Below are 72089 nucleotides of genomic sequence, written 5' to 3'. Positions count from 1 at the left end.
TAATACTGTATTATACATAAATACTGTAATAGGGACAATAAATACGCGAGACAAGTGATGTCAGCGAACCCGACGGCGTGGAGCGTAACCTCGTTTTTTTTACAATGTATTTTAAGTTCCGGAGAGTAATTACAACTAGGGACGTGGAATGAAAACAGCTTGAAAGCAATGCAGTAAATTGTGTCGCGCTTCGCCAATGATAATTGGCCAGGGTTCCTCATATTGTCGTGTTAGGATATTTGGTATACAGTTTTTTGCTAACTGTTCTCATGTAACATTAGTCGTAAAACTTCTGATTGATTAATTGATTTATGGATTGTTACACTTGCGATTGGGCTTCCGCCTGTTGGCAAGAAGGCTCTCTCTTCTCCCCCCCCCCCCCCATTTCCTCATTTCTGAAGCCTCTTCCTCAAGTCCTTTATTCCTCTTCTCACATTCAGTATCTTTTCCTCAATTCTATTCCACTCCCTCCCCGTCTTCACTCGGAATACTTGCCTTCTTCTTTCCGGTCTTCTCCGCTCTCTCTGAATATTCCACCCATGATCCCTCCTCCCTCTATTAATAGGGACACCTGTATTTCGCGAATACATTTCGTGTCAAGGTATTTCACAAAATACTGTAGCTTTTCTCCTGTGGTTATTGGCTGAGGTCGGTGAGAGGTGTCGTCCCGCTCTTGACGGGGCCAATGAGAATGTGGTCACCGTACTGCTGCACCCTCACAATTTGCCATGACTCTTAGAAAAAGCTACAGTGTTTTGTGAAATACCTTGACATGAAATGAAATTGCGAAATACAGGTGTCCCTATCTATTAACCACTTTGTTCAACCTGTCGCCCAGCGCCTCCCAGCTCCCCTCATCGCTCGTCGCCCTAAAAACTTCACCAATCTCTCTACTTTCCTCCTTCTGTGTATTGTGTCCCATCCCAGCTCCATATCACCAATGTTTAGGGGCAGGCATTTTTCGCGAATAAATCTGAACGCCTATTAGACTGCAACAAGTTATACTCACACCAGCGGTTTCTTCCTTGTGATTGGCGGACGTCTGCCAGGGAAGTCGTTGCCTTATTTGACCGAGCCACTCAGGACGTGTTTGCTTCCGCACTGACTCGCTGTGATTGGTGTTGTAACAATCGATATTGACCTGAAAGAAACTCACCCAATCACGAGACACAGACGATGCTACAGTGTTTTAACTTTCAGCTAGCCTCGGAATCTTTTCGCGAAATATGCATGCCCCTACCAATGTTCTATGCGTATCACCATAATTGTTTTAAGATATTATTCTTAAATCAATCACAAATTAGTTTTTTCCCGCCAAGATCCTAAAAAATTATGTTTTAAATTATTTTGGAAAAAAAATATTCATTACTGAAAAATGTTCTAGTATTGAAGATTTTTATGACAAAGGCTACACACGAATGGTTAGGTTATTCAAGATTGTATATGTACCACACGACTAGTTGTTCTTAGATCATGTTGAGGTTAAAATATTGACTTTTAACTATACTAAAAAGCATTAAATAATTATTTATTGAGTGGATAAATTTTTTATAAACAAATTTATTTATTGAATTAATTAAAAATAATGATCAAAGTCTAGAATAAAAACTAAAAATATTTTATCCTATTAATTTATAGGTAATTCTCATCGTAAGATTGTGTATTTTGATACCCCATGCCAGTTGTTATGTCATAGCCATATCAATAAATTAAAATTTATAATAGTAATATATTTTAAAGCCTCTTATCAACCGCTGACTTTTCTTTCTCTTCAGAAAAAGGGATCCATAACAGATGTTTTGAAATATTCTGGATATCTCGTAACAGTTTTGTTCGAATTGCTGCTCTACTGCTGGTATGGAAACGAGATCATATACCAGGTAAAGAAGCCATGTATTTTTTTGTTGTTGTTTTGTTTTCACGATCACCTAGGATTGCAAAACGCTCCATATCTAGAGCCACGATTATTTTCGCGGATTCATTAGGCAGCAAAGTAGACTCGAATCACATATACTGATTGATATACAGCAAGTACACAGATATTCATATCAATGATTGGATTAAAGAACTCTCGAAACGACCTTGATGACCCTGAATCAGTCATAAACAAGGGTTAGAAGTAGTAACCAATTCGCGTAAGCATTCGACTTTGCTATCGACCAACGGCCAATATCAAGTGTCTCTGTTACGCAAGGCAAGTTGAGTCTAGCCTGGAGGGAAATGACTCCACGAAATACTCGTAGCTCTGACCATGCTTATTAGCACGATTACAAAATTTCTGAAAATTGATAAAATCTAATGCACCAAGAATCCCAAAGGAAAATGTTGCACTAGTCGTAGATTACATTACCCACGGAATAGATTTTTAGCTGAGATCAGCGTTTCGCCGACAGCTAAAGGTGTTTCCAAAGTGAAATAAGTGCGGGCCTGTGTGACCCATTTCAAGTCATAACTTTACATTTTCGTTTAGTTATGTTAAACTTATTAAGTAACCTGACTTACACAATATGAAAAAAAAAAAAGAACATTTAATGCATACCTACTTTTTTTATATCTGCCAAAATTACATTTTTAATGCTTTCGGGGCATACAAGTGAGGATAATAAAGGAGTTACATCACTGAAAACTTCTCAGGTTCAAAGGATTTCTACAGGTTACTCATGACGTGATCACAGTTTCTTTCAGGAAATGTTTTAACTTACTTGGCTAACAAACTTCTTACAATTCATACCAAGAAGTTAGCAGTAGAGTTGCCTTTACACTCTAAAAGTATTGGTTATTTAATCCATTTGACTCTATTTATTTGCACGGCTCAAAAACATAAAAAAATGTAACACTGGCAGCTTATTGTGCAAAAAAAAAGAGCAATATATAAATCTGTGAAAGTTATTCCACTCAAAAAGCCTAAATGTTTAACAGTGTTTTACATAACTATTAAATAATAACGTGGAACAGAACGCAAACCCGAAGGAAACCATCTTGGCATTTGCCTGGAGTAAATTTCGGAAGTCGGAATAAGTTTCGGATTTAAAATTTGTGTCTATAATAAATTATGTTTTATAAGTTACTAGCAGCGAAACTCGGCGTTGCTCGGGTTAAGATACATAGCTTGTTTAGTGGTATAAAAATATATAAGGATACATTTTTTTAACATAGATATTATAGATTTATATTTTCGATATTGAGATACTTATTCGGCCATTAAACATGCGGTGTATATAGAATATATCTAATAAAGTAAACTAATTAACGAATTAAAATAATTTTAAGAAAAAGTTTAGTAAATGAAAAATTCTTGTTTTATTTACATATTATATTATTCATATACATATTACATGTTACATTATATTGTCGTAGTCACGGATATCACCCCCGTGATGCTGGTTGCGTCTTATTCTCAGGTGGGGTTCAGGCCTCGTGGCGGGGGAAATTATCACTGTCCGTACTACAATGACAGTTCGACAGTTTGAACGCAAGTATTTAATGAGCCCTTCACACAGTCTCTTTACATGGGCTGTCCACGGCACAACACCCGTCCATCCGCGGAGTGAGGCTCGGCTGCACGTGTTTGGGTGGGCAGGCGCCGAGTGCAGGCTGCCCCCAGGTGGTCTCGTGTGCGTACGTTAAAGAACCCTCGATGGCCCCTTTTAAATGATAGCGGTGGAAAAGGTAAATTTGAATGCCGGCGCCTGGGACATAAGAGTCCGTCTCTCTACGGCAAGAACGTGCCTGCTGATACGCGCAATGTCTAGTCACAAGAAAAAAAAATTGATTATAATTTTAAACTAGTTACAATGACGACTTGCGGCGTAACACACGTGGTCGCGAAATCTCTACTCCCCAGACTCGATCACACCCGTTGTTGCTCTGCCACTCTCGTCTCCGTGTGCATCTTGCTCGTCCGGCCACCAGATGCCTACTGCCCCCCCTCTCTTTTTTTTTTTTTTTCCCTAACCTAACTAAAAATTAAGTGTGTTTGGGAGGGGTCCGGGTTAGGGAGGGACCTAAGTGCGTCTCAGGCCGAAGCCTATCACGCCTTAGTCATGCTGGGGATAGCCATGCAGGGAGAGGGTCACATGCATCGTGTGCTATTGCCCCCTCTCCTGCCACGCGTCGCGCCGCACCAACCGGCCTACCCCCACTCCGCGACACGTATAGCGCTCGGAAAGATCCCGGGTGTTGGCCTCGGCTTCGTCGCCCGGTGGTCAGTCACGTAAATATTTCACAATGTTTTTTTGGAAAATATATAATATTGATATTACAAAATATTATGTAAAAATAATACATAAAAATTATATTAAACATTACACATGTTACATATTAAACACTAAACATATAGGCTAAGTATGTTCTTAATACTAACACATTATCACACTACACGGGGAAGGGGTGGACCAGGGGTTGGAGCAGCATAACGGCCTTTATGAGCAGGGGAGAAACTTGGGTCGACGTCAATATATTGACATTTATATATATAAAAATTTAGCTTCCGTATGTATTTGGCCGCAAAACTCGGAAAGTATACGATGGTTTGGATTGAAATTTTTACAGAACATTGCATCTTAACAGAAGAGTGTTTATATGAAATAAAAGTTTGGGAAAATCCACCGGAAAAGTCGGAAAAAAAAAGTTTCTATAACTAAATATCATGGTCACCCAACTTAGTTGTGACCACGCTCGACGATGCTGTACCTAATTGTCGAAGTTCAAGCACATCAGGCTACTCTACCATTGTGCCTTGACGACTATAATTTACACAAATATGTATATATATATATTTCAAGAAAGAATAAAAAACTTTATTTAATTTGAAAGTATATTCTTTCGACTCTATTGATAAAAATACGTTTAAATTAAAAAATACATTTCGTACAATACATTTGAAAATTAAATAATTCTTATCTTATAGCTTATATCTTATATATTGCTATTATAATTTGTTATAATCACGTACGTTGTTATGATAATTGTTCGTCCAGGAAAATACACCGAGACTCCTTCAAGAACAAAATATAGTATATAATACTATCATACAAGCTGTGGCCAACCAATCCGGTGGATTGTACTTTTTGGATGCTCCAGGTGGAACTGGAAAAACATTCTTAATTTCCTTAATCCTTGCTACGATCCGTTCAAATGGCCATATTGCATTAGCTCTTGCTTCCTCGGGTATTGCTGCAACATTAATGGAAGGAGGTAGAACAGCGCATTCAGCTCTTAAACTATCACTAAACATGCAATGCACAGAAAGTCCAACATGTAACATTTCAAAAACATCAGGAATGGGAAAAGTTCTTCAGACGTGCAAAATCATTGTATGGGATGAGTGTACAATGGCTCACAAAAAGTCATTGGAAGCATTAGACCATACACTGAAATATTTGCGAAATAATCCAGATCCATTTGGGGGAGTGTTGGTGTTACTATCCGGTGATTTCAGGCAAACGCTCCCAGTGATACCTCGCTCAACACCTGCTGATGAATTGCATGCCTGCTTAAAATATTCAAATTTTTGGAGCACAGTAAAAAAAATGCATTTAACCACGAATATGCGAGTTAAACTTCAGAACGATCCAACAGCAGTCATATTTTCAAGACAATTAATTGAAGTTGGTAACGGCACTGTACCTACAAATCCAGAAACAGGAAAAATCAGCTTATCATCTGATTTATGCAACATCGTAGATTCAAAAGAGGAATTAGTAGACAAGGTATTCCAAAACATCGAAACAAAATTCAAAAATCATGCATGGTTGAGCGAAAGAGCCATTCTAGCGGCTAAAAATGTTGACGTACACGATATGAACAATAGTATTATAAACAGAATCGAAGGTGAAACAATGACATACAAATCTATTGATTCAGTAGTGCACCAAAATGAAGCAGTGAACTTTCCAACGGAATTTCTCAATTCACTCGATGTTCCAGGATTACCACCACATATTTTGAATTTGAAAATTGGTGTGCCAATTATATTGCTTCGAAATATCTGTCATCCTAAATTATGTAATGGTACACGATTAGTAGTTAAAAAATTAATGGATAATCTTATTGAAGCAACAATTTTGATTGGACTTCATAAAGGTGAAGACGTATTACTTCCACGAATGCCACTTATTCCGACAGATATGGCGTTCGAGTTCAAACGACTTCAATTTCCAATACGCCTTGCGTTCGCTATGACCATCAATAAAGCACAAGGACAATCTTTGCAAGTGTGCGGTTTGAATTTAGAAAATGAATGCTTCTCTCATGGACAGTTATATGTCGGGTGCTCCAGAGTCGGTAAACCATCTGATCTATATGTTTATGCAAAAAATGGGAAAACAAGGAATGTAGTCCTTCCATTAGCTTTACAATAAAAATATTTAAGCTAAACACATTTTTATTTCTTCTATTACATTCCACAGCCATGCACAGTAAAATATTAAATTAAACAATGAATTAATATTAAACTGTGCCACAGCAAAGCGTGGCCGGGTTTAGCTACTATATTATACATTTACATTTTAGTATTATTTTTTGTTTTTCTCGAACATTCTAAATCGAATATAATCAATTGCACTCATTTTGGAACTTTCCAGATCATTCGGAAAATTTCTAGAACTTTCTCGATCATTCTAAATCGATCATAATAAATTGCATTCATTTTTGAACTTTCCAGATCATTCGGGAAATTTCTAGAACATTCTAACTCGATAATAACAGTTTTGGACATTTTGGAACTTTCTAGATGAAGCCAGAAATTTGTGAACATTCTCAAACATTCTATATCGATTATAATAGTTTGCACTCATTCTATAATTTTCTAGATTGTTCCAGATATTTCTATAACTTTCTAGAACATTCCAGATAAATTATAACCTTTACACATTTAGGAACTTTCTAGACCATTCAAGAAATTTTGAGATATTTTCAGAAGTTCTCATGCGTTAGAAAAGGACAGAAATATATGTTTTAACATTTTCGCCACCCACAACCACCCACCGCGACCAATCTCCCTTACTACCACCTGGAGACCAAGGGGTATTTACCACCCCAACGGGAAGTTGATTGGGATTGGTGGTGATGGAGAAAACTGTGTATTTACGTACTAACAAAGTATGTTATATATATATATATATATATATATATATATATATAGATTATGGATTCAAGTTTTACATTTCTAAGCTATGTTTAGAGATTGGGAAAATTCGTGGATTAATTTCGTGATGTACTATAATTTAAATGATTCCTGTATGTTGCGCAGCTCTTGCTATTGGATCACTGTTAAACTGGATGACCCTAGACCAGTTAAGAGACTCTCAATCATAGAAATATCGAACAACAAGTTATCCAGTTGAAAGCCTCGCCAGACAGCAGCCAATGAACAGGTGGCATTTGCCCGAGTGTGTAGGGGATCTTGGAGTATATCCTGGAGGTCATTGAACCAGCGAATGTTTCCCATCTCTAGTAATGCCAGCTTATGACTGTTGTTACTTATGATGGTTCCAAGTTGCGTTTTCAAGTTCTGTTCTGACTTTTGACTGTGATAAGTTATATGACGATATGTTTCCAATGATTCCAAGTTATGGGCACTTTAAGATGTGACTTTCTAAGTTACCCGTGGTTCCTTCTCGACCTGAGCTACTCCCTGGGGCCAATCTGTCCATAAACCCGACGACCACGCTCAGCGTCAGATGCAAAGGCTTTGGAAAGCCGAAGCCTCTATCTCCTTCCTTTTCTAATCGCAACTTCAACCTCGATCTCATCCGCCATGTTGATTTTTTTATGTGTAACATCTTGGCTCTCGGTATACGGTACTTGGTAAGAGTAATTTCGTGAATGGGACGGAAGTCGCGTGGAAACGGAAACATGTAACCCCGGTGTTGCCATCTGTGGTGTATTGTGCGAACCAAAGTTCATGAATCCAGTGGTAAAATTTATAGTTTGAACTGTTTAGTGAAATTTAACAAGATGGACAGTATTTTAATACAATTACTTGTAGAAAATCAGGGCTAAAATCAGGGTATTTTTCGCTTTTATCGAGCAGTTTAATTAGGCTCTATGTAGTTTAAAATTTTGGTGTACTAGTCAAAAGCAACAAATTCTAGCAGTGGGTACGGAAATTATGTGTGATTCGCGTCCAGAAATGTAGTTGAAAAACAATATGCGTATATTTATCCCGCAAAGCATTATTTAAAAAAAAATTTCTGTTAAATTTCGTTTCCGAGTTTAGTATTATAAGTGCATTTGAGATATGAGAACACACGAGTTTGCTCGTTACCGCGGTTAGATGTTACACACATCTGGCGAGTGCTGGAAGACTCCCTCTAACCATATTCCCCGTTATCCGTCGATGGCTGATGACAGCAACCACTGCCCCAGTGCTGTACAGGAGCACAGAGTGTATCTCGCTGGCCGCTGCCCGCAGAGCTCCGCGGTCCAGGCGGCCGTCTACGACAGCCCGTGGCTGCGCGGCTCGCCGCAGCTGCGGGCGGTGGCCCGCACGGTCATGGCGCGGTCCCAGTCAAAGCTGGCGCTCACCGCCGGCGGGATGCACACCTTGTCGCTCAACACCTTCACGGCGGTGAGTCCTTCGCCTCTCCCCATCAGCCCACTCACCCCCTTCACCTCTCCCCATTAACCCACTCACCCCCTTCACCTCTCACCATTAACCCACTCACCCTCTTCGCCTCTCCCCATTAACCCACTCACCCTCTTCGCCTCTCCCCATTAGCCCACTCACTCCCTTCGCCTCTCCCCATTAACCCACTCATACCCTTCACCTCTCACCATAAGCCCACTCACCCCCTTCACCTCTCACCTTTAACCCACTCACACCCCCTTCACCTCTCACCATTAACCCACTCACACCCTTCGCCTCTCCCCATTATCCCACTCACCCCCTTCGCCTCACCCCATTAACCCATTCACCTCTCACCATTAACACACTCACCCCCTTCGCCTCTCCCCATTAACCCACTCACTCTCTTCGCCTCTCACCATTAACACACTCACCCTCTTCGCCTCTCCCCATTAACCCACTCACTCTCTTCGCCTCTCACCATTAACACACTCACCCCCTTCGCCTCTCCCCATTAACACACTTACTTCGTTCGCTTATCCCCATTAACCCACTCACCCCCTTCGCCTCTCCCCATTAACACACTCACCCCCTTCGCCTCTCCCCATTAACCCACTCATCCCCTTCGCCTCTCCCCATTAGCCCACTCATCCCCTTCACCTCTCACCATTAACCCACTCACCCCCTTCACCTCTCACCATTAGCCCACTCATCCCCTTCACCTCTCACCATTAACCCACTCACCCTCTTCGCCTCTCCCCATTAACCCACTCACCCTCTTCACCTCTCCCCATTAACACACTTACCTCATTCGCCTCTCCCCATTAACCCACTCACTCCCTTCGCCTCTCCCCATTAACCCACTCATCCCCTTCACCTCTCACCATTAACACACTCACCCCCTTCGCCTCTCCCCATTTACCCACTCACCTCGTTCGCATCTCCCCATTAACCCACTCACCCCCTTCACCTCTCCCCCTTATGCAGGCAGGTGGCCAGGTGGGTGCCAGATCCCTTCCTTCCAGGATGAAAAATAAGCGAAGTCAAAATAAGAAAATCACAGCATATTAGCTACTCATGGATTATTTTATGATTATTGTATTAGTGGGCTACAATAATGTATTTCCTCCCCATTATAGTCCCGACAACCCTCGTACATATAAGCCACAGGAACTGATTTTTTTTACAAGTAGGTAATCCATAGTTAATGCCAGTTTGCTACATGTTACTGTAAGCATCATTCAATGTCATTTGTGTTTTGTGTACTAAATAACATTATTATAGACTATGTGTATTTATGACTTGTTCGAAATAAATCAAATCATTAACTTAAGAAAGTACTAAAAAAAAAAAAATTAAATAAGAACCTAAATGTTCTAAGTGTCTCCTATTTCCCGAGATGTCATTAAAGTGCGACAGAAAATTTTCTTTTAAAATTAAGTTTTATGGAAAAAAAAAACCATGATATAATGGTTGTACTGGAACCCCTCCACAAAATCCTGGCTACGGCCTTACCTCGAATTAGTGAAACAATTAAGAGATTGGAAAAATTTTCGGGTTCCTTTCATGATGAACTGGACTCACAATGATCAGTCTTATCCGACCGTCCATTACGTGACCAGCAGCCAATCAGATGGCCCGGAAAATTGTATCTGTCCATCCGTCAAAACCTTGCAGATCTTTAACTTTTGACGGACGGACACGATGGATAATTGTGAGTCCACCTATGTGCTAAAATTCAAATAAGTATACCTACCTTCATGCTGCTTCTGCTATAGGTTCACTGTTGAACTGGAGGACTCTAGGCCGATTACAGACGCTCAATCAAAGACGTGTCGAATAAAAAATGTTGGCAGTTGAGACACCTTACAAGTCATTAGCCAATTAACAGATGAGTTGCCCGAGTTTGCAGTGGATCGATGAGTCCATCCTTGAAGTCATTGAATCCGCAATTTTTTTTTCCAGTATCTAAGAGTTAAGCTGAGTTAATAAACTACGCAAGGATCGCAACGATGCAAAAACGCAACATGCAACCAAAGCTAGATAATCACAGCCGTATATAAAGTAAGCAAAACACAAGACATCACCAACAATTTTTTTTTTTTAAATTGTCAAACAGAAGAAAACAAATTTACACCCCAGGCATCTTTAAAAAATTCTTATTTATCATGAAAAAAGTTTTTTTTTACTGTATGAATTTTTTTTTTTTCCTAGCCTAAGTTAATTCTAAGTGTGTAGGGGAGGGTCCAGGTTAGGGGAGGACCTAAGTGTGTCTCAGGCCGAAGCCTATACACTCTACCATGCGGGTTTTTAACCATGCAGGACAAGGGCGCGTGCATCGTGTGCTATTGGGGTTTACTGGCCAGCCATGGCTGCAATTGGCGCCATGACTGACGCCCCATTGGTCGCCTAGCTTAAAAGCTAGCTAATGTGACCCAGGTAAAACCTGCATAGACACAGGGAAAACCCTGGGCCGGTTCATGCGGGGATCAATTAACATGCATTAAGCAAGCAGGTAACTACTGGAAAAGAGGAATAAGGGTCCAGGTAAGAAGAGTTGGAGGGGCTGAAAAATCAACCATGCTGGAGTTGGGTGCTTGGGCCTTGCGGCCCGCATTTAAAGGTTGGGAACTCCTGGGTTATTATTAACCAGGGGCGCAAGCGCCCCCAGGGGCGGGCGACTTCACTCGTCAGCCTAGCCACAGCTGCCCAGGCAGCCACAGTTAAAACAGAAGTGGGCAGACGAGCCAGTAAACCGGCTCGAACTGCTGGCTCTCGGAGCGAAAGGCAGCCTGACATTGCACCATCTTCATCTTCCTTCTTCCAGTCAACAGCCAACGACCTTTCAAGCCAGGGTGGGGGTAAGTCGTTCAGGCGAATGAAGTATCTTGCGAGTCGGACCCTCTTGCCCCCCAAATTCCCGGGTCGGTTGAAGGTCGCGCCGCCCAGGCTACCACTGGCTCCAACAGGGCCCCAACTTGAAGGCGCCGCCATCTCTTCCTTCAGAATTCCGATGCTGTTCAGTTCCGTTGCGCGCGCGGCAGTCCACAGCTCCGCAAGTTCCAGCCCGCAGTTCGTCTACACTTCGCTACTACTAAGGCACATCGAGCTCCCATGCGGTGCCTTCGCCGACGAAGCTGCCTTCTGCCGCGCGCCGAGCTACATTCAGGCTACCTTTCTCCCCGACAGCCGTGATAACGACTCCACAGGCCGGCCATTGGTCCGCGGACTGCTATTGGTTATTCACAGCCACCCCAGCGAGATTGAAACTCTCGGGCTGGGCTCCCGTATCCGCCACCCGCGGGACGCGGTCGGTAGCAGTTGGCGCTGCTAGGCCGCCCCCAGCACGCACACAAAACCAACACGCACTGCCAGCCTTCGGTTACCCAATAGGGCGCAGGGAACTCCCAGCCAACAGCCCGCGAGAAAGATGCGCACGCCCCGAGAGACGACCGCCGACTACTGTATGAAAGTTGAACAAGTGCTCTTATATGCTCTTATATGCCCATAACATCTGCGTCTTTAAAAGTTATCGGAACACTTCTCTTCAAATATTGCCGTCGAAAACGCAAAATAAAATGCAAGGAAGTTTGAAGTTGAATAATACTTAAGTTCCGTTACTGTGCCTTGCATAATTTATAAACCAGTACTCTAAAATGTGGTTGATGAATGTTTTGCATCTTGCGTTCTTGCCTAGTTTACAAACCAGGCCTGTGTTAAGGGCTTGAGGATTTTTTGGGAGCCTTAAGTAAAACCTAACCGCTGTATACCCATTCCGAATTCTCGCAATTGTAACGTCTCAGGAAGTATACTGTGTTCGTCTGTGCTGTCCCAAATATCTGTTTAGTCACACCCCTGGGTTTGCCTGTGCGTTTCTGTGTTGTCGTGTTGCCCAAACTATCTTTTAAAGATCATTTTTTTGGGTTGGTCTGTTTGTCGCTGTGTTGTCTAAGTTTGGTTTTATCTTTATTTACTTTTCTTGTTCCAACGATCTCATCGTTGACAGCCCACTGTGTTAATCTGTGCTGTGATATTTATTTCCGACTTATTCCTTTCACAGAATTTTCTTTTGACATCAGCTGATTTTGGCCTGTTTTCTGTGTGTATACGTATTCATCTTTTTTGTCCCTTATTGACGATTCTCTATAACTTACAGTGTAACTGGCAATTGCCGTTTGTAAAAAAAAAAAAAATTCTATCTTTCTCATTACAAAAGCCAGTCAAAGAACATAACGTTTATTGCGATATCTTTTTTCTGTTGCCTCAAGAAAAGATTAAAATCTTGGAGTGGTAGACCCAGAATAATATTTTTTTAAATTTTATTTTGGAAAAAGGGTTTGGGGGTGTGTGTAAGGGGGAACGAAAGATGATTTGATGATACAGAATACATTCCAATTAAATGCGAGATCTGAAATTTTGGAAAAAAATTACCATACTATTTATACTGTTATTTCAACACATTTATGACGACTTGAAAAATCATTATCAGATCATACAGTAGATTATTTGGTGTTATTTCTCCCATTTTCTTAGATCTTGAGCATATGGGAAAGGGGGGGTGGGAATTGCACCCATCACCCCTCCCGTAAGAGTGCCGCTGAAAGAATGTGACTAGGGTTGTATGGGTGATTTAAAAAAAAAAATAGTTCTAAATCTTTTTAAAATTTTTATTTATCTTAACATTTTCGGAGTTCCACATAGGAAAAACTGAACAGTAACAATGAAAACCGAAACCACACCTTATTCTCTTGCGATTAAAATGTGCACTCTAAAAACTCCATCGTAACAGATCCGAGGTCGGTGCGCCCTCGGCTGTTGGCCAATCAAGAGCAATGCTGACTGGCTGAATGGCGTGGGCCAATCAGAAATAATGTTTTGTGGTTAGCTGGAGCTGTTGGCCAATCAGTGGGTGCTTTGCTGCTAGCGCTTTTTTTTTTTTGGCAGATTTTGAAGAGTGATACCTATAATTTGGCTAGATTTTATCCATATGCAACAGGCCCTTTTTTTTTTTTTTTTGCAAAAAAACCTGAACGCCAATTGGACTGCAACAAGACATACACAGAGTGTTTCTTCCTTGCAATTGGTGGCTATCTGTGAGAGAAGCTGATCCTTATTTGACCAGGCCACTCAGGACGCGTTTGCTTCCGCACAGATTTACTGTGGTTGGTATTTCAACAGTAGACATGAAACTATGTACCAATCATAAAACACAGATGTTGGTACAGTGTTTATCCAGGAAGTCTCACATTATTTTCGTGAAAATTGTATGGCTCTATTTATCTGCTTTTGTGTTCTGTTCGAAGGATGATTAAATTTACTTTTGCTTCTTATTTGTGTAATTTATTGTTGTTTTACATATTGGTTTTGGTTTAGAATTGATCCATTTCAATGTTGTTTCTTAATTTCCTCAAATGTAAACTTTACCACAGGCCTAGAGAGACCATACACTTCAACAATGTTTCGTTAATGTGATCTGTGTCATGTAACTTGTCTCAAATTGAACATTTCTCAAAAGTAGTACAAATGATATAAATATCCTTCTGCTACAGTTTTTCTAAAAAAAACTTAATGTAGTGGTCAATGGTCCTAAACAAACATAATGTATTACTTTGAAAGTGACATTAAGGGCGGTATTCCAAAACATTCAGGTAAGGTAGCGAATAAGCACTACCTTGTTGGGATACAACTGTAACCTATCTCGCACACTGTATTCCAGAACGCGTCCCAATCCAATTCCTGTTAGGAAACGAAAAAGCAACTGTTTTAATAAACTGTGCCCTGTACGAGGCTAGAAACTGATTTCAATGCATTCTAGCGGATGTTTGGCAACCATCGATGGATTTGCTACGCCAAAATCCTACAGATAGCAGCACTATCGTGCGAATTAATTGGCGTAATTTTAATTTTCTCAGGTAATTTTAAAGTTGTTGATTATTTGTTTTTATGACCATTTAACTATTCAAATATATTCCAGAATAGGTTTTGCTATTATAAAGTTTTATTTGACACTATCATTACTACTGGTACTACTTTTTAGAAATGTTGAATTTTTAAGACAAGTAACATGATTGACATAGACTTTACGAAGGTCCCTTCAATCTTGTTTATGGATTTGGATATTATATACATTGGTCTATAGTAGGTCTGCTTCCTGAGTATCTAGATGGACAATCACTTTATTGGAAGTTACTTTCTATTCCAGTAAGGAATTAAGGCTTTGTTTGGAGATTTTTAAAGTATTTTTTATTTAATGGGGTTCATTAAATTTTTACAGTGAAACTTCTTTGCTGAGGGGGCTACAATCTTCGAGCATTACAAAAATTCAGATAGCATGAGTGGAATAGTTAGGTACGTGGTGGCGGAACCGGCAGAGGAGAGTGCGTCAGCGGCGTTGCCACTCCATTATTATCTCTTGTTCAATAAAATATTACCAATAATTTATCTCTATCTATTTTTAATGAGCAAAAAGTTTCACTTCTGTCGCACATGGAGTCAACACCACACACATAATTTTTTTAAATTTAAATTTTTGCTAAGCCATTCACTTGAAGAGAAGTTTTCAGGTTTGTGATTGCAACCTACTATAATTATGTTAAATATCATTATACAGTTGTTTCGTATTGTGAATATGCTTACAGTTGAGAAAAGATGATTAAATGTTTACGTAAGTAATGAGAGTTAGTATTAATATTATTTTGTTTTGTTTAGCAGTGATTATGAAATTATCAATTTCTAAATTTTATGTCTTTGTTATAACGAGTATCGTTAAAATTTTTGCATGTACTTTGTTTCAGATCCTGAAAAATTCCTACTCATTATTCGCTCTACTAAGGGAGATCAGCGAAGAGAAGTGAAGCAAGGATGTACATGGAAACTGAAGTACAACATAAATTTTGTAAAATGTTTATGTATGTTTAGATCTTAAAAATGGCAATATTTTTTTTTGTAAATTTATTAAAATTGCACCAAAAAACTAGTGTGAAGTTTTTTTTTTTTTTTTAATTTTCCTGAAACAACTTGAAGTTTAAGGGCTGATATATTTTTCTTGTCTCTTATGTCACTGACCCTTCTAAACTTGGCAACTGCTTTGACGTCGTCCAGCCGAAGGCCACCCCAAAGCCCGACCTGCAACCGCCAGTATCCGACCCCGCTAACAAAACGCACCCCTAGCCAGGGGCGGGATTTCAGCATTATTGTTGGGGGGGGGGGGGGGGGCAACGGGAAAATGAAGTAACACCAACCCAGCGAATAAAGCGGGTTGTCCGGGGGCCCTCCCCCGGAAAATTTTGAATTCAAGGTGCAAAATGGTGCTATTTAAACAGTTTTCGACCGCGTTAATGTAGAAGTTACTGTGGGGGAAAAGAGAGGGATTTAATCTCAATAAAAAAAAAACATGATTTCAACACTTACTCCCATTATAATATATGTAGCCTTATTAATGCGAAGGTTTTTTCTTACAGAAAATATAGTATAGTGACATAAGTAACAAAAAATGTAGTAATTTTACTGTAAATAGCACACAATTTGTTAAGTTTTTCTACTTTTTCTCATTCACTGAAAATGTAATCTTCACTTTCGACTTGAATTAAAAGCAGTAATCACATCTGATATGTCAATTTTTATGTCTCTTTCAATGGCTAACAAAGCCAAAGAAGAGAGCCTTTCTTGTCCTAAAGAATTCCTGCAATATGTTTTTAACCGTCTCAAACATGAAAAGGATCGTTCACAAGAAGCCGAGTTCATAGGTATGGTAAGATACAAACGAAACAACTCGAAAATTAATGGAAAAATATGTTTCACATTATTTCCTACACATGCAGATGCAACCACTCTTTCTTCAATGGACTTGTTCTTAATAATTTCCATTTTATAAAACACTGCAGTTCTGCCACGAAGCATTCCTTGTCTAAGTTGTAGTAGTTGCAAACAACATTTACACTAGAGGCGTTAATTTTATTTTCACCTAGAATGTTACTCAGGTGATTTAGGACATCTAAATTGCTTTCATCCAGCTGGTCTCGTATTTCTTGTACAAGAATGTCAAGAAGAGGGAAATGTATCGTAATTATGTAAAACTGTTCCACAGTTTCAAATGGAGTTTTACTACCACCATTTATTTTTCGTGGTATTCTGCATTTCTTGGTAACTGTGCTGGCTGGAAACCATACTGTTTGGCTACCTCAGTGCAGTGATTGAACAGTTGAGTGAAAAAGGCATCTGTCCTAAAAGAAAGCAAAACATCAATAGTGCTGTTCGCCACACGTTTTATTGTTTCATAGCTCACACTACCACTTTGGAGGGAGTTAGATAGGATGCTGCACTGAGAAAGAACTCTTCTTTACAACAAAAGATCAAACATAAAATTGAAATCTTCCATGCATTTAAGTAGGGCACTGGCCTTGCCACCAAAGGTATGATCAGTTGCTGCGATTTCACTCAAGGCTGTCAATGAAGTTTCAAAATTGTCAAGTAATGAACGTACAGCTTCAACACGAAAGGACCATCTGGTGTCACTCAGAGACTTCAATGTCTTTGTTCCAACACTGAAAACTGTTGTGCTTTTGCGAATTTTTTCAAAAATTGCGTGGTGTTTGCCTGATTTTTCGATGAAGTTGTACAAAGTTTGTACATTGGAAAAAATATTCCTTATTGATGTTACCCCTGTGCAACAACTTACAATGCAGAGATTTAAAACGTGTGCATTGCAGTGAATGTACATTGACAACGGGTTTTCTTTCTGGATTCTTGCCGCAACTCCTTTGTACGACCCTCGCATATTCGATGCTCCATCGTAGCATTGAGCTCGTATGTTTTTTACTTCCAAATTTAAAGAAGTTAAAACATCCTTCAATAGATTTGCTAACGATTCACCATCAGTTTTTTCTGTATAGTAAAATCCTACAAACGATTCATGAACCTCTAGATTGTCGTTCACATATCTTATCACAACAGCTACTTACTGCAGTCTGGGAATATCTTGTGTTTCATCAGCAATCAAAGCAAATATTTTTGCCTGTCTTATTTTATCAGTGATTTGAGTCTTTATTTGCTCTCCCATAATGGTTAGCAGTTCATTCTGAAAATTTCCATCTGTGTACTGGAAGTTTTTGTGTCGATCAGCGAAGAATTGTCTTATTAATGTGCTATCTTTGCTGCGAAGCTCCATCAACTCCAAAAAATTCCCTTTACTTTTGAAGCAGTGGTCTCATCGTGACCTCTTAAGGGGATTGGTGCACCAGCATCGTATTAAAAAAAACAATATATTTGTTAATGATTCAGCTGCTACAGAAGATTTGAACCATTCTGGTGTAAAATTTATTTTTTTATTTTTTTATTTTAATTAAGTTATTGCTGATTTCCGGGAATTTTTTAAATTCAAGCTTTATTAAAAAACTATAAAGAATTCAGTGGTAAAACTTTCGCAGATAAATTTTCAGACACGGGAGATATAACTGTGACCATTATTTTATCTGTAATCATTATTAATTTAACGTATTTACAATTTGAATTTTAATAAATAAGCTGCTACGAAATTACGTGATATTCATTTGCGAATTTAATAACATTCGCGTTTTCATTTGTAATTCAAACGCCTACATATATGTCGGCTGAATGATTGACTTTATTTTAGTCTTTAGCTTATTGCAGTCGGACCTAAAGTAAAAATGTAGCTGTAGAAATTTGAGCAGCGTGCAAGCTCGGATACGAGGAATTATGGAGCGCGCTGGACAGTAGTGACACCTTGCGACAGTTTTCCAAACTTTTTGCAGCTTGTTCCCACCCAGCCACAGCTGTCTGCTGTTTACGAAGGGGAGACGGGATTTCGCGGGAAACTGATATGAAGGTCAACGTACTCATTTTCAGTAGATAAGAGAACGTGTTTGGTATAGCTCGGCGTATAATTGAATGGTTATTCTCTGTTATTATTTAGCACAGTGATTTAGCTAGATGTTTTTTGTTGTAAGCGTGAGATTTATTCAGGAATAAAATGCAGAAGAAACCTCCACCAAGCAGCGTACACAAAAGAACAAAACTATCGAAAACCATTAGAGCGCTTAGAAAAAAGAATAAAGAAAGATACGAGATTATTTTATTATAGCTTTTTTTACCATTTATATTTATTTTTCAGAGTTGCGTATGTACAACGCGATGGACGCGATGCGACAACAAAAAGATGTGTAAAATTTTAAACATGTTTTTTTTTTTTGGTTTTTTCAGCAATGCGTGAACCATTCATTAACTATACCCAACATGTATCCGTATAATTACGTTTGAGTTTTTTTTTTATGACAGGCACCAATGTTAACAAGTTTATTAAGCCACAATAGACTTTTTTCAGAAAACTAAGTGTAGCAGAAAACACTCAACATAGTCTCACACAAAATCAGTTTACATGAATGCAGTTTTAAGAAGTAAGCTACGTAAATAATAGTTAAAAATTATTTAATATCTGCTGGTAACGTTTCCAAAGTATCAGCTTCGCCTTCATTCACGAACAATATTCGTGAGCTTATTTATTTATTATGCTGGCTATTCGTTGGTGACTGTTAGGACTGCAAAATTAGTAAATATTTTTCACCCTATCCTGAGTTAAATCTAAGTGTGCGCGGTTAGATGAGGACCTAGATGTGTCTCAGGCTTACGCCTTTACACTCTACTCATGCGGGGTATTAACCATGCGCGTAAGGGCGCGTTGCCATTGACCTGTAGGATAGTCTCAACAATCCTCTACGAACTCGAAAAATGTCACCTGCTCATTGCCTACTTGACTTGTGACAACTGTTTGTTGTAATGCCTGTGATTCATCGTTGATTTTGTTGAGGAGTTTTCAGTGATTCAGAGCCTCCCATTTAACTGTGGCCGAATTGAAGAAGCATGTTACATGCTTGAATTCATAGCGAATGGAAACCACAAATATTTACTGATGTAGTGGTTGGTAAAAAAAATATTATTCGTATCGCGTCCATTGCTTCGCGCCATTATGGCTCCTATATTATATGGATTTATAAAATATAACGATTCATTTACGACACTTAAGATAAGGTGTGTAGGATTTTAAGAATTCACTTCAATTAATATTTAAGAACATATTTCAGGATAACTTATGTAGACGCTCGTACAGACGGCACCGGTTGTGATGACTCATTGTTACCAGAGCAGGGGCCACGCATGTGAAACCTCAACACAACTCGAAAATCAGTAAGTGTTACATTGAAATGTGTCTGCTACAAATGTTCAGGAATTATAACTTTGAAATCGAGTAGAAATATTCCTGCAATCAGCATTAGGTATATTTTAATAGACATTGAAAGCGAATCATTAAGTAGCTTCAAAATCCAAATACCGGAATACAGATAGTCTGTAACAATACAGACCTCACAGACTAGATATGGTCCAGATTGTTAATACTAACACATTTGAAAAAAAACTGACTAGTTACTGAATATGTTGAAATTTTGTAAACCTGTTACTTTATATGATTGGTGATGTAATAATGTCTCTTGGAAACTACATAAGATTTTAACTGCTTTTATTTCTCCATAAATTCGCAAATCACCATGGCAGCCATTTTACGATCATGATTTAATTCTTAAATTTTAAATTAGTTTATTTGTTGAGAGCCTGGTACAATGTGTCTGACCACTAAAGCGATCCGAGCCGCGTAGTGTATACTACTGCAAGGTTGCCGAAGTAGGCTCGGGTCGGGACGAATTTCGCTGTGAAGAAACAAAGGTTTTTAATACATGGAAAATTATCCCAAAGCCGAAAATTTGTACAGTAGTAGAATGAAAATTCTTAGTAACACGTCAAAAGTTTAAGTACTGCCGCAAACCTTGTGCGTCACACCAAAAACGGGCAGTTAAGTCCAAAATGACAATTTTATGCAACGATCCACAATAATGGATATTGCAAATGCACTTTATGGAGTAGACCGTCAGTATGGAACCCAAAATAATCTAGAAACATTGCCCTATCTGAGGATAGTGATAAAAAGCACAAAGTTTTAACATGTTTCTATAAAATATACCTTTTAAATCATTAAAGTTAACGAATTCACTTTCATTCAATTTTAAGGAAATATAAATACATCTTACATAAACTTAAAGAGCCCAACGTGGAAATCGCTTAAAGTAAACGTTGTTGCATATTTATTCATCTTTAAATTGGTATATTTTTTAAGTGTCTCATACAATTAGTCTGACCACTAAAGCGATCCGAGCCGCGTAGTGTATACTACTGCGAGGTTGTCGAAGTAGGCTCGGGTCGGGACGAATTTCGCTGTTAAGAAACAAACATTTTTAATACATGGAAAATTATCCCAAAGCAAAAATTTTGTACAGTAGTAGAATGAACATTTCTTAGTAACACGTCAAAAGTTTACTGATGAAACCTTGTGATCACACCAATAATGAGCAGTTGAGTCCTTAATGATAATTTCTACAATGATCCACAAAAATGTTTCGTAAATTTAATAACTTTAATACTTTTTTAAGCCGGTTCTCATTATGGCACCAAAGTAATATAAAAGAATGTCCTACATGGAAACTGTGATAAACACCTCAATGTTTAAACGTCCTATTATTAAATTGGTAATTTTAATCATAAAAGGTAAGAAATATATTTTTTTTTATAGAAATTTGACTACATGTTACATAAATATGTTGAGTGTAGCGTCAAAATCACTTCATAAATATTGTCTGTGTGTTTTTTTTAAAGGTTTTAATGTGTATATTTTGAGTGTCTGGTACAATAGTCTGACCACTGATGTATTTCAAGCTGCGTAGTGTGTGTGTGCAGCAGTGTTAAAGTCGCTCGTGCTGGGACGTTTTTTGCTCCAGAAAACTAAGGTTTTTAATGTATGGTAATTCCAGACTGAATTTTACTCTGAAAGAATAAAAGTTTCCTAACTGCAGGTGATTTTTGCTGCTTACGTAGATAAAAATCTTCCAGGATGCGATTTGCTTAGTTAAAAATGTTAGTATGATCGACTCTTTAATTTCTAAATTATAAATAAATAACAATAGAACTTCCCGGAAAGTTGTGATAAACTGACGATATTACGCGAGTAGCAGACCCGTACGTGACTACAGAGAAAGGCTATTTTCCTTGACCGTTAAGATTTCTGGGACGAACACCCTCTCACAGCTGGGGTCATAAAATACGGTCAAACTCTTGCAAAAACATCCACCACCGCTCTTTGTCACTAGCAATTCAACGAAGTAAGCTAGGCGCAGCACTCCAATGAATTAACTTAGAAAAAAAATACTAAATATGTAATTCTATCAATACATTTTACAACACAACTTATGTTTTATTTATTTTCTGGAAAAAAATAATATTATCATACGAATTATGTTATAAAAGTGACAAAACTCAATAAGCACATTTACGGTGTATCGTTTTCTTCAATTGTTATGTAGTAAACTAATTTCATATAATTAAATATATATATTTTATAATATAGGCTACATTAAAATTTTGCACAGTTCTGATCTAAAATAATATAATGTATTAGAAATAAAAAATAATTATATTTTTTGGTATTAAAATATTTTTTAATAATAAAATTTTTGTAACAAAATAGAGGTCCTCTAGAATTTTTATTTACAAGTTCCAAGCAGAAATTGTTTATTGTTAATTTTATTGTATCAAAAATCATTCATATAAGAAAAAAGAATATGTATATCTCAATAGATGTAACATGAATACACCCTATCATATGCATTAAATATATTTTAAGTAATTCCTAAATAAGACCAAGTTTATTGAGTGTCGCAGTACGCAGCGTGTTTCAAAGCCCGCCGGCCGTGAAAGATCAGTACGGCCGCAGTACACTGCAACGCTCGGGCAGCTTTAATGAGGCAACTAATTATGCTAGACTCTTTATAAATATACTATCTTAAAGCTAAAAGTATAATTAAAAACATTTATTTAGACATTTTTTCTTATTGGGCTCTTCAAATCGGTGTAAATCGTATTTTTATCTGGGTGGCAAAGATAAAATAAATATATGTCGTGAATTAATCGCTTTATATCATATCTTAAATATTAAAAATTTAAATTTTTTTCTAACATTAATGGGCGTATTACAGTTTCTAGATTATTTTGGTAAGTTTACGGACAGTCAAAATTAAAAACTGTATAAATGGGTAGTATTTTAATGGACTGATGCTGTCACCTAGGACTTAAATGCAAATTTTCGGTGATAACGCACAAGGTCTTCAGCGGTAAACTTTCGGTATGTTATCAAGCATAGTCAACTCTACCACAGTACAAAAATTCAGCTTTGGACAAATTTTTCACAGGTTGTCTTGGTTTCCTGGAGTAACATGAAAGTCTACGCGGGGAAGGGCGGCTACCTGATCCGAGAATGAAGGATAGGGCGAGATGGGAAGCGAAGATAAGAGCTGGTTGGGTGTCCGTGTTGGAGAGAGAGAGAGAGAGAGAGAGAGAGAGAGAGAGAGAGAGAGAGAGAGAGAGAGAGAGAGAAAGAGAGAAAGGCGATATTGTGGAAGACCTTCGAAAGATTCCCGCTAGATGGCAGGCCTCAGAGCTGCAACATTCGACAACCTCCCCTCACAGAAGCTCTCTCGCCACTAACTTGCCAAATCTCACCCGCTAGCTTATATACGTGCTGGCTGGCCGTACAGTAGTAATAAACAAGCATTTATAAAACACTTAAGCTCATTTCCAACAAATTCTGACGAATGACTGTTTTTTGTCCTGCACCAATCCCCTTAAGGCAATTGCCTGCCTTCCACAAAATATCAAGGTTTTGCACACTACTTGTAGGTACAGTCTGTTTTCTTGAACGTCTTTGGAATATTTATCAATAACCCTTTCGGCAATGCTTCCATCTTTTTCGGCCTGTTGACGTGAAGCAAATTTCACTTTGTTTCTGATATGTGTGTTACTCTTCTGATGGTTCTCGAAAGCTGTAGTAGCCTTCTTCCACTTGCAAAATCCGGTGACTGTAAAATCATTTTCAGCTGTTGTTACCGTGTCTGATTGTTGAAATAGTCGGCATATGAAACAGTATACTTTGTCGTTCAGTGGGCTATTCTCCAGCCAAGTATATGTTTTGTACCACTCAGCCCTAAATTTGCGACCAACCGTAACATGAAATTTTAACTTGTCAGGCTGAAATGGACCCTCTTTGAAGTATTTCATAGCTAGAGATGGATGATGACAGGGATCACGTTCGTTCCTGAGTAATTGATCAGGCACACAAGAGTCGTCTTTAGTACAAAAAGCGGAAACATCTGGTTTGAAAACAGATTCAGCCCTAGACGAAGAAGCACGGTCACTCAAGTGAGGGCAAGGAGCGGGTAGTTGATGAGAAAACGAATCAGATGCCTCATCCTCTTCTTGCTGACAGCTCTCATTTCGCTTCTTCTTACTGACTGGTCCAAAAAAAGGCAGTAGTGAACTCTGTCCTTTTAGTTGATCCTTGAAATATAAACACACCGACTTAACATTACATAAAAATATTATATATGATAATTTAGTACAAGCATAAATTCAGTGGTTTTGTGATTCTGTCAATAACTTTTGGTTATCATGGCAGTATGAAAGTACAAAATAAAAAAAATTAAGTATTGGGGTAGTAATGAGACATGGGACAAACGAGGGAAAGTGATAAATAGTGCACTTTGTTCCCTCCCCCCTTCCTCGGGCCGGCTCGAAATAATTTTGATGTGTATTACGTTGAAATGTTATGACGTACAATTGACACGTAGCCTACCACAATTTTTTTTTTTTTTTTGGGCAATTCACTTTCACTGTTTTGACCCGTGTCACAGAATAAACAAGTAGGCCTAACAGAAGCAACATGGTGTGGTTATTAACGAACTCGTTTATTTCTTTGTTGCCATGGCACCAAAGATTTACACATGTGGATGTTATGTTATACTAAAATTTTTACTTATTTCAAGTTTTTTGAGGAAACATTTACCAAGTAAGTATTATGACGCATACAATTTTCAAATGAATTATTTCGGGATACATATATTACAGAACTATTGGGCGGCCGTGTTTACATTTAATTTCAGCACGCCCCGAGAGCTGGAACAAAAACAACAATGAAAAATCTGTCTGTCACTTCTGTTAGCTTTACTTATTCTGTTCCCGTATCCCATTATTACCCACAGACAGAGAAACTTTATGTGTACGTACATACACAGAAAGGTTCTCTGTGTGGGTAACTTCGTATCTCCGATGATTAAGTGAATTATTGTTTTTTTTATATAATAGTTTTAGAAGTTAAACTAAAATTATAGCTCATAAAATAATTTACCGCAGTTGGTTTACTACGTTGAGTATTAATTTTACGTGAGACGTAATACAAATGTAAGAAGTTTTGTTTTATGTATACGAAATTTATTATTTTTACTGCTATGTTGCTATCTATCGGTGACATTGGAACTAACAACGAACTTGGAACGAGTGTAATTCACTCACAGTGATGCTGCGCCGTGCGCCAGCGCTAAAGAGAGGTAACTATCAACACCTGCAAAAAAGTTTTTTTTCTCTAAAATTTTTGGGGTGGCAAGTGCCCCCCCTTGCCACCCTCAAATCCCGCCTATGCCCCTAGCCATGGCCCACCCGAGTCAGGCAAGCCTTCGATGCCAAGGTAGAATCAAGGGCCGTGTCTAACTAGTTAAACACCTCGACCCCAGTTCACTAATAATCAAACATAAATTAATGACAACTCCACTATTAATTAAAACCCCCGCCCAAGGAAAGTGCGACGCAGGAGTGCCCGAGTCACTCACGTGTGAAATTACCTTAATCAGTTTGTGAGTGCCTCCTTTGCGGCCTTCAGCCTTAATTAATTATAGTGTTGTGTTGACGTAAATAAATCTCCGAGTTTTTTATGTGTAACTAGCCACTGGAGCAGTCAGCAAGTGACGAACAGTCTCTGGTGTGACTCTTAATATTTAAACTTAATTTACGTCAATTTGTTAATCAAAATTTTTATTAAATAGTATCTGCCAATCAAATTAAGTATTAATAATTAATGTGTGAATTTAGAGCTGCTCTCAGCTTCTTATTAAAATAATTTCCGACTAACGGAACTTTAGCAACTTTGGCGCGAGAGAACGCTGAGGCCTCCCCTCGCGCCAAGGCCTTATGCCAGTACCGAGCGACTCGCGGACCGGGGCGGACGTGCATTCCACGGGGAGACATCATCCTTTGTCCACACTGAACAGTACTTCTGGTAAATATAGTCATTCAAACCAAATCTCTTTTATTCGTTTTGTTAACTCCCCGTGCGTCCCCGGTCCTTTTACTGTGTAGGGCCTAACCTAGCCGCTTAATTTTTAAACTCCCCGCAAGAGACATTACGCGGGGTAGTCCACTTTACGTCACGGGCCGACTCCCGCTAACAGTGAACTTTCATTAATGTCGAGTGCATAGACACCGACGACAACCACGAGTGAACTTTGTATCTAATTTAACTGCGGACCGCGATTCCCACAAGTGAATCCGGACACCACCCAATTAACAATTTTCGGGATTGGCCGCCTCCAATCAACCTCCCCCTTAACCTCGACTGGCGTGAGGGTATAACTAGTGACAGTGCGTCAGAGCACTCATATTGAACTATGTAATTGTAACTATGTAGGGTAAATCTGTGTGCGACGTGCAAGTGTAGTGTAAGTGTAATTTGCGACTGTAATAATTCATTTAATTAAATGGCAACTCCGCACCCCCCCCCCCCTCCCCGTGCACGATGTGCCAACAACCATCTAAACCTCGAGTTCGTCTCTATTATTGAATTCACAGGGTGGCCACTATATTTTTTGTGATAAAAAATTCCAGGTTTTTTCCAGGTTTTTCCAGGTATTTTCAAGATTTTCCAGGTTTTGCAATATATATACAAAATGACATGTTTTTATTTATGTAATACATGATACAAAGCACACATTTTAAAACACGGAACTGTATAGTACTAAATATAAAACAAAAATGCACAAAATGTGATACATACCCAACTAAAAAAACAGGTGGCAGTTTACTAAATATATATTTGCCACATAACTTTAACCTTTTTTGTGTTTAAAATTCGGTCTGTTTTAAGGCATCACTCATTTATTTTGACTTTTTTTGCCTTAAGTTCCCTGAGGTTCTTTTCTGTTTTCTGTTTTTTTTTTTTTTTTTTTTTTTAACCAAATATATTTGGTATATTTTGTGCGTATTAAACAGGGCACAACACTGGCCGGCTGGTGGTTGTTTTCATTCAAAACGTGGCTAAAGAACTTGCATGGATCAGGCTGAAAATATCAGGCTATACGTGTAAGTTATAAGGAATCTTATTAGTTATTAGTGTCATGAATTGAGATATGTTTTTCGAGTAGATATACACATCGACCTACCGGATGCTCGCCCGCGTCTTGTTTTAACTGTCGCAGCGATGTTTATTTTGACAGCTCAAGCAATTATCTTTTCCCGTGAGTTGATAGAAAAAGGTCGCTTCACACAGCATAAAAAAAGGAGCTACGCCACTTATTCCCCACGCAGGAAACACACTGGCTGCTGTCTGTCATCCCCCGCATTTCCCCCTTCCTTTCTTCTAACATTCCACGTCCCGCCTCTCGCGCGAGCAATAACGAAGCGATGTAACAGTTGCACCACGCATTGGGTCGTGTTTATGCTTTGCTGGTGACCGCAGGAGGTCCAACATGCTTTTATTCGGTATATATGATCTTTCATTGCGTTTTTTTAAAAATATTTTTTTCTGTTTTTCACATTTTGGTCAAAATTTCCAATTTTTTTTTACGGTTCCTGAGAATGTACTCGTAAAATCACTGCTTCGTTAAATCCGGTGTTCGTGAAATCGGGGTTCTGGTGTACATAATAATTATATGTTTAGTATTACTATTTTACAAATTTTAAGTGAACATAGCATTACCGACGTTAAAGGTAAGTTAATGCGGAAGGTTTATCGGCCGGCCTCAACTAGGGTTACCAGACACTGATAACAAAAAAGGAGGACATTCACCTTGCAAAAGGAGGACATTTCACTGAAAAGGAGGACAATATATATATTTTTTTTAAAGCCATGAATTAATTAACATGGAGTACGATATTTTACAATGTTTTGGCATTTAATACAGTTTCAGTATAAAGAACCAAACAAACTACGCATATACAGCATATTAAAAACACGTGCTTCTGCATGTGCTGCTACCTGTCAAGCTGTCATAGAACTACTTACTAGTGGGGTGACTCTGCGGACAGCGCATTAGCGCGCACCGCGCGCTTTACTCAGAGTGTAACTGCAGGAATTATCTCACTTTATAAAAAAACCGGACATTTTGGAGCATTAAGGAAAATCCGGCCGGACGCAAAAAAATATATAAAAAGGAGGACATGTCCTCCTTTTTCCGGACGTCTGGTAACCCTAGCCTCAACTCGCTGCGAATATTCATAAAAAAAACGTGCAGTGTCGTTAGTTACTGGACATATTTGACAGTTTATTGATAAGCGATGGATTACAAGACGTCGTAGTTTATAACACCGCTAAACCGTTGGAAGCTACTAGTATAAATTAAAGTACTAATAAAACTTTGTTACAGGAAGCGTGGGCTTCATCCTGAGCAGGTTGAGTGGAAACAAAATTCTGTAACTTGCAGGTTTCTTGATTGGTTATTTATAATTCTATTGTAATTCTTAGATTTGGCATGGCTTGTAAATGCTCCCCTACCCATCGTATCGATCTTGAAACTTTTATTGCATATCTTGCATCTCGCACAAGTTCTGTCTTTCGCATCCTCAGTAGCCCATGGAACCTCAAGACTCATAACGACAGGAATACCTAGTAGACATTGCCGCAATAGCTTCCTAACAAACTGCACAGCGTAAGACTAAGGCCTGTTCCACAATCACACGGAAACGGAACAGACGGAAACGGAGACGAAAACGGAGTATTGTTTCGTTCCGTCCGTATTTTTCTCGTTCTACAATACACGGACCCGTAAGAAATCTTGGCCAATAAGAAAGAGCGAGCGTGATGTAACTGAAAACTACGAGTGTCAAGTGAACTACCTGTTAAATCGAAATGTATGGTTGTTAACTTGGTAATGTAGTAAGTCGATTTGTTATTTTTTTTTTTGCGTTGTGGCGGTGGTAAAGTAGTCCTTCACCATCTTGTCATATATAGAAGGTATATCTTTAACTATGAAAATGAAAAGTTAATCAAAATTCGTCATGATGAAACCCACGTGCACAATTCAAATTTCAAAGAAATCTTGTTTTGTTGTTCACGCATAAAAAAAGGTAGTCGAGAAATACGGAAACCAACATTAGTCAAAACTTATATCTTAATTAACATGAACGCGCAACTGTAGCTTGACAACTGCAGTGAATAAATAACGTGCTCCTATTGGTCTAACGGAGTAACGAACGGAAGACTTCAGCACTGCTGAGAAGGTCCGTACGGGTCCGTCTCCGTTTGCGTGCTATTGTAGAAGCTCTGTTCCGTGAAATCCGTCTCCGTTTCCGTGTTCCGTCTCTGTTTCCGTGTCATTGTGGAACGGGCCTAAAACCGCTCGAAGACTTGTACTGAACAGAACAAATTAGAACAACACCCCGTGTTGCACGCCGTAGTGCGGTTCATTTTCCCCCTCCCCCTCCGCCGCTTAGTGACGTATTGCGTCTATGAGGAAAGAAGAAACATGACACGCCTGGGAACACTACAGTCGCTGCCAACATGACACTGTACAGATTTGCCGCGTGATTATCAGACACCGCGATGTACGTCTTATATAAGTTGTGCGCATTTACACCGCAGCATTTGCCCAGGAAAGAAATAAAATTCCAGACAGTTTCCCAGTTTTACCCGGGCCCTTTCAAATTCCCGACATATTCCCGGTTTTTCCCGTTTTCGTGGCCACCCTGAATTCAGCATCCCTACACTAGCTAGGGCCCCCTCCATCCACGAACTCCGCCGACGATCCTAGTGGGCCACGCAGGTAGGGTTACCAGACGTCCGGCAAAAGGAGGACATGTCCTCCTTTTTATGTATTTTTTTGCGTCCGGCCGGATTTACCTTAATTCTCCAAAATGTCCGGCTTTTTTATGAAGTGAGATAATTCCTGCAGTTATACTCTGAGTAAAGCTCGCGGTGCGCGCTAATGCACTGTCCGCAGAGTCACCCCACTAGTAAGTAGTTATATAACAGCTTGACAGGTAGCAGCACATGCAGAAGCACGTGTTTTTAATATGCTGTATATGCGTAGTTTGTTTGATTCTTTATACTGAAACTGTATTAAATGCCAAAACATTGTAAAATATCGTACTCCATTGTAATTAATTCATGGCTTTTAAAAAATATATATTGTCCTCCTTTTTAGTGAAATGTCCTCCTTTTGCGAGATGAATGTCCTCCTTTTTTGTTATCAGTGTCTGGTAACCCTACACGCAGGGGCAACGCACCCACACGACCCACATTGGTTAGCCGCTGAGCTAACCTGGCGCCCTCCCGGAACGTAATTTCAATAAGACCCAATTTCCCGCTGGGATACACGGCCGGTCTCGAACACGAGAACCAGGATGACAGCAGCTTTAAAGGGCTCGTCAATTCACTTTTATTCACATTTACACTTGGCAACTGCTTGAAGTCTCGTTAACAGAGGTGCAGTACAAAAGTGCAGTCGTTCGTGGTATTTGTAAACGAAGGGTAGACTGCGCACGGTTATAAATTGCAGTAAATTTACGGACTTTTCAACGAAGAATTCTGCCGCCCTCTGTTCCTTCTACCTGGCCAAAACACCAGGGAGGCACAGAAGTCAACAGTGAAAGCATGGGGAACGGACTCAATGGTGCCCCATTAGGCGTGTAGTAAAATTATGAGAACCTTGAGCTGACTCGGGAGGCCATATTACACAGGATAAACATGGTGGATAAAATAGTTAGATATTAATTGGTCATAAAATTAATATAGTCAGTGGTTTTAGTTAAATAAAAACAACGATATTGTTTATCTGTTCCTTATATTTTCCTTTTTTTTATTTTGGTTTAATTTAAATAACAACAATAACAAGGTTAACATCAAATGGTGAGTATGGTCATACTAACAGTAAAAATAAATGTTAAGGTAAGGAGCCCCTTTAGATACTTAACTTAAACACATTGATTTTGATGGTAGTTTATGTATAGCATAGGCTGAGTCCAAAAAAAAAAAATCCAAAACAATGCCGAAAATCCTAGGTTAAATTTTCTCTTTAGGTATGTGGTGGCTCATGGTTGCTCTTCTGCATGCAGAAAGTAACAAAGAAGACTATCTTTCCTGATTAGACGAGCTGCAGCAGGCACTGAGGAGCACCCTGACTCAGGTGACGAAGAAGTTATGTGTCACGAAGTAATCTTGCCCATGGCCACCCACGTCTTCCGCACACACACTGTACATAAATATATGACAAAATAAGATAACTGAACGAAATATAATTTCCACATATTCTCGAAGGAATATGCAAATTTACTCACCACTTGCGGTGTATGGAGAAGAAATTAAGACATTGATGTCAACAGATTAAGAAACGGCCGGAGCTTAGAACAGTTACATTATGGCAGACATGCTTAAAAAAAAAAAAAATATTATTTTGTGTAACTGAAGAAGACCATAGAATTTAGACATGAAATACTGCACATGTAAAACAAAAAGAGTTACACTATGGTGCAGTTTCCCAATTAAAAATTATGGACAAAAGTAAAACCATTTTGTTGTAAAACTAATAAAGGAATTTTAACACACAAAAATGTTGGTTACAAAATAATTTACAAATTCAAGAATAATAAAGAAAATTATGGCTCCCAGTTTGCTATACAAAATAAAGTAAAAACCATAACTATAAAATAGATGGACAAAGTAAGTATGCACATTACCAAATTGTGCAATGGCACAGAATCCACCTTAAATTAACTAAGAGTTCTTCGTGATTTCATATAACTGTGTCTTCACTTTTATACTTCCGAGTTCTATATTTTGGTATGAATAGGGTAAACATATTTGCGGATGAAATAAGTGTGTTTTCACAATCATCTTTGTCAGCTGTCAAATGTTTTGATTATTCTTGTGGACGCATGTTCGAAGTAACTGATATTTTGTTAGCAGCGTCCTTCGTAAATTTAAGGGTGTATGTCCCGTTCCATGTTATTATTTTATATTTACGTTCCACACTCTTAAACTTGCCGACTTTTTGAGTGGCTGAACTTTCACAAAATGAAAGAATTTATATACCTACATCACATACACTTTTGCATGATTAGCTGGCAAAGTTGAATTTTTAGCGTATTTGTAAAGCATGGGTAAAGAAAATAAAATGGAATATAAAAATGGGAAAATTTTAGGTTTGATTTATTTTTAAAAGAATCAGAATTTTATTGATTTTACATAGTTGAACAAAATCAAATACACTTTTTCTGAAGGAATTTTAAAACATACCGCACGGTAGCCACCACCATTGTCTTCAAACATAATAATTTTCAGTATTTTTTTTTTTTTAATTTTATTTTGTTTTCCTTATCTAAACTGTACAATAATGTTATAAAATTCAATCTTGCTAGTTAAATTTGTGAAAAGTATGCAATGTTTACAAGGGTGTATTTTTGTTGTTGAAGTTGGGCCGCTGAAACGGCGAGTGCCCGCGCTCACCGCGGGGTCAGCTCGACGCGGAAGGGCTGCGGCGTGGCCGTGAGCCCCGGCCGCGACCTGGTGCTGGGCGGGGGGTCCCCCTCGGGCAGCCGCAGCGAGAACCCCTGCAGCAGGCTGGCGAAGAACACGCACAGCGAGGCGCGCGCCAGCGACTCGCCCAGGCAGGCGCGCTTGCCCAGCCCGAACACGCTGAGCCAGGGGTCGCGCGCGAAGCGGCCCTCCGCGTCCAGGAACCGCTCCGGCCGGAACCGGCCCGGGTCCCCCCAGTGCTCCTCGTCGTGCATCACCGCCCACAGGTTGATGAACATGGTGGTGTCCTGGAACCGACACAGAGCCCCCCTCGTTGACAAGCCCGTCATCTTTCACTTAAGGGGGTGCCTCCCATTTCAGGTCATGATTTTATATTTGCAGTAATTACAGATAAACTTATAGACTTTTTCACTTGTTTAACTTTCACGAAATGAAAAATATATTCAGCGCATACTTTTTGCATAATTAGCTGCCAAAGTTACATTTTTTAACGTTTTTGGGTTGTACAAATAAGGAGGATTTAATTTATTGCAGAACTGAAGCTTTTTAGGTTTAACTGCAATGCCACTGGCTACTTCATGATATGGTTTACATTTCTATCACAAAAACTCATTTCATGTTTCTTGGCTGTCAAAATCGTATCAAATTTGAGAATTTTGAAATGCCAGGTAAAATTAATTAATATCTTCTGAAAGAAATTCAAACCTTTTCTTAAAGTAGCCATTGGCTTTGCAGTTAAACCTAAAAATTTTCAGTTCTACAATAAATTAAATTATCCTTATTTGTACAACCCAAAAACGTTAAAAATGTAACTTTGGCAGCTAATTATGCAAAAAGTATGCACTGTATATATTTTTCAGTTCGTGAAAGTTAAACAATTGATAAAGACTATAAGTTTATCTGTAATTACTGCAAATATAAAATCTTGACCTGAAATGGGAATCACCCCTTTAAGAGGATGGGGAAGGTCACATCGTGCACAAGTGAATGATATAATCCGAACAACTTGACAGAATTAAGTTGTGGTTGGTTTTGTAGGGCAGATATATTTATTACAAAGGCCTGAATGTAAATGAATAGTCAATGGAGTGAATAGTTCAAAAAAAGTCACTAACATATATATAAGCTTTTGAATCATATAATTTTATTTGTGTGAATCCTTATTTTCATTTAAATTTTTGTTCAATGTTGTGTGCACATCGAAAAAAAGATTCACTTTCATCATTTTTTCATAACGCACCTAAAGAGGTACAACTAAAAAATAAAGTAAATTGGTTTTCATAAAATAAGGGCTAGTAACAAATAAAACTAACAAATATAAAAAAATATTGCTGTAAAATTATTCAAATCACATAAGAAAAGTCTCTATAATAACCAAGCCTTATAACAAAATATATATAATAATTTTTTTAATTTGCATAATAAGTACAATGTTTAAATAAGTTAAAATTAGTTTAAAATTTGAATATGTATTGTTTCTAAGTTTTGTTATTAATATAAAGGCGTTTCTTAAGTGATTTAATAACTTCACAGCCGAAAGGTTTTTCATATTTGTTTATTTTTTGGTTTCAAGCCCCTGTTTTATATATAAAAAAAAGCCATTTGCAATCACCCTTACATTTGTTTTTCTGCCACAAATATTTTCAACTGGTATTCACTTAGAGTGATATCAGGTACGTAAAAAAACGCACAAATTTTCATAATTATCTTCACTTCAGCAACTTTTTACACCCATGATATTATTATAAATAAATATGTGTTGAATTTTCTTTTTGCATCAGAATAAAAAATGCAAGGAAAGTATTGAGTTAAATTGGTAGAAAAAGCCCTTAAAAAGAAGAAATGAAGAAAAAACAAAAACAATAAAAGAATAAAAATGGCGAGTGAGACAGAGCCTAGCTGGGCGCTTGTACTCTCAAAGCGCGAGGTCGTTACGGCCGGGTTTATAAACTACGTGTGACACGCAAGAATGCATGAAACGAAAAACACAAGAAGTTCAATAACAATGTTTACAGATACCCATTCGTAACCTACACACTGCGCAAAACCACAATGCAAGCATAACCTTAATTTATAATTTGTGCATTTCGTCTAGTGTTTCCTTTCACCTTCTATATTTGAACTTTTACAAGTGATGTGTTATGAAAAAAATTCAAGGACTCAAACATCATTTTCATAGAACTCAATGATCTTGATGTTTATTTTAAACATCATGTTTTCACTTGTTCAATTTTTGCACAGTGAAAGAAAATACATAATCATCTTGAATCAAATTATCGACATTTTCATGATAAATCTGCATTGTAAACAGAAACCCAAGGGGAATAAATTAGTTTTCTAGTGTTTTTCATCAAGTTGTAGGGTTAGAGATGTATTGCGACCTTCGTACTTTATAAGCGACCATGACTTACTTGTGTTAGTTGCGTGTTGTGTAGTTGCGACCCTTGCCTAGTTTATAAACCTGGCCTAAGGGCAACACTAGCTCGCTCATCATGAGCCTCTTTTCCTCCATGTGCCAGGAACAGAAATGATGCACAGTCTTCACGTCGGTAACACGCCTCTATGGGACTTATAAGCGGTGACCCTATAATCTTATAGTGGTCCGTAAATTTACTGCATTTCCCTCCCCACTCCTGCGTAGGTCCCTGGTCTTGACCATGCCTAATGGTGAGTAACTTCCATAAAATACAGTCCTTTAAAACTTAATGACTAATCCCAGCATGACTAGGTGTATAGGCTTTGGCCTGAGATGGAACCTAGGCCCCTCCCTAACCCATACCCCTCCTACATAATACAATTAATTATTAGTTAAAATTAGGTGTTCCTCAGAGGAGTAACCTCCCCTCCCCACCATTTTCACCATACCTGAAATCATAAAAAAATGTATCATTCCCACAAAAAAAAAGTGTAAGAAATGGAAAGCAAACAGTGGACTAAGAGGTTCTAACCTCCCTCCCACATAAATTCTGTGTACTCTCCTGGTGCACATGGATATAAAAGCGGTGGTTATAAAAGTGGCTTCACACTGACTATGTTGTAATTCATGCATGGTCACCCCTTTATCAAAGACGTTAAGTGTATAGCAGCGATGGAACTTGGTGGGGGTTGGGGGGAGGCTTATATCATTAACTGGGGATCTTAGCGAACACCTATTCATCCCACCCCCTCATCGCCTTTAATGACCTCTAGGTTTTCGAGACGTTCAACCACAAAATTTTTGTTGATTCATTAACTTATTAATTAATTTATCACTTTTAAGGGGACTAGAACGTGTTATGTCTTCTCGGTTTTTAATGAAGTAATATTTGAAGAACCTTACAACGCAACTACTTCTTGACATCTCTGAGTCGAGACCACATCCCTGGAAATGGCGGGTGTACCTTGTTGCAGCCATATTCAGTTTATAATCGATTAATCGCCCTTAAAGATGGCTGTTGTAACTTCGGGCACACCATAATCCTCACCTCGTAAGTCAAAAAGTAGTAGTTGGTGACTCTGGCACGAAAGCGTACGAATCAGGCCCTAACCATGCGACAATTTATATGCCTTCTCTCTCTGTCGACCCCACGTGGAGGATGGCAGTGGGAAACAGTGACGACCCCACACTTTGCAGGACCTTAGGCCACTTACTTCTGTGGTACCTTAATACGTATTTTGGAGAGGGGCTTTATTGGGGGGCCTGGGGGTGTGGAATAGTCCCCCATATAATAGGAGGAGGGTTAGAGGGGGCCTCCCCCAGAAAATTAAAAAAAAAAAAAAAAAAAAAACTCTTTAAAACAACGTTTTTAAACCAACCTAGAACTTAAATTTCAAAATTGAATTTTCTTAAGAAATTTTGATATTCTTTCATGATCAATTATTAATGAGTAAAAATCTGTGAAATCACTTCATTATACGAATTAATGGAAACTGAATGGAAATCGATATGTATCTACCAGCATTGTAATGACAATTTAATACTTAATTTTTTACATTTAATGTCAATAATTTTTCACAAAAATCTAGCTAGACAAACATAGAAAACAAAAAAAAAAAAAAAAGGAAAATGGGCGACGCGAGGTCCTGAAGCCGCCCCTGGCGGGGAAGTTTGTGGTAGGTTACGACTTGTTTGTTGCGGAGGAGAATGAACGCTTGCCTGCGGGATGACGTATCCGTTGATGGTGGCCTGCCGGGTGCAGCGGTGAGGTGGAGGTACAGGGACCACCACATTGATGCGGGACACCTCGGCGATCACCGCCTCGAAGTACGGCAGCCTGCGGGCACGACCAGGGGGCTGTCACTAGACTCATTGCACACTAACGATTCCACTGCAACAACATCAGAATGTCATTCTATAACCATGTGAATATTTTATAACCATATAACTATGTGAATAAACTGTAATTTTACCTTGTTAATATGATTATTTTGACTCGTACATTTTAGCGTCAAGGAAACCATTTTGCAAATGTTTTTCAATAAAGGTGCGAATCAAAAAAGGTTACAACGTAAGGTTGGAATTCTTTTTTTTTTTAAATCACGCTCGTCAAAAGATCGTTGTGTTTTGCACATGCCTATCTGACGTATTTAAAATAATACATTAGGATGCATAACTATTAAACAAAGTGTAGTGCCTTAAATGTGAAAGGAATCTGAAGCCTCGGTAAACGTTTATGCTTAAAAACCAACATTTATGTTAATTTTTGTGTGCCTGTGTCTGTTTCAATGTAACATTTGATTCTTTGAAGGTACTAATTGTACATTCCTATTTGCGTATTTGTGCTACTTATAACTACCACTTTAAATAAAGCCAATTGTTGTGTATTGCATTAGATGGACTTTTATGTAAAAAAAAATAATGATTTTATAAACCAAATATGATTATTAATTGTGAAACAACTAGGTTAACCTAAAATTCTATAAGACCATTATCAAAAACCACTTTTAGTCTAATAAAACCTTAGGAAACTCCTTAATTTTTTTGGTTACGAAAACCAAAACATAAAAATACAAATTAGCAAATATTTTATTAACATGTAAAAATTTAAAAACAGACAACCTAGATCCTGAACCTGAGAAATTTTTTTGGGTAAAATTGTACATTTGCTTAACAACTGTATCACTCCATAATAGTGTTCACAGTAATACTGGATTCAGATTCTTATCCAGGCATTAAAGCTTTGTGTTGTCCCAGTACCTCCAATAGTTAAGTTTTTTTTTGTAAACCGTTCCCTGAATAGCTTTCCAGTGTTAACTGTGCACATTAATAAGCATGATAAAACAAAATAAAGCATAATTATTTAATATTTGATTTGCTTTTCCATGGTTTAAAAAATGATGCTTGAATGAGACATCAATGAAAATATAAAATTATTTGCCAATTTTTTTAAAGTAATACTCAGAATTATCTCGAAAAACGTATTTCATGTATGCAAAATGAACCAATAGCCATGTGTTGTACAAAATTTCATTATCTTTCTTGGTGTATTACAAACTATTTCTTGACAACTGGTATCCAAAGGAATCTCTTGTAAAAACACAGAACACTTTTTTCCGCATAATGTCGCTAAACAAAAAAAATGAGAATTTTGTACGTGTCTATTTTCAACATATAAACTGAAAAAATACGTATAACAAAGAGCATGACTGGTGAAACCTTGCCTCGACATGTCGGCTATGGACGGTTTGTGATTCCTCCCGATGACAGCGTCCAGCTCCTCTTGCACGGCTCTCTGGACCTCCGGGTACAGCACCATGTACATCAGGCAGAACTCGAGGGAGTTGCTGACGGTGTCCGAGCCGGCGATGAAGAGGTCGATGCACAGCACGATCAGGGATTCGTCTGAGGGATTTCAATCACAAACCATCGCAAGACGTCTTTCGAGACGTTACAGTTCAACACCTTGCTGCAGGTTGGGTCAAGAACATGTTTGGTGAAAAAAAATTCTTTGTTCTTTAAAAATGCAAAGAAAAAATAAAACGAAAATACCACATTCACACTGTTAAAAAATTTCTCCTCAAATTTAATTATTATTTTAATTATCCAAGCATCTTCGAAAAGTTACAGTTAGCTTCTTAAATTTAAGGGTACTAATTTCACATAATTTGAATGAATCCACAAGAAGAATCTTGGTATATTAACAAAACATTCAAAATTTGTTAAGACTCCTGCAAAATTGCTTTTATTTCTTCCAAGTGTGTGTTTACCCTAAGCACAGAACTCGAAAGTCAAAACATGACAAAGGTTTTGCGAATATTCAGCTCTCTGAAATAACGAAGAACACTTTGTTTATTTAAGGTGAAATCCTTCTATGAAAAGTCCACAGATTTACTGCAATTTTTTTTGCAGTGTGTTTGTGCAAAAAGCCAAGTTTTTAACAGCCTGTGTACTTGAATGCTACACTGTTAAAAATCACTGCATATTTACTTCATTTTCAACAAAGAAAACTCCTAAGATGAAAGAATAATTCTTCAAAGTTCCGTATAGGTAAATGAATTTTCGCCGAAACTACGCCAGATCTTGACTTCCAAGTTACATGTTCTGTTTTATACATAATAAACAGCCACTTGAAGACAGAGAAGTGCTTTCGTCGTAGCCTTAACAAAGAAATTTTGGACGTTTCTGTTTATACTCCAAGATGGTCCTTGTGAGTTCATCTGTATCCGTGAATTATGAAGAAATCAGCAAATTAATAAAAATCCCTGGAAAACTTTCAACCAGTATTCTTTGTAATTTAAAGGTGAATTTTTCAACTGTGTAGCAAAGTCTTGTGTGAACAGAGATGCAATTTGGCTTTTTTCTAACTTCTCACAAGTTGATAAGAATGGAGTTGCCTCTATCTCCCCCACATAATGGTCCTCAACTACGAGAAGAAGTGAACAACATTATAACATTATAATGGCACATCCGTCTTTCCCCCCCCCCCCCCCCCCCCCCACCTAAAACAACAAACATATTCTTAACTAGGACTTTGAATTTGATAGTGTCTAACCATGTGGTCTGGGGATCCTAGCCGAGAAAGTTTTCGAAAATTATTTTATCAAAATCGTGTTTTGAATGCAATATAACACTAAAATGATAAGCAAAATATTGCACTGTAGTATAAATTTAATATCAAGCCATAAATGTTTTTTTTGATTTTGCATTTGTTCATTTTTTACTACCCCCTAAGTGATTGTAATTTTCTCGCATCCCCTCGCCCCCCAATATTTATTTCCCAATGGCTCAATTCACACCCCCTGTGGGTGGAAATATAAATTGGTCTTAAATTTTCTCAAAAACCAATAATAAAAACATTTTAAATTGACAAAACATTTATAAACAAGTATTCAAAGTTATTTTAAGAATTTATTTTAATTTATGTGAAAAAAACAAAAATTTTAGAAGAAAAATATTTTACAAAACTATCTCTTAAATAAAAAAAATCCCTTTCGGCACAGCCTACAGGCGTAGGTAGATTTCGAAGTACCTATTTCTTTGGAAATATTTTGGAAACTTCTATAAACTCCTGAAACATTTTAAGAACCTAATATAGCCGACGTAACATCCTATATGTTCGTCAATATTAAAAAAAGTTGATTTAACATTTCTCATATTCCATGCAGCGAAAATATTTTGAATTTTTTTAACCTAATGCATCTAGCATTGAATGTCTTAACAAATTTCATAATATGCTTTTCTTTCATCCGTTGCACTAATACGTGGTCGTATAAAATTTTTTGGACAAAGGTTTAAGGTAATTTTAAGATAGTTATTAATAAATTCCAACAAATTTGAAACTAAAAAAGTTTAATTTTTTTAATTTCAACCCCTGTTTTTAAGGTAATAGTTTGTTTCATCAAAAATTATTTCAGCCAAAGGTGTTTTAGATAAAGTTTAGGCATTTTACAACAAATTATAATGGAAATGAAAGTATGTAAATGTATTTTAAAAAAAAGTAATGAAATTTTGTTTTTCTACCCTTGTTATTTCCACTCCTTTAAGAAATGGTTTGTATTATCAAACATTGTTTCAGACAAAAGTTTTGGATAAAAATTATAAGATTAATACACAATCTGCACGAATTCAATGTTGTGCCTTCGAAGGGAGTTATTAATTTTTTGTCCTCCTATCCTTATTTATTCTACCCCTTGAAGTAATGGTTGGTTGAATAAAAAATTATTTTAGACAAAAGTTGGAAATAATATTTTGAGGTTTTACAGTAAAACAGAATGTATTTAACAGTGATAATGGTAAGTAAATTATGAATTTTTTTTAAAATTCTACCCCTTTATTTTTTCACCACCTGTAACAATGGTTCATCTTATAAAAATTGTTTCAGACAAAAGTTTGGTTAAGATAAAAATTATAAGATTAATACATTTGTATAAATAAGATGTTATGCCTACAATCAGAGCTATGATTTTTTGTCCGCCAGCCCTTGATTTTTCATACCCTTGCAGTTATATTTGATCATATCAAAAATTTACTCAGACAAAAGATTTTGACATTACTCCTATGAGCTATAAACAGATTTTTTTTTTCCATATTACGGAAGTTAGAACGATTTTTCTGTTTTGATGAAAAACCTTCCCCAGTTATACCCCTTTGGTCGGATAGTGTCCATTAACGAACTCGACTGAGATTTTCTACAACTAGATTTTATGTATCAGTTAGGAAGTGATTTCAGAAAAATTGCAACAGTTATCGTGTCCACTAAATGTGATATATAAATAAAAAAAATTTGAGTTTACGATGATTTTGGAGTCTATGGACCATCGAATGTAAATTCATATAAACATTTTCCAGTAGTTGCACCATGGTAACGGCTACAATTCTTTGAAATCTGCCTAAAACTAGAAGATCATGAAATTTTTAAGATTAAAAAGTATACAAAAAAGTTAAACATCTAGTAATGGTTAAAAGAAAAGGTTACCAAAAAATTGATTAAATACCTAAAGTAGAACGTTCCATAATTTAATTATGTTAACTTACGTCCAAAATAATTTTAAAACATAAAAAAAAAGTTAATTAGGCTTACAAGTTAATTACATATCAAAGTAAAATAAAATGTAGGTAGTCATTTCCCTAGAAATGTTAGGTACTAAAGAAAAAATAAAGAAAACTAAGCCAGTTATAATAATCATGCCAATCAATATTAGTGTCTTAGCTAACCTGTGAATGTTGTGTCAGCAGAATGTTTCTGCTTCTCTATTTCTTGCAAGTAAACGTCGATGAAATCCCTTGGCTCTTGTCCGTCAAATGTTTCTCTGTGTTCCTTTATTGTGTCCTACAATAAAAACTTGATATTTATGCTACAAAACAAATCCAACAAATTATGAGAATCCACCTCATAATATCCAAATAAAGTGTTATAATAACATTCGTAAGACTATGACAACATAACACAGAAACATTTGCGAGGACAGAATAATTAACACCGATTATTTAGATAGAAGAGATGGATGCTTGTTTATTTAAATGAACTCTAAGTTGTACTTGCATTAAAATTTTTCTTTGAAATATATATAAATATATATATATATTCTTAAGTATTATTAATTTAAATCACTTATACTATATACATAACTATGCATTTTCAAACTTTATGGAAATCAAATTTTTTATACATCTGTCATATTTTCATAACAGTTTCAGATATCACAATAAAATAAATAATACATGGGTTCTGAAGTTACTATCTAAACATTGAATCTATTTTAAATCATTAGTGTCAGTAGTGTTTTAGTCAAATCATTTTGCACAGACATACAGACAGACAGAAATTATTATAAACATCATCCAACGTCGGTGTTCATTTAAGTGTGCATTCCTTTGCAATCTATACTGTGGCAAAATAACTAATGCAAAATTTCAAGGTTTCTAGTAACCAAGCATATTAAGCAATTGCATAATGTACGATGAGGTCAAAATAGTGTAGGCTGTCTAAAACTAGACAATATTTAATGTTACCAAGTTGTTGTGAAAAGGATGAACGTATGGAGAGAAATATAAGTACCCTTAAAATGTTCTGAAGTCCTGTTACGTACTCCATGCTCTCCTCATAGCCCGAGAACTTGGGGATGATGAACCTGAGAAATGGCATCACGTTGACCAAGAGCCCGCCAGGTATGTTCGCACGGAACGACTTGTACACAAAGCGCAGTATCTCCAAGAACTTCTCGTCTTGGTACGAGAAGCGACGTCCAGCCATGACAGTCCACAGAACGTTCACCATGCACTTGTTGAAAACACCCGACACCTGTAACAAGTATATAGCCTGTCTCACGCTTAGATTGCAGTACAGAGTTTATGGCGACCACTGTTGCCAGACTGATACTACCTATATTGTTAAAAATAAGAACACTATTTTGTATACCATCTTTAATTTTAATAAGTTTTAATAGATTTTAAATTGTGCTCTTTGTTGATTTTTCTTACGCCATAAGCTTATTGTCTATTGACAATATTATTACAGTTGTAGTCATCCTGACAAAACATAGTTTGATTCTAAAAAACAACTATATTTCACAGGAGAAACTATTTATAGCAGTCGGTTACTTTTATTAACAAGGCATTTCATGAAATTATGTGCTATGCTCAATAGAGCTAATTTTTTAATATTAAATGATATAAAAACGGATGACAAAAATAGCTGAAACCAAGATAGCATCTTTCAATTACAACTCTTAGAAATAATAATGAAAAAAGAATATAAGATGTTTTTTATAGAATACAACAGTAAAATGTAAGTACATTTAATTCTCATTCCAAAAAAAAAGTATTCAGATACATGTAAAAAAAATTTTCTCTACGTTACAAATTTATTCTAAAACCTTTTTGTTCTACGGTGTATATCCGACAACAGAGCATGCAGAAACATGGAAAGCGCTAATGGTAGAAATCATGCATTGGAAAGAGAAAGTAAATGCCCTCTTAAATGCACTTGTAACCATTGAGAATGTTTACATGTTTATTATGGTTATTTTGCAGATGTTTGTTTTTAAATATCAATTGTAATTATTGTAATGTTTCATACTAAAGCTATAATAGTGTTATAGAGAGTTACCCATCATAACGAGTATTAATTAATCCTTATTTGCAGTTTTAACTTCTCCTAGTTTGTTCATTATATTTATTTTTATAATTTGATCATTCCTTTATGTGTTAAGTCTGCACTAGGCACACACTTCTTGAATTTACACCTGAATACAGTTAGCGAGGTAGGAATTATTGCATCCAATATTACTCAGAGCACTGTTTATATTTTGGTTTCTCTTTCTAGCAATAATGTGGTATAAGGAAGCATGGAGGAAAGTCGTGTTTCAGCGGGACATCAGGCAATATGTCTCCTGTGTGAGGGGCAGTCCCGATTCTCATGAGACCCCACACAGGAGTCAAGAAGATCTTGTGATGACCGCAAATTAAGCAGTTGTCGTTTACATAAAATTTAGGACGTCTGTCATTTTTTTGGCTACAGACATAGGGTATAATACACTGAATACATAGAGATCTTCTGCTTCTGGCATTAACGATCCTCTAATCTGGAAGATTCTGCTGAGTCGCCGATGCCGCCCTACATCTTGGTTCGAGATGATCTTCTTTGGTGAGATTGTCCCAGTTCTTAGCAGTTTTCAGCTCTTGTCGCTGAGTTCTTTATGCCTGCATAGCCTTAGCTTATTCTACATTTTCTATAGCCAATGTTCCTGGATGCTGTGCTGTCTGCCTAGTGGTCCAACAGATGAAGACCTATAGCTCTACTAACTGAATCCTGAGAGTCCTACAGCACGTTAGTGTGCTGAATGTTCCGAGTGTTAATGCACATAACTCAGAAACTAATCCATTAATTGTGAAGTACCTATTGCTATTTATTCGAAGGTAGCTCATATAACTCGTATATTTTGCATAACAGTAATTTTCAAAGGTTAATATTAACATATTTTGACTGGTAAAGCTTAATATTGTATGAAACAATATATGTTTGTGTCCTTCTTGAACAGTCAAAGTAAAGGTGTTGTTTCCAATTAAATAATAAAAATATTTATGATTTTTCATATTTACTTCATTCCTTGCTATATTTATTATGATTCAAATGTTATTTTGATATTCTAGATTTGCATACATTCATTATGTGGTATTGTAATTAATACTGCATACCTCACATGTTACACATCACACTATATTCATAACCTTCTAATAACACTAGTTTTGAGAACACATTATGTGGACTGGTACAGACAGGCACCTTGTAAAAGAGGCTGCCTATTCCATAGTCTGTGCCAGCTTCACCCCATACACACTGCCGTCGGCCGGGGTCTCGGGTTCGAGTCCCGCGGCGAGTCTAAGGGGCTGGTGTTGTTTTATGGTGTGTTTTTCCGGGAGGGCGCCAGGTTAGCTCGTACGTCTAACCAATGGGGTGGGTCGATCAGGCCCAGCGTTCTTCCCTAGACTCGGTGGCTGTATCTTAAGGGTGGTATTAACTGCTAGTAGACAATGGTGACACTCCCTGTTCAGCATAAGGTGGCTGGTGTAATACAAAGATGTAATACACGCACTGGAACTGAAAACGTGTGGTACACGTATTTATTAACGGACATATTTGGGTACATGATATTGCACGACACTACTCTTGGTTGGTAATTTGGACATAATTGATACACGATATTACACGACACTACTCTTGATTAATTATGATTGTCTCTCCCTAAGGCAGTCCGTTAGAGGGGGGAATCGGTGAGTTACTAAATTGAAGTTTCCCCACGGAACAAACACACGAACACATCCACCCCGGGCCGCGAGCTGATCTGAACTGCCAGAGGGGGCTGTCGTGCCAGGGGGGGGGGGGGGGGACAGTTCCGCAGCGCGCCAAACCACGAGTGAAGAAGATAAATTGCCGTTATTCGGTTTTTAATTGAAAAATTACTTGTTAATTGTACATGACCCTTGTTTGAATATTAATGCTGACATTAAATGTATAATGAAATATTGATTAAAGCTTTAGTTACAGAAATTGAACAAATATTATTTAAAAAGATGAGTCAACTTAAAGACTACTGACTAGTTGGTAAAAACCACTGGTTATGATTATATTTGTGGGTTTGTTCTGGATATTGCTTCAGCACCTTGTTTCTTACTTAAATTAAGGCTCTAGGCCGCGATGAGAATTAAGGGCGTTCATTAAACACTGTGTCCGGAGGGGGCTAACACTCATGCTCTACAACGCACATTTATTATCACGTGTTAATTTAAGGGTGCAGCGTGGTGTGAACAAACTAGTTACAGAACACCAAACTATTCACACCAAGCTACACACGGCGCTCGACAGGTCCCTACAATTTCGAAACATCAGTATTGGACTGTATAATTTCACCCTTTCTATTAAGGGTACCTAGCAGAGCGTGTCTTGTAAAAACAATATATAAGATTAATATAAATAGGAAGAATAAGAATAATACGTTTAATTGAATTGCGTTCTTTTAATAAATTTTTTCATGAACATTCACAAATTACATACAAAATACAACATGAGATTACGCTGTTCCACAAGGACACAAAAGAGGACAATAATTAAGTTCAGATGATTTCTTCACCAACATATGCTCCAATAAGGCCGCAGCCAAAGTTCATTAAGTATGTGACAAATTCGTGATGCAACCTCAATTCTCATCAGCCTATACGGTCATACATTTTACGCAACAATTTACGATGAATATGTTAAATAACATGTTTTTTTAATAGATACAAAGAACGTGTGCGTTGCCCAATAATGAAGCATTCCATAGCACACCAGCGAATACTACCTCTAAAATGATACAAGCTACGTGCATAGGAAGCACGCATACATGATACAGGAATTTAGGTTTACTTTAGAAATTATACGAGGATCTAACAAAATATTACATAGAGAACCAATGTGCTCCGCGCGGAGCTACAACAAGCAAGTTAGAAAAGAAAATATTTAAAAAGAATAAAAGAATCGTAACATGTAGATTAGATATCAAGGCCGGCATGGCCGTTTACAGGTTCCTACGAACCACGAGCTCTCCATACGTAACAAGTGCACGGTCCGAGGGAGCACTTACCCTAGACGTGGCGAGAAACAAATAGGAAAGACAAAAGCATAGCAAAGTCACTCAGGCAGGCAACTCGTGACACAGGCACTTATTGTGCTTAAAAAATAAGGGACAACGACATCAGGAGACAATAGGCATTAACGGACGGCAATGCAAACCGCGGCATTAAAAGAGGGGCAAGTACCTTGAATAGGTGAACCAACGAGGTCCCAGCAGCCATACAAAGACAAACCTGCATGATGGCAAACAATTACGTTACTTTAAACGCTGGGATCCTCGGAGAAAACTGTAGCTACTTTACCGCAGGACCATCTCGTGCGAGCAAAAAAACATTTCGATGAAAATAAACCACAGCAGTCTCTCCCTCGGCGCCGTCACTGCCTAACAAACTAACTGATCACATGCTTATCACAGCTCAAAGTATGCTAAGCTAAAGAGGCCGAGGCACAGCCGACGGCTGCTTATAAAGCCTCGCATAGAGCGCACTGCGGTCGGAGAGCTTCGGTGGGGAAGCTGAAAGAAGGAGGGGGGAAACAAACTCACAGGGAAAGGAGGAGAGAGGAGAGAGGGGTGAGAAGGCTGTGACGTAGCGACATACGAGGCGGCGGGTCGCTTCAAGGGGATGGCTTGATAAGCTTACTCCGTGAATTATTATCGGTTTGCATCAGGTGCAATTCCGTGACAAACTTATACACTGGGAGTACTTGCGTATCAACTCCGCGTTTGACTCGGGTTGAGTTTGCGAGGGGTGCGTTCCACCAGCGGGAGCCGATACTGGTGGGTCGAGTCCGGGCTTAATGGCTTCCGGTCGGTACGACGTCAACACTCTTTAAACTAAGGATGAGATGCACTATAGAACATGAATTACCTGAACCATATAATGTTTGTTAAAATTACTAAATTGAAAACAGAGCTATATAAGCTTACAACCAAATGTTATTATGACAAAGAAATCATGATACCCATTTTATTTTACTGAAACAAAGAAAATATTTCTCCCAAAAAAAATACCTTAATTGTTAGCTTCAATGTTTGCGATCGCTTGGAAAAAAAAAACTATATTTCAAGGATTTATATATTTTATGGTCATAGATTAATTTAAATAATGGTAACCTAACCTAACCTTTTACTTTGGTAAACTTCGGAAACTTTCGGGTTGTGGTTGTTAAAAAAAAAAAAAAAAAACTGGTGAGTGAAATACAGTTAGCTTGCGTAATCCTGCAAAAAAATTATCCCATTATTCCTTTGACATGTTACAAAGGGATCTCATGCAAACAATTTTATTATGTTTATTTTTGGGTTGTTTAATAAACCTGAGGAAAATAAACAATAAAACTTCTAGCTAGCAAAGGAATTTTGCCTTAGAATAGCAGTCTGCTGCGGAAGGCGTTAAGACCATCAACATGCCTGCCTAGTTAGGGGTGTATGTGTGTTAGAGCGGCGGGATGATAAGTGTGACACTAGCTGGTGCTTCTAGCGCAGTGTTGCCCCTGTACGCAAGGCTCTGAACTGGCGCGCAGTATTCTCGTGCATACGAAAATTATGAGATTTTAGTAGTAAACATAACATTAGATGGAGGCGAAATTAAGTGTTGTAAGGCCCTTGGTATGTCTAAAAAATACTCCCCCCTTCCCCAGCGCATACTTATCTGTTGATGCCATCACTTAGCAAACTAAGCGTTGATCATTTTAATACAAAAAAATGTATTTACAAAAGAAAGAAACAAATAGGCCAATGTAGAACATAAAAAGGACAAAAAATCTATGATTTAAAATTGTTAGGTCATCTGCAACACATGTCCAGGAAAACAGTACAAAGCAAGTGCAATAAGTTTTACAATATATATTTAATAAATAATCATAGTTCATGGAATTTTTAGTTCATGCATGTTCATATAATTCAAAATTCATATAATAATTCAAAACTAAGATCCTGAAATGTGTACAAAATTCATTTTGGCTTGACCTTAAGGTGCAGGAATACATCGATGTATATATTTATTTATTCTTAGTAAAAAGAAAACGGGGCAACGTCATTTTTAACAAAATTTCTGACAATTAGTTTTAGTTTAAGGGTTTTTATAAATATTATTAATGGTTTGGGTATCAATTTTTATGTGTTACCTTTCGAATTATTACTGATGGTTTTTGACTGCATTCTAGTTTAAAATTTATTTACATATTTTATACATTTTTCCAAAACATTTCTGGGATATCAGACATTGTAAATTTTAGAATTACAGGATACTGAAAGTGGTTTTCCTGACAATTTGTTAAATTGAATCTGGCTCTTTTTTGGAATGTATTAAAATACAAATTTGGAAATCTGAACATGCCAATAGGTCTAACCAAAAGGGACTTCGTGTTCTGCAACATCAGTTCTTGCAGTAAGGGTTGATGGTATAAAAAACTGTTGGGAGACCAATTTTGAGATAGCATTTAGAACATTATTTATCATAACTGTGATGGATTTAGTACTGCGTTTACTACGAAAGTTACGATTTTTTCCCCTTAACCCCTACATTTTTACCTCTTGTTCCGATTGTGTTAGTGTGGTCTAATATCTTTCAAATACAATAATTGTATTTATTATTGTTACTATTTTTAGGTGGTGTAATAACTCCAAACCAATGCCATAAATTATACATGGAAAAATTTAATGGCAGTTTTTTTTCAGTTTTTCAAAACACATTTGCCATTTCTTCCCTCTTGGCATGATTTAGCCCATTTATGACCTTGATTAATACTACCCATTGATATTTTAAGAACATTATAACAGTTATTGTCTTCATAAAATTTATGAATTTATAAACTATTGAGTTGACAATGGTTTTGGGGTCTAAGAACAATGACTATAAAAACTGGGTAGATGTTTTCGAGAATTCTAAAAAACTCTCTTATAAACTGTCACCTGAAAACAGCTGTTCTTCCTGAGTTCCTTGAACAGCTCCATCACTTCTTCGTGCATGATCGCGTCCATGCTCGTCTTCCCGAAACCGAAATCGCGCAGGTGTCGCAACGCAAAGCGGCGCTGCTCCATCCACAGGTCTCCATCGCTGAAGACCACACCTGCCACCAGATTGCTTACTTAAAAATAATAAAAAATTAGGGATTTTTAATACTTAAAATAATCAAAAATACATAGAATAATAAAAAAATACTTAAAATAATAAAAAATACTTACGAATATAAAAAAATACTTATGGTAGTAAAAATACTTAAGATAATAAAAAAATAATTAGGATAGTAAAAAAAATACTTAGGTTAATAAAAATAGTTAGGATAACAAAAAATACTTAGGATAATAAATATACTTGGGAAAATCTATTCTCTTTAGATTCCGCCAGTTTTGTTGGGGAGGAGGTGTTCCAGACATACGAAGCCACTCCCCTCTTTCCTAAAAAAAAAGTCAGTCCCGGTCCTCTGGAGCGGCTGAGTGAAGCTGGGCTGAGACAAACTGTAGTGACGCTGCAGTCACAAGAACCTGCTTGACCAGCAAGAAGCCACGACTCTGCCATTGCTGATTGCTGTGGTTGGCCTTGAGGAGGTAATTGGTTGAAACCTCAGGCTTGAGGCAGGTCCCAAGGTACCCACTCGTCCGGCCTCGGTATGGCAGGTATCGCAGACAAGACCGCACAGGAAAAAAAAATTTGTACCTTTGCAAAAGATTACTTAAACCAGTTGCCCAAAAAAAATATTTTGTAATACTACAAGAAAGATATTGTTTCTCTGTACAGCACATGGCTATGGTTATTTTTGCACATATGAAATAGTAGGTTATTTCTTATGCAAATTGGCACATAATTTTGTATTTTAATTGATTTTCATTCAAGCATAATTATTTTAAACTGTGGAAAAGGTTAAATAGTATTTAATAATTTGACTTTGTTTGTTTTATTATGTGTATTAATGTGTACAGTTGAAAATGGAAATCTCTTCAGGGAACATTTTACAAATAACTTCAACTATTGGAAGTACTGGGACAACACAAAGCATAAATGTCCGCCGAGTAAGAACCCGAACCCAGTATTACTGCGAACACTGTTTTTGTAGTCCTACAGCTGTTTTCATGAATATTTCATTCCAATTAAACAAAAATCCCTTTCGGCACAGCCTACAGGCATTTATTCTGGAAATATTTTAGAAACTTTCTACAACATTTTAAGAACGTAATGTACATAGCATATTTATGTTCTCCAATAGTACAAAATGATCAATTTGCCCATTTTCCATGCAGCGAAAATATTACAAATATTTTTAACTTAATGTATCCAGCATTTAATAGTTTACAACACAGCATTGAATAGCTTAGAACAAATTTCATATTATATGTGAACTAAGGTAGGTAATAATTTAATTTTTTGACTTTCGAACACTTTTTTTCATTCCTTGCACTAATAAGGTGGTCATATAAAATTTTCTTTGCACCAAGGTTTAAGATAATATTAAGATGGTTTAAAATAAATTCAGTCAAAATTGGTACTAAGAAAGTTTTGAATTTTTTAAAATTTCAACCCATGTTATTATGGTAATAGTTTGTTTCAAAAAAAAAACTGTTTCAGCCAAAGTTTTAGACGAAGTTTAGGATTCATACCATAATTTATGATGGATATGATAGTATATCTATTTTTTTTTAAAAATATATATTTTTTTACTTTCAAAACTTTATTTTTACCACTTGCAGTAATGGTTGGGAAAAAAAAAATTATTTTAAGAATAGTTTTAGTCAATATTTAGACAGTTAAATGAAAATAAGAATGGATTCGATAGTGTACCAGATAGGGAAGTTTTATTTATTTTCTCATTCCAACCCCAGGTTTTTTCAACCCCTTGCAATAATGGTTTGTATTATCATTAATTGTTTTATACAAAGGTTTTAGATAAAAATTATAAGATTTACAAACAATTTGTATACCTAGATTTGATGTTGTGGCTACGAAGGGAGTAATGATTTTTTTATCTTCAAACCTTATAATTTTTTCAACCCCTTGCAATTATGGTTGGTCGTATCAAAAATGTATTCAGACAAAAGATTTTGATATTACTCCTACAAGTTATAATACACTTAAGCAGATGTGATATTTTCCATATTATGAGAGTTACAGTGATTTTTTTTGTTTTTCAAAAAACCTTCCCCATTTCTACCCCCTTTGGTCGGATATTGCTCATTGACGTCCTCGACCGAGATTTTCCTTACTTAATTTTATGTGTCAGTTTGGAAGTTATTTGTGAAAAATTGTGACAGTTATGGTGTCCACAAAAAAGTGATAAAAATATATAAATAAATAAAACTACATACATATAAACTTTTGAGTTGACAATGGTTTTGGGGTCCACGGAACATGAAACTAAAAAATATATAAAACTTTTCAGAATGTCGTACAATGGTATTGGCTACAATAAGTAGTATTCTATCTAAAAAAAAAATTGGTGCGTGTAATTAAGTACGATTGTTAGAAATTATACATACTTGACGTAATAAAAATCTAAATGCAAATAATTAATAGAAATAAAATAATAAAAGTACTGGAGTTATATTATAAATAGAGTTGGTATAGTATAAAGTAAATAAAAAAAAAAAAAAGAATCAAATACTCTGTATTTAATAAAAATATAAACATGTGTATGAATTTAATTATTTTATATTAGTAAAATGATCTAGATCAATTTAAATTAATAATAAAAATCAATTAACAGCTGAATGTTTATTTCAATTCAATAATTTGAATTATTTATTAAATAATGTTATATTTTATAATGTAAATTTTTATACTTATGGGAACATAACCTAAGTTACATAAATACAATTTTTTTCAAACACAGTTTCTGTCACTAATATTCACCAGAAATAAATGTTGTTAATGATATGGACCAGTGTTAAAATATAAATCACTAAAGTATTAGATTTAAAAGCAAATACATAGTATTTTTTAAATTTTTTCCATCCTGTAAAAATGTGTTCGCACGGTCGTTGCCTACGTTAGGCCGGGTTTATAGAAAACGCAAGAACGCAGAAACGCAAGAACGCAGGACGCGACAACCGCAAGAAATTCACAGTCGTTTATAAAAAAAACGCAAGGACGCCGGCCATCGCCAACGTCAAAAATAAAATTTCAGGAATAAGTCATGATTATTTTTAAAATTTTTGTTGTACTTATCGTACAGGCAGGGAAAATTTTTTGGATAAGCTGAACAAGAAATTCATCAGCTTCCTCCATTGCGCTGTATTCACTAGAAGAATGCCAGCCCAAAACATAAATAAAGAAACACAAGCGTAACGATTACAATCGCAGAGCCTTCTATATGCATTGCATGACAGTTTCAATTTCCACATACTAAAGCAACCAGTATAGAAGGCTGAAACGCAAGGAGAAAACGCAAGAAGTAGAAAGTTGAACAACTTCTGCGTTGCGTTCTTGCGTTATTGCGTGTCTTGCGTTTTTTTATAAACGTGCTGGTAGAAGAGTTAAGGTTGGACTTTTACCGTAGTTGCGTTTCTGCGTTCTTGCGTTTTCTATAAACCCGGCCGTAGGCTTCCCTTAACGGAGCGTCGCTCACCCAGCCGCTTGCCGAAGCCGCGCGCCTTGAAGAAGAAGAGCTCGGGCCGCGCCTGGAACTCGTCGCGCCGCAGCACCTCCCTGACGGCGGCGGCGCCCGCCACCAGCACCACGGGCCGCGGGCCGAACATCACGCCCACCACGGGCCCGTGCCGCCGCCGCAGGCTCTCCATGGCCACGTGGATGCTCCTCAGCGGCACCGAGAAGAACGACCCCACCAGCGGCAGGCTCGCCGGACCTGCAGAGCCCGAACCCGTGAGTGACGGCACATTGTCTCACCGAAAACTGCCCCGTCCACAATTGCGATGTCCGAGGTCCGAATGTATTGATTTCTAAAGTTGTCACCAGAGCGCAGTAAATGTGCCGAACCAAATGTTTTTGTTTATTGTTTTGATGCTTTAATAGTTTGAGATTGAACTTATGAAAGTTGTGTAAGTTATAAGTGACTTACAACATCTTCCATTTCCTTCAATAACAAAAAAACAAACACCACGTTTTCAAACGGGAACCGGACCTTTCAAATATCGTGAGTGTTCTGTTATTTTTCTGTGTCCGAAGTTCACAGGTTGGGACAAAAAGTGCAAATTGACGAATGTCTTCGGACCAGGTAGCTTCGGACCTTCGCCCACTTGACGCATGACGACAGAGGGTCACGTGGACCAATCAGCGACGAGTGTCCTTCGGACGACACAGTTTTGGACATTGCTATTGTAGACGGGCCATTTTCTCTTACCGCCAGTACAACACCGTGGAGAACTCTGGCGCATTGCTTCCGCGCCGCTAGATGCCACCACTGCAGCGTTGCCAGCCATCACACAATTCTACATTCGGGTACTTTCGGGTATACAAGGACAAAAAAAATCAACAAGATAACCTGAGCAGTTAAGGCCAGCTGCTCAGCTAAATATTAAATCCCCCCTCCCTCCGGGCCAAACCAAGGAGGGCTGTACCACACACGAGTTTAACGTACAAATAAATTAATTTCCCTTCAAATTAAATTAAATTGAAATCAAGCAATTTGTAGTCACCAAGCTTCGCAGCGAATTTTCAGTCAGTTATTTCACAATCCCCGTCAAAATTTATTATGTATAGGGGGAAAAAAAAACAGGAGGTAAGGGGCCGCATTCAGCGGCCTGGGTCTCCTCGCAGGCCTCGGGGTTCGATTGCCTAGTTCGTGTACTCTGGCCCTGGGTCCGCTACTGGCGATGATGATATCCCTAAGGCCCGTCTACAATAGCAATGTCCTAAACTGTGTCGTCCGAAGGACACTCGTCGCTGATTGGTCCACGTGACCCTCTGACGTCATGCGTCAAGTGGGCGAAGGTCCGAACCTACCTGGTCCGAAGACATTCGTCAATTTGAACTTTTTGTCCTAACCTGTGTACTTCGGACTCAGAAAAAGAACAGAACACTCACGATATTTGAATTTCCGGTTCCCGTTTGAAAACGTGGTGTTTGTTTTTGTTATTGAAGGAAATGGAAGATGTTGTAAGTCACTTATAACTTACATAACTTTCATAAGTTCAATCTCAAACTACAAAGCATCAAAATCAAAACAATAAACAAAAACATTTGGTTTGGCACATTTACTGCGCTCTGGTGACGACTTTAGAAATCAATACATTCGGACATCGGACATCGCAATTTTGGACAGGGCATAAGATGTACAAGTTCTGTCCCTGCCCGAACACGCCCGAATATTCACCTTCGGCCAACCTCGGGTTTATTTATATATATATTTATATTTCTCTGTTTATTTTAATGTAGCTATACTAAACTAACTAACCGTCCATGGTGTTTTAAAGTGTTTTAATGTAGCTAACATAACCGACCACTTTCAATATTTGAATTCAATTTTTCCTGCGCAAAAAAAAAAAAAAAAAAACAAATCCCGAGGTTGGCCGAAGGTGAATATTCGAGCGTGTTCGGGCAGGGACAGAACTTGATGGACATCTTAGGCAGAGGTGCCCAACCCCCCCAAACACTAAGAATCACCCCCTCCCCCCTAACCTAATGATGCCGCCCCCCCCCCCCCCCGAAATTTTTTATGCTATTTTCTCAATGATTTACTCAATGATTTTATAATATTATACTTTTTTAGTATTATATTTTATCACATTTTGCATTAATTTAAACTGATTTTTTAATAATAATTTTGGTCATATCAGTTAATATTTCCATCCTGAACCGACAGATGCCAAACTGCTTTTGTTGAGGAAAGTGCGGGGTTGCCAATTTGATTTACAAGATCCCTTTTAATTATGAAAGCACCAGAAACGTATTTTCACATTAGAAGCTTTAATTATGTAAATAATATATAAATTTTTCTCGTCTTTTAACCACCCTCCCCCCCTCCCCTGAAATTTTAATGACGCGGTTTGCGTCGTTACCCCCCCCCCCCCTCCCTCCTTGTGGGCACCCCTGTCTCAGGCTTCCGGTCGCCGAGAGGATTGGCCGGCTCACCTGGCGGGAAGTCCTTGGGTCTCCTCCAGGTCGTGGCTACGGCCAGCAGCACCAGGAAGAGGGCGACGGCGAGGTACATGCTCGCGGTCTCCGCCAGGAACAGTTTCCACGTCCCGCACACACACTGAAATTATTTGTATATATCTTTCCAGTGTCCTGATGTTTGTTTCCAGCTTTGAATATATATACTGTATAGAAGTCGCGAGTGGATAGGATTTACTCTACGTTTTTCAGAAGCGTATGATGAGCAGCTTGGGAACTTCACCGCTGCAGTGCGCTGCCCTAACGCCCTGTATCGTCTTAGTTGTTATTTACACGTTAGAGCGCAGCAATGTCGCCCGCTGTCATTCCCCGCACCCCACAACCAATCATTCACTGCAGCTCAAGGTCGTTCAGTGGGAGGGGGAACGGGTGTTTGAAGAGTTCGACACTTGTCCGCTAGGGACCACCACAAGTCGATGCCCTAGAGATGGTGGCGATTGCGGCGGTGAATTAACCAACTACCTCAAAACCGTATTAGAAATTTTAACCTGGGCTGGCGACTTCTATACAATATATATATTCAAAGGTTTCCAGTGAACTCTTCACCAAGTCAAAACAGATTTCTATGAAAATTGGCATTTATGTGTAACTATTTCTTCCAACTTGAGAAATAGGATGGTTTTTATTTCGATTGATGGTCTTAATAATTTACAGTTAATAATAAACTGATTATCAATGTTTATTGGTGTTTAAGCTCGGGAAACAGTGGGTACTTCGTCTCCATGACAACGTTGCGTGATCGAGAGTCGGGAAACCATCGGTGCTATTCGTTTTTTTCTTCGGTACATTACAAAGAATTGTATTAAGTTTTTATCAAAATTAATTAATTTTCATTTTATTTCATATATATTAAAACTGTAAATAAGAGATTTGGTCTCATTCCCCCCCCCCCCCCCCCCATTAATACAACCGTGCGAAGCCGGGTCGGGCAGCTAGTGTGTGTGTGTGTGTGTGTGTGTATAAAAGTGTGTGTGTAAATGGAACAGAAATATTCACGTAAGATTACAGATGTTGTCCATCTGGACTACAAATTAGTCTTCGCGGTAATACTTGGGCTCGAATTCTTACCCGGGAATTTATGCTTCGTGTTGTCCCAGTGCCTACAATAGTTAAAATTTATTTGTAGACCGTTCCTTGAATAGCTTTCCAGTATTAACTGCGCACATTAATGAGCATAGTAAAACAAAATGAAGTCAAATTATTGTATATTCGATTATATTTTCCATGGTTTGAAAATAAAATGCCTTGAATGAAACCTCACATCTATATATATAAAACAAAGTCGGGTTAGTTACACCAGTTATAACTCAAGAACGGCTGGATCGATTTTAATGATCTCTGATTTGTTGGATTCGTCTCCGCCCCGAATAGCAGAAACTGTTAAAATGTTGATAAAATTCACAGAAAAAAATAATTTTTATATAAATTAGGTTTGTAACTCCGCCATATTCCGCAATTGACAACTCATGTCACGCAGGTTGGCCATAGACATACAAAGTTACAGACGTAGAAACTGTAAGTGTTATTTCTCTATGTCCGCCAAGCAATATCCGCGAAGCTATTCTAACGAATAAAGTAGATAGAGTAAGAAAAACTAAAACTAAACCTTTTGTCGTCGCCATGTTTAGGACAATTGTTTTTACCCATTTTGTGATTTATTGTTTACTTTTATCATTAAAATTAATTAAAACGAATCATCCAATCGCATTAACACTACAGCACTACCACATAAAAAATTAAAACAGATTAACAACACCTGTGACGAATGCACAATGGCACACAAACGCGCATTGTAAACACTTGACTGAAAATTGAAAGATCTGCGCAATGACTCGAGATGTTTTGGAGGCGCAATGATTTTACAGTCTGGCGATTTCCGCCAAACACTGCCAGTCATTCCAAGATCGACTGCTGCCGATGAAATAAACGCTTGCTTCAAATCATCAAATCTGAAGCACTTTTAGAAGAAACTTCAGCTGGCAGCAAACATGCGAGTTGCATTGCTGAACATCCATCTGCTGAAGATTTCTCCAAACAATTGCTGACTTTGGTAATGACCGTTCCTGCCGACGAACCAAGCGGATTGATTTCATTCCCTCCGAATTTTTGCGATTTCGTCTCATCGAGCTCATTAACAAAATGTTCTCGAACATTATTGCTAAACACGAAAATAAATGGTTCAGTGAGCGAGCAATTTTGGTGGCTAAGAACAAAGATGTGGATGACTTAAACTTCGTAATTCAGAATCAAATCGTTGGTACTATGTATTCATTCAAATCTATTGATTGTGCAACAAACGAAAACGAAGCCACCAACTATCCAGCTGAATTTTTAAACTGCTTGGATGTGCCTGGCTTACCACCGCACAATTTACAACTGAAGGTTGGCTCGGTAGTCATCATGCTTAGAAATCTAAACCAACCAAAACTATGGAATGGAACGCGTTTGGTGATAAGAAAACTGATGAAAAATCTGATTCACGCGATGATACTCAAAGAAAAATTCAAAGGTCAGGAAGTTCTTATTCCGAAGATTCAGATGATCCCAACCGATATGCCATTTGAGTTAAACGAATTCAATTTCCGATTCGTCTTGCATTCCCCAAGACGATTGACAAATCACAAGGCCAATCCTTAAGTGTTTGTGGTCTGAATCTAGAAAATGCGTGTTTTTCTCATGGTCTATTTTACGTGGCATGTTCACGTGTCGGCAAACCATCCGCTTTATTTGTTCTTGCGGCTGAAAACAAAACGAAAAAATGTCGTATATCACAAGGTGCTTCACTGAAGTGAATCAACCCGAGTGCAACCTATGCAGCAAAATACATAGCTTCAATAAAGCAAATGTCTTGCTGACACGCCATTGAAATACTTGATTTTTTTAAATTTTATTGAATTTTGAGTATTCATTTTATTATCTTAATAAAATCCTAAATTAGGTTTAGCCAAAAGTTAACACGACATTCATTGACTGTTAGGCGGTACATACGAAGTTCGCCGGGTCAGCTAGTATAATATAAAATTGTGCGCCAATTTTCGTAAGAAATACAATTTCTTGGCAACAAGTTTCCAAAGGAATTATTTGGTAAAATTACAGAAGAGATTTTTTTTTCTGCGTGAGCCCAAGATAAATTATGGCCATGGCATCACTCATGTGTTCGAGCATCCAGTGGTTCGGAGCCCATCGTGATCTTCAAAAACCCGACACCTTGGTTCTCGTTTCACACATTCCTTATCATTCAGTTAAATAAAGGCATTCCTTGTAAATTCATATCGATATCTCTCTTGCATTCTACGTTTTGTCACATATTTTCCCAGCGGATAAACGTTATTATCTTTGAAAGATTTGTGCAATGGGAGTGCATGACTTGATGTAAGCTTTTGGACATACGCCATTGCTAAGCACTTTTTCTGTAGAAGAAAACTAAAAAATACCTAAAAGACAAAAACACAAATTAAGCAAAAAATTGCTGTTGTAAACAGGATATAAACACCACATAATATTCCATAACAGGAATATGGTCAACGAACAAAGAAAAACAAAGAAAAATGGACTAAGAGAACGAAAAAACCCCCACAAATGATGACAGCACAAAAATATTGAACCCAAAAAAATTCAGCACAACAGTTGAAACGAGACAAAAACACGACAAAACGAAAAGACGAAACAAACACAATAGTTTTCCAAAACAGAAACAAGCGACGTTTCGAGAACTGCTATCTGCTCCCGTCCTCAGATAGAGACGCACAAGGTACGAAAACACAGGTACGACTCTAAAAACGTTATCTAACAAGTGGAGGTCGTCTACTCGTCAACACCGATTTCGTCCGCGATTTCGTCCGGACAGCATACGCAGGGCCCGACTAGAAATGTAAGTAACGCAAACGGGAGCTCTCGATGGCCAAGCGTTTAGGAAATGAAATTTTTGTCGAGGATCGGTCAATAATAAGTAAGGTTTATTTTTTTTTGCGAACGCAATTTTCAAGTAATTGTTGGCGCAGCGGCGAGAATTCGGATTGGTAATTCGAGGGTCGCTGTTTAGAGTCCGTATGCGGAATCTTTATTTTTTTTCTTTGGCTTCCTTTCCTTTTTTTTCTGTTTTACGATACTTATGCCACAAGTGAATCGAAATAAAGCATAATGTATTATATTTATTTATATTTTCACAAAACGCATAGGACATCACTATGAACAGAATACGAAGTCCTCGTTTTAATTACAATTCCTTCCAGGAAAGTTTTTTGCAACACCAGATTTTCCATGACTATGCGCCTGTTAAAATAACGACCTTGTAAGAGAGGTAGAAGGTCAAGCGTTTGCATAGTTAAGATCACTTGCGCGACCTTTCGAACCTTGATAATAACGTTTAGTGACTACGTATCTGTCGAGTAAAATTTGTGACCCGACAACAGATAACAAGAGAGCTATCGGAATTAATTAACGGGATAATTATTTAATTAACAGTAACGAGCAGATAATTAAATAACCAACTCTGCGTGTGAGACCGAATCTTCAGTTTCTGAACCAAACCAAAAACTAAGAAAAAAGAAAAAAAAAGTTTGAGTGGAGTCCACGCGTGACAGAAGTGAAACTTCTTGCTTATTATATTTTTAGGTATAGGAAACATAATACTCTTTGGCTGAGATTGCAGATAAAAAATTGCAAGTAGGCGAGTGCTAAAGTATGCAAGTGTGAAAGTATGCAAGTATGCAAGTATGCAAGTGTAAAGTATGCCTTGTGCAAACTGTGTGAAAGTATTCGAGTATGCAAGTATGCAAATGTATAAATGTGCAAGTGTGCAAGTATACAAGTGTGCAAGTGTCCATATATGCTGCGTCATTTTTACCTCTCTCCTGCCGTCTCCTCCTCTACCGGTTCCCCCACCTGTACCTAACTATTCCCTAATGCGATTTTCCGTTGACTGGACAAAGCTCACGCGCGGTTTGCAAACCGCGAAAAACTTCGCGCGTTAGAGCGTGTTTCGGCGGGGCAGCTTGGTCATGGGCGTCCTTATCGCTATCGGCGCCAGACACGCGGACGATAACAGGCTGTCACGTGGGCGGCTCTCCCACGACTCGACCGCGTCTTGGACGCTCTGGCCGCGGCGAGCGCAACTAGTGGCGGGAGTAGCGACAAAAGTTGTCCCTTGGACGGTTGCGATGACGGAAAGGGCGTATTAAGGTGAAAACGGAAAAAAAAAGGGGGGGGGGGTAATATATATATTTTTTTAAGGTTTCAACCTCTTTCACGGTGCCAGAAAAATCATATACAATGACAACATTAAGAACAATATTTATTTAAAAAAAAAAAAAACGTGAATAATGTTTTGTGTGAGGATTATTTACATATTTTCTTACTACAGCTCTTCGCTCCTTGTCTTCGTAAACCCATTGCATGTGTTATTTATTTTCTGTGTTATTTTATTTCCACTTCAGAAGAGGGGAAAGCTACCCACCTCCACTTGCCCACTATACCCCTATAGATAGCCTTTGGCTGACGGATTCACCTACTATCAGGCTGGTTTGTATCCCCCAGATATAGCAACGGTTAGACAGCCAGGTGATATGAATCTTCGGTGATCCACAGTTTGTCTTGTGATTGGAAGTAATATACAAGGTGAGTCTGAATTCGACCAACAAACTTCGGCTGCAGGTTCATCGTGACAAAATAAGTTGAAAACCTCTATACGGCTTATGGTCTAAAGCAGGGGTTCCCAAAGTGTGCGCCGCGGCGCCCTGGTGCGCCGCAGAAAGTTAAGAAGGGCGCCGTGAAGCGATTCTCTTTACCATTCTCCGAAACCTCAACTTAAGTGTTCGCCGGTACAAAATAAACAATTTAATTTCTAGCGCTCGCGTAGTGCTACGCTTATTTGCGCACTCGCCGATACTGATCTACTACACGCCCGAGCCAACTGTGGTCCCGGTAAAAATGTGAGCTACCCAAGGTCAGACGGACCCCTCCCTCCGCAACACTATCCCCTCCCTTCCCCTAGTCCGCCTCAAGGGTCGGAACGCATTTCGCGGGCGGGACGGCAAGTAGAGCTCACCCATCACATTGACTAGCCTAGGTAGCTATTGTATTTTATTTTTGTTTTTCTTAAGTCTCCCTTGAATGTTTTTGTGTAAGTTTTATATTATTATAAATATAAATATACAGTTCAGATTCATAATGTGGATATTTTAATTTTTGTGCTTATCTACCTAACTAGTATCATTGTACCTATCTATTTCAACGAGCAAAATAGGTTAGGGCGCCGAGACAAAATAGTAAACATGTATGTGCGCCGCGGACTGAAAAAGATTGGGAAACCCTGGTCTAAAGTGTTTCTCAAGGCAGGTATACGTCTTTAAAGTTGGGTTCAAACCCCAATTGTATTGTAAATAATAGCGAAAGTATTTAAGATGGAACACTGAGGGCCCGAGTTATACTTAATTATATGATGTTCTACAACCATAGCGAATTTTGTGGCTGCAGCAAAATTATTTTATTGAAATAATTTGGAGTCACACCTTTATTTTCCACATATTTTGGTGACGTGTTACTACCCCCAATTTTGATTTTAGTGAAATAATTTTTCTGTAGTTACAAAATTCGCGGTAGTAGTAGGACTTCATTTAATTAAACATAATCCAGAAGCTCAGTTTTCGAACTACAATACTTTCGCTATTATTTACAATAAAAAAAAAATTGTTCAGCCCCAACTTCAAAGAAGTTTACTAGACTTGGGAAGTACTTTAGAAGACCATAAGTAGTGCATTAGTTTTCAACTTATTTTGTGATGATGAAACTTCAGCCGAAGAGTGTCGGTCGAATTCAGACACATTCTGTATATAAATTTTTTTTACATGTAATTATTTCCCGGCTATTTAAGGTTATTTTATTTTTTTTTTTTACTGAAGTACGTGTTTCCTCATTAGCTGAGTTAAATGCGGAACGAGCTACTTCAGACAATACGAGACAAAGAGAAAAGACTGGTTGCAACTACTCGAATTTTCACCGAGATAAATTATTACACAGGAGAAAAAAAAAATGCCTAGTATTTTCGAACTGATTTTAGTTATATTTGGGGCTCTGAATCTAAATGTGGAATTAGCTTTTTTCTAATAGCTCTACTTTTTGAGATAAGTGTGAAAAATGGAGTGAAACCGCCTGCTTTACTCAAGCCACTTCGTCACTGGGATACCCCAGGCTGGGAATCCCCACTTCGTTACTAGGATACCCCAGGATGAGAATCCCATCCTTCATTTCTACGCTACAATTAAATTTTAGGTCAGTTTGTGAGTTTTAACTGCGCAGGATACATCGAAGTTGATAAAAAATGAGTTCCAGTAGAAGAAGTTAAGTAAATAGGTACCTAATCCAGATATGTTTTGCTACATATGCGAACACACATTAAAAGATAATAGAGGGACTGTTAGTGACCTTGTAAGATAGCTTATCATGGATACTTTAGTGTTAAAGCTTGGTGATCAGCAGTAGCGGATCCAGAGGGGGGGGGGGGGGGGCTAAGGGGCTCAAGCCCCCCCCCCCCCCCAAAAGCATCTGGGTCCACTATTGTTTTAGTGTTTACCTTGATAAAGCCTAGCCTCAGCTGGGTCAAGCCCCTCCCAAACCAAAATCCTGGATCCACCACTGGTGATCAGGATAAATCCTGGGCACCGCATCAGGTTTGTAAAACTCGTACAGAACATTTACGCCAGTATGTATAGGTAAACCACGCAATTTTTTTTTATTGATCTAAGTTAAACGTAAACACATCATTACAGAATTACTGCTAATTATTATGCTTTTTGTACTTTAAATGATGAGTTTTAAAATAAAACATTTTAGCGTGTTAAATGAAAAAAAATATATATATCTTTGAGAGAAACCTTTTGTTGTCTACCTAATTTAAAACGCAACGACATCATGTCGGCAAAGAAATTGCAAATCGTGAACTTCGCTCGACTGCCGACTGCAGACTACTAACTTCGAGTTACGTAATACGTAACTTAATTAACGGACGCCAAATCCCAACTTGGATGTTAGGCCGGGTTTATGTTGGACATGCAAAAATTCAACATTTAAAAAGATAAACAACGACGTTTACACATATCCGTTTATATAATCTATATAATGGTCCGAAAAGTTTTAAAGATGCAAACCTTATGTGTATAGCAGGCTACGATTTTCGTCTTATCACACACATCATGTTTTCACTTATAAAATTGTAGCTCAGTAAAAACAAATTACGCCCGTAATTATTATGTATTTCAAACGTTTTAATGGAAAACATTATGGCTTTTTTCTAAAATTTTACAGTTTCAAGTTGTACTGTTAGAGCGTCTTGAGACTTGCGAATTTTTTTTAACTACCATAGTTTTCTTGCGTTTGTTATGTGTTGCGTGCTTGCGCTCTTGCATTTCTTGCAAAATTATGTACCCAGGCTGCAGCTCGGTCGTATAGACATTTGAAACAACCTGCCCGCTTTGGGGAATAACAAAACGATACCAACCTCGCAACGAAAGAAAGCTTGACTAGGGCTTAAACTAGTACATATCGAGGGGTAATAATAAACTCCACGTGAAGAAAATTTTTCGTTAATTACATGATATGCTGTAATCACAACAGCGCAAAGGACGGGACACGACAGCAAAGCACTGCTTTACTCTAAACGTTTTTTCTTCTTCTGTTTTAATTCGCGTGACGAACAAAAATAAGCGGTTATTTATAAAAAAATCTCTTACCATTAGATAGGACTCAAACCCATGCCAGAGAGCCCTCAATTTTTTTTCATTATTTTTTTTAACTAAACCTGTTTTAAACTAATTGTTTTATGTAAATTTAACATTCATTTGTAAAAAAAACCAATGTGCAACAATACATTTCAAACATGTAACAGATAAATTATCTAAAAAAAACAAAAACAAAAAAAAAAACACACACACACAAATATTGATTGTATTATCAATGCTCCAGTCTAACCATCTTTAGATAACAAAAATTTCAGTCTGTTGCGTCTGCGTTAAGAAAATTGCAGTATGTATTTGTTTAGCATCTGTTCGCGCCATTGCGATTCCAGCAGTGCACGCGCTAGATGGCAAACCAAACCGGTTTATCTATGGACTTCGGCGTACGATGGTTCAATGGCTGCTTCTTAACTGACCTGAGAACAAAAGATGCGATGGCTTGTCGCCTCGCTCCGTTCTAGTCGTCGAACGTTGGCACAAGCTCGCGCGCGGAAATCAAGGTCGGAACTGAAGCGTTCTCCCCCCCTCCACACCTACTCGCGTAACCTTGGTTACGTAGCCATCGCGAAGAAAAAAACAAAACACAACGCGCAAGCAGTTGCCACGTGCAGCTGACGCCATCTTCGCGGCTCTGCATGAACCGGTCCGACCGGTTTCGCGCTTTTCTGCATCACGACGTGAGCTATAGCCTGTGTCGTGCAACGTGTCTCAAATTTAACAATTCTAGAAAGTGGCACCGACTGTCCGCGCATCGTTCTATCACTTTCTTGGTCAATAGTGCGTGTAAACAACTCCATGTAGTAAGCAAAGCTTTCGTAAACAGACATCACGACTTTTTTTGCAAGTGAAATTAGGGAAAAAGGGAGGGGGGGGGAGGGGAGGGAAGGGAGGAAATAGTACATGCGGTACTACTTTTGGGAAGAAAATTTTATTATATCGCGCGCTTTCGAACAAGGCTCTCATGAAATTAGTATCAGGTTATCACCGTTAAGTCTCTCCCCATCTGTCCAAATACATTTGGGCACTGTCTGCCCACTCCTGCAGATTCATTCGTCACAAAAGAAAAAAAAAATGTGAGCGAGTCTTTTAGTACTCACCAGAGATGTGTAACATACAAAGAGCACATTCATGTGTTCTCATGCTGTAAATACATATACTAAGAAACTCGGACTCCTAAATTAAAAATAGAGTTCTTAAAAATAATGCCGAACGTTGTAAATACACGGAAATTGTGTTTTCAACTGCATTTATGGACGCGAATCACACGTAGTTTCCCGCACCCGCCGCTAGAATTCGTTGCCGGAGCAGCTACGTTGACTATCGAATCATTCCATTTGCGAAATTTTAAACCATACAATGAATCGGCTCCGATAAAAGCTAAAAAGACACGAAACATTTTTTTACAACACCCCGGTTTCGGAACTGATTTTCAACAACAAATTTTATTAAAATACTGCCTAGCTTGTTAAAATTCTTTGAACAGTTAATACTTTTAATTTCACCCATTGTCAATGTGAGTTTTGTTTCGCGCCATCCACCACAGATAACAGCATCATGATTGTTACACATTTCCGTTCTTTGACTTCAGTCTAATTCACAAAATTACTCCCACCAAATGCCTAATCCCGAGAGCTAACATGTTTGATATAAAAGAAATATTTTTCCTTAACTGCATCGGTATAAGGCTTCTGTATTGTTTCTCGTCATTTCCTAACACATCAAGTAATGTCTTCTAGATGTTTGCCGGTTGATCTCCAGCATGCATTTTATAGTGACTTGTGCTAGTATAGTTGCGTTTAATAACCCTTTAACGTATGCACCAGGAATTTTGAAACATATTGGCTAAGTCTACAAAACAGTTCTTAATTAGGTGAGAAATATAGTTCATTCAAATTAGACATCGAACGTTGCATCAAATCAGGTATTTTTTGCTTTTTTGATGCGTTTTTATGGTGCAAAGGTAATGATAAATCCAAGTTTTCGACCTTGGCAGACGACTGCGTCATTATTAAAAATTTTAAAAACCCCGAAATGTTCGACCTTTTTTCAGGTTTTGTCGATTTTGACCCAGAAGGTCTGATTTTTGGGCAACTATGGTTAAATCACTTTTGAAGAAGATTAAATTTTCAACAATTTGAGACCAAAAACGTTTTTTTAGGACCAATAGGTTTTGAGATACAACTTTTAAATATTTGGCCAAATTTTCAGGTTACATGATTTTTAGCAAAATTTTATAGTTTTCAGTAACATTTGTGTTTTTGAAGACCCAGTTTATTGTTCGGGAACCCTCTCCTACCCTCTCAATGTATTCTACTGGGATCTGACCCACCCCCTAGCTAATTGAGCAAAAAAAAAAAAAAAAAGATATTTGTATTTTTATTTACAGGCTAGGAATGCAAAAAAAAAATCAGAAATACTGACAATTACTTGCGATGTCTTTTAATTAATAAAATTATAATTTATAGGTATAATATTGAAAATAAATACATAGATGGAAATACCTGAAAATCTAACATCGTTACTATCTGAAAATCTAACATATTTAAACAATTTTGAGGAATTGTTTGTTATTTTAATCCAATTTCGTTCTCTTTGATGGACCTGGTTAGTCCAAGACTTCTTCTGAAACGTTAGGAGGGTTATCAAGAATGTCCGAGACGAGCGTCCACAAATCGTCATTTAGTTCGTCTTCGTCTGTCATGCCATATTAGACAGATGAATAATTCACCCCAAATGCGAGCTTAGGGGTCATTGTCACATGAGGCTCCCTCGCAGTGGCTGTAAACGATGGAGCACTTGAGCCGAGCTTTGCTGCAGCTGCAAGCACTGCCGCAGCCTTTTCTGCAGCCGCAGGAGATGAGCTCTAGCAGATGTTGAGGCGCCGCATCTTTTGTCATAATCTTGGGGCTGAGACCTTGAGAAGTGCGCAGCCACCTCCAGCTCTTTATCGACTTCTAACCACATCTTGAGCTGTGTAAAAAAACACACAAAAAGAAAGTTCAATTATTAATTTGGTACCAAAACAATCAAAGGGCAAATATGCAGGAAGATTAATGGAATTAAAATACTTTTGTACCTGGGGGTAGGTGCGCAGGGAGTGAAACCTGATTGAACCCTCGTGGGAGACAATCTCGCTAGGTTGAAGTTTGTTTTCGTCGCAGCATTTGCGAACAAATTGTATCTGAGTTCACCCAGGTTCTGAGTTTTGTGCAGTCCTCCATAAAGAGCAATTGTGATATGCTCACCTGCTGCTGCAATATCATCCAGGTTGGTGTTGTTGTCCAAGAAAATTGCAGCTTTGCAATCAAGGTCTCGATGTTTTTGAAATGTGGTAACAATTTTTGTTTTCCCTTGCCCAAAGAATGAAGATGTGGAGTCGCAACCACTGAAGGCGTGGAAGACAAGCAGAAGTTGAGGGTTACTACAGTCATATTTGAAAGAGGTGTTGGTATAGGTCACATCATGTTGACCCCGCCCACATTTCGTAAAAAATATGTTCCGGCGGTTGGGCGGTGTGATGCCTGCAAGTATGTCTAGCAAGTCCACATCGTCACCAGCAATTACAACATCGTGAGTAGTAGATAAAGAGATAGCTGTTGTTATGATCAGTCTGTCGGCATCTTCTGTAGCCTGTACTGTTGGAATATTGTGTTTCCCCATTTCTGTCTTAAAAAAGTCCATAAATTGAATTTTATTGTTTTCATTGGATAAGAACTTTTCTTGAGACACTTGAGCAATTGTACTGGCGTTAAATAAAATTTGAGGGGATGTTGAAGCCTTAGATCTGCGAATACGCACGGAGCTCTTCGTGTTTTTCTCTGGAGCCTCAGTCGGGTAGCCATCGAAAACTACTGTGACTTTGGATCCATAGTGAGTAGTGAGTTATTGGACGTACCTGGCAGCTATTACCTCAAACGAGGAGTTGTGAGGCCACACAACGTTGTGGAAAATATGCCCGCCATCTATCACCACATGTTTTGGTGTTTATCGAGACTCATCCATGTTGACAGGTTCGAATTCTGCATAGAAAGCAGATTTTTTTCCCTTCCTCATTCCTTCTTCTGTAAACATTGACAATGGGAATGGTGACAACTCGTACATTAAAAAAATTCAATTCTTCATTCTTTTTTTAAACAGTTAAAGTTTACTGTATTGAACACACTCCGAAATCTCACTGGAAATTACTAAATTGTTTAAATAAAATACATGCGCAGTCAAGCGTCCAATCCCATATCCTCTTTACTCAGTCATGACCCAAAAACAATATAAAAATGTGCAAGCTCAGTTCCTATTCGTCGCCGTTTAACAAATGTTTGCAAAGACATTTCATAAAATTAGTACTTAGATAAAACAAGATAAAACATAAAAAAAATTAAAGAGTAAAACAAAATTGACCTGATCATAGAGAAACAATACTTGTAAATATAATTCATAACAGGGCTAAGACAAAGTCATAGAGGTAAGAAGTAAAATAATAAACATAAAATTCCTTTCTATTGAGGGCTTCTCAAATACCTCTATATACTCGTAAAAAAGATTCATGCCCAATCTCAAGGGCCATGTGGCAGTTAACAGTTGCTTCTCCATACATCTCACTGCTTATTTACATGATGAATTTGGTGTTAGGGAATGGGGGATGTTGGGAAAACCAGTGACACAACTTTTCTGTATCCGCTACATCTCGGGTAATATGAGACTGGCATAGGTCCACATGCTGCTCACTTGTTGCTAAGTCAATATCGCAGTAGACCTCTACTTCTTCGCAGATGTTCTGGAGATAAACCATTCCCAACGTCTGTCAAGTCAGCATGCTGGGAGTATTTCTACGACCTCGGGTGAGCGCTCCATAGCTCTGCATGGATTTCACGAGCACTTGCTCTATAGACATATCAGACCAGATCCCAGCCCAGAATTTTTTAGAGCATCGGATTGTAAAGTATCCATCTGTTGAAAAAAAATTATATTCCCAAGGATCAATTCTCTCTTCCAAACCCAACATGTCCTGGATATACAATTGAGCACACTTAGTATAAAAAAGTGGCCTGCAGTATGGAAAAATGGTAGCATATGCTGTGTGGTGGTAAAATGTAAATCCCAGTTCCCTGATCTATCTGCTTCGATGAATTGTTTCATCAGTGTCACCATTTGGAAATACTGCAACCACAATTGGGCAGTAGGACCACTGCTTTGAAGTTGGTGAAGGGCACTAATGAATTTTGCAGTAACTGATCGAAGATGCTCATTGTCCTTGGAAGTCATGATTACTGATTTGTCAATATTTAATAACAACTCTTCGACGATGCTTTCATCATCTTCTGTCACTAGCATTGATTTACAACGTCATTTGCTAACGCTATTTGGATCAAAATGTGGGCCCTCACTGCTCTAGCATAAGCATGGCCAGACATCATATTGTCAATGCTGTTTTTGCATAAATGTTTGAAAGTAGTTCCTCGAGTCCACTTCCTTCCATGATCACGCCAATTGTACCCATGAATGACATGAGTAAGTGGAAACCACCCAACCTTACCACTACGTTTCTCAAATCAGTATCGCGGCAGTTCTCAATTATCTCTTTGGCTTCGACATTTTTCACTGGCAAGCCGGAGAGTTGTTAGTATGGTGTCGTACTCCGACATACTGTAGACACTAAATAACTGCGCACTACTGGCCACACACAGCACAGTAGTCGAGAAGGGGTGGTTTAGAGGACGGAAGGGACAGAGGTGGGAAGGTACCGTGGATTGGGGGAAAATAGTAGGGGAGGTAGGGGTGAACCCATTCGGGCCTTTCTTGTAAACAAAGGACCACTCCCTAATTTTCCCCGTACAGATGGCCCATCCTTTTTACGTGCATAACAATTTGGTTTTTTGTAGGCACAGGCAACAAGTACAGTTAGATGGGTAGTATTTAAAAAAAAATGTGTCTAGGTAGATCTTCAGTTTGGATTTTAATAGACCACCACATTAAACAAATATAGGGGAGGGGGGTCACTTTGTGGTCCCCTGAAACACTAGTAGAGTCCATTGAGAGGGTAGGAGGGTTTACGAACAATAAACTGCGTCTTCAGAAATATAAATGATACTGAAAATGATGAAATTTTGTTAAAAATCATGTAAAATGAAAAATTGGCTATTTATTTCAAAGCTATATCACCAAAACTATTGGTCCTTCAATAACCGTTTTAGACCCATATTGTTGAAAATTTAATCTCCTTTAAAGTAAATACAACTGTCCTTGCCAAAACCCAAGTCCTTCTGGATCAAAATCGACAAAACCTGAAAAAAAATTGGTTGTCTGTAAAGTCTGTTTACGGACGATAGTTTAACGTGACAACGTCATAACAAAACATTGATGAAATGATTGCATACTTTTATGAATAAAATTGAATCATTTTTATTTTAATAATTAAAGAATTTACTTGAAATGATACTAGTAATCAGATTTTTAAAATGCAAGAATAATTAACCTTTATTGCCGAAATTGTTGTTGTAATACGCAATGAAAACCACATTAACTTTCCACTTCACTTTATAAACAGTCGACGAAACAGTTCACGTGTAGATGACTTGTACCTAATTAATTTTAAAAACTGGCGTTTATCTATAGAGTTTAAATATAATTATGAACAAGTTTTCATATAAATAAATTGTAATCAAATATCTATCATCAATTATATGAATCACCATAATTTTTTAGTCAATTGTAATATAACCTATTATTACTGCACTCGCCGAAAGATGCTACTTTTTTTAATAATAAAAGAATAAATACTTGAAATTATACTCGTAATCAGATTCATTTTCTTACGTACATTTGACGTAGAAATTATTTCATATTACACATTTATAAACAAAGTTTTAAGTTTTCACTTCCGTCGGTGCGGCGCAAGCGTACAATGAGCGTAACGGGACACAGCGTAACGGAACAATGAGCGTAACGGGACACAGCGTAACGGAACAATTTGCGTAACGGGACACGTTTTCGTGCGTGCAGCCGGCGTTCCTCGATTTATTAGACGTTGTCACGTCAAAAGGACAAACATTTCGAGGGTATTTCAATTTTTGATAATGACACGGTCGTCTGCCGAGGTCGAAAACTTGGATTTAACATTCTCTTTGCATCATAAACAACACACCAAAATAGCAAAAATACGTAATTTGATGCATCGTTCACCCCTTATCATGTCTAATTTGACAGTATTAATATTACAATCTACAACCATTTAACAATCTTCTGTAAGAAATTGGAATTTTGATTTATTTTAACGAACGTTTTGTGTTTGATAGTAACGCATGTTGTGAACGAAACGAAACTATCGTAACACTACAGAGAGGTTTGTGCAGTTTTTCTGGCGAAACAAACGTGTGAAATTATTTCGTGAGATTTTACTTACGACTCTTCAGGTTGACAATGCGCTGTTATTATTTTTAAGGCGATCTAGGTTAACTGCGATGAACAGAATCAAATGAGCTGCAGAGCTTGCCTACTAATCGAAAACTCCATGGTAAGCACTAAGCTTGCACTGAAACGAACCTCCAGGTCTGACACAGTTCGATTATCTGTGCAGAAAATTAGTACTCAAAACGAAAGTAAAAACAAAACGATTGAGTACATTTGATAACAATAGATAATTCTTGCGAATCCACAGCTTACAATGTAAGTAAACATAGGTTTAAAAAAACAAGCCTTTATCTTTGAATTAACTAAAAAAATAAAAATAAATAAAAAATAAGTTTTTTTGTACAACAGCCGAATAATGCAACAAAACACTGAATAACTAAAAACGTAGGGTGCTTTATTCTTTCATTTTCGTAATTACTATATCCTAAAATTATCTTATTGACTATATCCTAAAATTAGTGATAGAAAAGCTATTACAAATCGTTTTGTTATTACTTAAAAAAAAAAGATAAATGATATCAAGCACTCCACGCTTTTAGTTCTACAGAAATGTGATGCATTATTTGGTCATGTTTGATACAGTTGTCATTACCCATTTTGTATTTC

The 72089-nt window shown here is 37.8% G+C and overlaps 1 protein-coding gene across 2 annotated transcripts; it reads right to left on the bottom strand.

Moving 5' to 3' along the window:
* Positions 1-28670: 28670 nt before the first annotated feature.
* LOC134528134 (methyl farnesoate epoxidase-like) lies at positions 28671-71613 on the bottom strand. 2 transcript variants are annotated; one of them, XM_063361449.1, is made up of 9 exons: positions 71476-71613; positions 55309-55432; positions 52847-53083; positions 49200-49357; positions 42236-42478; positions 41392-41506; positions 37899-38079; positions 36394-36511; positions 28671-32545 (listed from the first exon to the last, which is right to left on the bottom strand). In XM_063361449.1, the coding sequence occupies exons 2-9, from the start codon at positions 55385-55387 to the stop codon at positions 32225-32227; spliced, it is 1452 nt and encodes a 483-aa protein (XP_063217519.1). In that variant the 5' UTR covers positions 55388-55432; positions 71476-71613; the 3' UTR covers positions 28671-32224. The 2 variants fall into 2 exon arrangements, with proteins under 2 accessions (XP_063217519.1, XP_063217520.1); XM_063361450.1 differs by lacking the exon at positions 71476-71613 and adding an exon at positions 64496-64612.
* Between the last annotated feature and the right edge of the window lie 476 nt (positions 71614-72089).

Source organism: Bacillus rossius, chromosome 1 (genome assembly GCF_032445375.1).
Source record: "Bacillus rossius redtenbacheri isolate Brsri chromosome 1, Brsri_v3, whole genome shotgun sequence".
Lineage (NCBI taxonomy): Eukaryota > Metazoa > Arthropoda > Insecta > Phasmatodea > Bacillidae > Bacillus > Bacillus rossius.
The sequence above is the reverse complement of the archived record's forward strand: the minus strand, read 5'-3'. Positions and strand labels throughout refer to the sequence as shown.

Excerpts from the sequence above, each read along its gene's own strand:
- LOC134528134 (XM_063361449.1), bottom strand. The coding sequence starts at position 55,387 with ATGTACCTCGCCGTCGCCCTCTTCCTGGTGCTGCTGGCCGTAGCCACG. Across the intron at positions 53,084-55,308 it reads ACCCAAGGACTTCCCGCCAG|GTCCGGCGAGCCTGCCGCTG; the intron begins GTGAGCCGGCCA and ends CGGGCTCTGCAG. Across the intron at positions 36,512-37,898 it reads TCCATAGCCGACATGTCGAG|GCTGCCGTACTTCGAGGCGG; the intron begins GCAAGGTTTCAC and ends TCGTGCCCGCAG.